The sequence below is a fragment of the Thermobia domestica genome, chromosome 8, assembly GCF_964235325.1.
Source record: "Thermobia domestica chromosome 8, izTheDome1.hap1.1, whole genome shotgun sequence".
Taxonomy (NCBI): domain Eukaryota; kingdom Metazoa; phylum Arthropoda; class Insecta; order Zygentoma; family Lepismatidae; genus Thermobia; species Thermobia domestica.
The window spans coordinates 197345878-197417966 of record NC_137461.1 but is presented as its reverse complement, the minus strand read 5'-3'; the positions used below and the strand labels follow the sequence as shown (position 1 = coordinate 197417966).

General features: G+C 34.4%; 3 protein-coding genes across 3 annotated transcripts; 2 read left to right on the top strand and 1 right to left on the bottom strand.

The window, feature by feature from the left end:
* Nucleotides 1-20553: 20553 nt before the first annotated feature.
* Nucleotides 20554-30291, bottom strand: LOC145691913 (uncharacterized). Its single transcript, XM_081767219.1, has 5 exons — nt 30178-30291; nt 26854-26983; nt 26517-26669; nt 24135-24289; nt 20554-20757 (listed from the first exon to the last, which is right to left on the bottom strand). Exons 1-5 carry the CDS (start codon nt 30276-30278, stop codon nt 20577-20579), a joined length of 720 nt encoding a protein of 239 aa, XP_081623345.1. The 5' UTR covers nt 30279-30291; the 3' UTR covers nt 20554-20576.
* Nucleotides 30292-43063: 12772 nt separating this feature from the next.
* LOC145692418 (histone-lysine N-methyltransferase SETMAR-like) lies at nt 43064-43618 on the top strand. The gene has a single exon (XM_081767725.1). It carries the CDS (start codon nt 43064-43066, stop codon nt 43616-43618), a length of 555 nt encoding a protein of 184 aa, XP_081623851.1.
* Nucleotides 43619-46716: 3098 nt separating this feature from the next.
* LOC145692417 (uncharacterized) lies at nt 46717-56673 on the top strand. Its single transcript, XM_081767724.1, has 5 exons — nt 46717-46865; nt 52873-53002; nt 54970-55122; nt 55962-56116; nt 56476-56673. Exons 1-5 carry the CDS (start codon nt 46717-46719, stop codon nt 56648-56650), a joined length of 762 nt encoding a protein of 253 aa, XP_081623850.1. The 3' UTR covers nt 56651-56673.
* Nucleotides 56674-72089: the final 15416 nt, after the last annotated feature.

Below are 72089 nucleotides of genomic sequence, written 5' to 3'. Positions count from 1 at the left end.
TTGATGAAATCTAACTACACTTTCCAGGTTATACCTGGTATTTACAAACATTTAATATGCTTCTAGCCCTTGGTCACAACTAAGCATCCACTAACATTTGTTACGCAGAACCTTTGAATGTTCGTTACAAACATTTTTCTTACATTTGAAGCACACAGTTTTGCTTTTCCTATCGAGATTAGATGGACAAATGTGACATCTATTCTCGCAATTCTTGGAGATATGTACGTCCTTCTCTTCATTTGGACGTCCAGCAGCTCCCTCCGCACTTATCAGCTGATCACTTAGTTCTGTTCCCAAGTACCGCAAGAAACTTGTTCTTCTCCCAAATCTTGCTCCAAATTCTTCGGGATACACTGTTGGGTATATAATAAAAGCATTCAGTGCATTGATGTCCACCATGTTATAAATATGACCATTGGCGATCGGCGAGTTTTTCTCTTCACTGAATAATTAGGCACCATTTGATCCAGTCTGTCGATTCCGAAATTTGCCTCGTTGTATGCAGTTATAACTTTTGATTTTTCTTTGCAGTGGAATTGTCTACATTACGATGTTCATTAAGTGAACTTAGCATAATTACTACTTTATCTCTTTTAGGGTAATATGAACCTAACGTAAGCTCATCTTGAAATCCAAATAAAGTGGAATTGCTTTCTCTTTGTTTCGAGAACACAAACTCCTGAGACAACTCTAGCTTGTTATTTCGTATTGTTCCGACAAATGTAACCTTTTTCTCATGTAGATCCCTGGCAAGATTATACTAGTGAATAAATTCTCGCTTGTAATATTTCTTACACTTCCTTCTATTTCTTTATCAAGTCTTTCACAACTCTCTCACCTTGATTTATCTCCATTCTATCCAATTTCTTTTCCTCTGTATATTTGAGCCTTCCAAACATACGCTGTTTCAGAATCGCAAATCAACCATAACTTAATTCTTTTTTTTGCCAGGGTTTGATGGCATGTACTGTCTAAAAGAGCAACGTTCTTTGAAAGTGACGAGTTGTTCATTCACATGCATACTCCAACCAGCAGCATATGCCTCACTGAGATAAACTATCCAAGACTCAAATACGTCCCTGATAGACTCTAGCACTTCTTTCGTTACCTATATTTTCTTCATTTTCCTGCGTCGTACAAACGCATCACTCTTGTTACTGCCTTGAATCTGTCACGACACATTATTTGAGAACAATTACACGCCCGTCAATTTTACTAAGAATTTCACTCACATCTTCATTCTTTGACTTCAATACAACCATAAGAATCACCTCTTCAATATATTTTTTAACTCTTCTATCGTCAGCTCTTTCCATTGCTTTCCATACACAAGATTGCCTTCCTTATTTGTCTACGAACAAAGTTTCCTACGAAGTGGGTCTCGAAAAAGAGAAGAAAAGCTGACGCAGGAGTCTCACATGTTCTTTCTGCCCATGTTGTTGGTCTTTGGATCTCTTTGATAATATTGCATGCTTTCAGTCTTCTGCTTCGGCTAGTTACCGGTTTTGAGCATTAAATTTCATTTTTCCTTGAAATATACCATCTGTTTTCTCTGCTGCTTGTGGCTTCCTTCTGTAGCATTTCTTCTTCATATGATTTGGTTTCTCCATTATCCAAGGTATTTGTTTCTTCCTCCTCTTGATATCAATTAGGTTACATGTTGATTCAACTGCGTCTTCTTCACTGTCATCGCTTGACAGTAAAGAGTCAGAATATTCTCAGTTTTCCAATTCTTCAAAAAGTATACCTCGTACTACTTTTGCAGTGAATCCCGTAGTACATCAAACGAGAGACATTTTTATATAGTCACTTTTTCCAACTACTCACAAGGCGCACACTGCAAATTGTTGCATATGTTAATCTTGGATCCACAAAAATTATTGTGGACTTCTAATACATTCCTCTCTATTTCTCAATATAACACTCAGGCCGTCAAAAATCATTCGACTAGTTACTCAAACATTTCTAAAGGTTCTAAGTACTAACCACGAAGGAAATCTTTTACAGAAGTACATTCTTTTGAATTCCGAAAAATAATACCTAATTATTACACCTAATATATTAGAATTCAAGCTGGAATAATAGTAAAAAAAATAGTTTTCAATATTTATGGTTAGGAAACACGTGTCTTCGAAATGGTTGGTATGTATCCCGTATGTACAACACGTGATCTATTATCTACTTTTCTAATTCTACAGATAAGTAATAAAGAAAAAGGAACACTTTATTTGAAGTAATATAAACCGATTGCAGTAGAACGGCACATGATCGAATATTAAATTTTTAGTGATGACTCGTCTTATCATTCCATGTATATGCTGTTTATTCAATAAATAGAAAAATATACTCTACATCTTATATTAGTAAAGTGTTGTGACAGTTCCCGCGAAGGAAGTGATTCTGATATATAATCCGCAGAAGAAAAATAAAATACACATAAATAATATAGTCGGGTCAAATACGCCCGTCCGTCCTTAAAGGGAGTAATTCATAATTGTGACGAAACTAATTGAAATTGAAAACAAGCAAAACAGGATCTTGATTGCCTTTAACAATGAAGAAAAGTCGCGGAAGCTGAGGTCGCTAGCTTGTAGAGTTAAAATATAAGATATTTTTTAAAAAATTGAATTCCGGTTCAACGCACCCCTAGCTCGCTATATGGTTAATTGTTCTACATTATTTATTGCAGAGGAATATATATATATATATATATATATATATATATATATATATATATATATATATATATATATATTACAAAGAGCTGTTTAGATATTGTGTAAGTATGTTCTCTTTAAAAGAATATTTGTGATTAGATTTTCCTACTTTGTAATTGTAAGTGTACTGTGAACGATTTCTCTTCTGAGATTGTTTTCTATTTTATTGTAGTTTGGATGGAACCTATGTGGAGTGGCACAGTGGTAGTACTCACAGCTATATGTCAGAAAAGATATCACAGGCTGGAGTAAGAGGATTATTTCATAACAGTAAGAATCTTCATTCGGCATATTCAAATAAAATAACGAATGTTGTACGTGATATTGGCCTACCTACTGCCCCCACATCCGCTGCAATATCCACAACTATCACAAGCGGAGGGTTCAAGACACTGGGAGCCCTGATGGGTTGCTTTTTAAGCTTAAGTTTTCTTTTAATGTGAGACGAGTTGACCATCAAAGAATATTTTTGTAACTCATCTTGCAAACTAGTACTATTTGTCCCCAAGACCGATGGTTTGAATGGTTAAAACAAATTATATTACCATTCTTTGTTTGATTATAACTGGCGGAAAGATCTGTGTTTATTTTCTGGTTGAATGTGACTAGGCTTTAGCCAAAGAAGACTAAAGGTTCTGTAACTTTTGGTGTTATTTTATTTATTACATAGACTGGGTATGTATGCTAAGCATTTGAGTCATGTATTATTGTTCAATTTTCTTTCATTGATTCGTATGCTTCATTTTGAATTGAAGAGTGTATGGTAGTTATATGCATTGTTATGAAGTGACAGACAAAAGGAAACTACTATGTAGTAACATTTTTAATCATGAACACATATGTTACTCTGTTGACCTAGATAGAATTTTTTGATTGTGTAACTACTATGTAGTGACATGAAACTTAGTTATTTGCATATTCATTGTGTTACTTAACTCTAGATTTCAAATGTCTATATTGGAGAGAAACATAAATTGTTTTATAAGGGGACCTGAAAAGATATTTTACGTGAGAAACTGAATTTAAGATTCGCCACTGGATCTACTGTCCTTACATTAACTATTATCTCTTTTTCTTCAGAAATGTAATGGCCATAGAAACAGTAAACAAACGTGTTGTAAAATATGAACTTTCCAAGTTTCTATTTCTTGGGTTGACATTTTTAGACTGTTCTTGTAGAGTAGATGAATATATTATGTGTTTAATAAATAAATTATTTCTTTTATTTACTTCGGTTTGTTTTTATTATCAACATGTTTTGAAATAGAAAAGAGGGTTAGAAAACCAACAGATAATTTCAAGATATTTTTAACCCAAATCCGCGCATCACTGAATACAGGAAAGTCCAAACTTTATTGTATTCTCCATTATGTTCTACTAAATCAACAAAGGCACAATTTGTAACTCAACAAAAATCAAAATGAGAGGTTATTCCAGGCTATCTGTGAGAAATTTGATTCCTACTTAGTTAATTCACGGGTCTACAACTCAGTTTCGCAAATCTTGGTGAATATAAATATGAGCGGGTTGGACGAACATAATAGTAAGGCCTGCACTTTCAATTTAAGTTATTAGGTGGAATAGTTGTGACCGAACCACACAAGAGTATGTAGGTAGTTTTATTTCGAAAATAAACCTGCAAGACTCAAGGGAAGCTTGATTGCTATGTGTCGTAGCATTGAATTCCATGTAAATGGTCAACTTTCTTTCTCAGTTTACTCGAAAATTAGAAAATGTGGTATACCATTATGTGCCTGAGCCGCCCATATATGTGGAGCATACATTACTACTTTAATATAAACCGAAATGTATAAAACGCAAGTTGTTTCAATTGCAACCGTTGGAGACTATATACAGTGAACATTATCACGTAGTCCAGCTCTTCTAACACATCTTCTTCGAATGATGCCTTTCGTTTAATTAGGCCTCGAAGCGAAACCGAGGAGTGGCGCTATCTTGTATCAAGTCATTCAAGTCTTTTTAAAGTTGGGGAAAGAACCAACTTCATGGTATGTGCCGGTATTTCCGTCAAATCACAGTTTTCTCAACTTGAGTTTGTTTAGTTTTCTTTTAAGAAACAAGGCTATATCGAACGTAGACTTCTTACTATGAGTTCTAAGGGGAACTGAACAAATGTAAAGCCTTGAAACTCTTAAAACTCTCCCACTAGAAATCGAATCCTAACAATGTGCATCACAAACTCACACGCTAGCTGCTAGACCAGCGGCAACAGTTAATTTAATCCGCAGAACAGAAATGTCCATAAGCTTTGCTTGTACAAATGGTTCTTTTCTGGTCACAAAAGGTGGCATTGCCTTGCAGAAACTAAGTCTGGAAAGAGACCTTTGATTTTTACGAACTTCGTTTAGGTCTGGCTGTTTTCCTTGCGTTACTGCCACATTTAGGGTGGAAATTTAACGGTAATATTAAGGTATCCATTAATTTCGCTATAGACAAAATAGCTACAATGTAGAAAATTCCGGTGATTTTAAGTCGGAAATATGATGCAGTAGAATGATTAAATAAGTAATGTTTGTAGGGAAAAAATCAATACTACAAACAGATTACAATGATTACTGCCAATTCGAGTGTGCCTTTGTCCAATTACCTTTCTTGGAGTCAGAACTAAAGAGCAATTTATGAAAATCCTATTGAAACCAATAGGTTAAATGCATAATATTTTAAAACATTCTTGTGTTTTCAGCTATAACATTTGTTTCATCCAACCCGTCTTTTGCATAGAAGGTTGAGGGGAAACTATATTTTATGAAACAAGGTAAAATCACATTTACATCCTCAGAAAGTATTATAACCTAGCAAAGATACAAGTAAATAAATGTTGCTGCTTATAAGATGAGTTACGTTTCTTTCTTTTTAAAGACGGGCCTTTAAAAAAACTTGTTTTTGTCAGGAAAACAGATAAAGACTTTTGTAATTAATTTTCTGTATAATTCTTTAGGAAGTAACTCTGTAATTAGTATTCAAAATCAGGGTCGGATTTACGTATAAGCTAAACAAGTATAATATAAGGCTCGCTCTCTTAGGGGTCCCAAAAATTAAAGAAAAAATTGAATGTACATTTCCAAAATATAAGAAAAACAATAAATAAAACAAAATCTACATATAGCAACAGTGCTTCGTGTTGTTTAGGCTCCTATGATATAAGTAATGGGGCCCCCTTCTGTTAGCCTGCTTATTAAAATATCGCTAGTTTCTTCATTTATGTATATAGATTGCCTACATTCATCTGGTCAGACAAAGGGTCCCACCACCTTCAGTAGCTTAGGGCCCCACCAAACCTAAATCCAGTTCTGTTCATAATAAACATACAGACACGATGAAAAGAATCTCTAAAATTATGAATCTTTACAAAACATAAAATTATTCATTTGTTACTTCCATATCTGGCGCGTGAAGTATCTGGACTTCGGAGTGGATAAACACCATGAGAGTGAGTGTTCTCAGATTTTTTCGTTTCATTACAATTTAGTTCATTCTACCATTTTCTTTCGTCTCATTTTCACCGTCTTCTTTAGTCTCCGTGCATAAATGTGAGACTTTAAACTAAACAAAAATCTACTTTTAAGTTAGACCCAAAAATATACAAAGCTAAATTTCATGACAATTTTACCTTCTGCTACGAAGAGAAATTGGTATATATAAAGTGCAAGAATAATGTTAATGTTTCATAAGGTAAAATTAATATCATTATTATTAAGTATTCTAGTTTCTGACAGACCCTGGGACTAATGATTTCACGATTTCCTGAATACCGAGCTTATTGCAGTAGCTCGTCGAAGTTGTCTCAACACCTTGGGATCACTTAAAGTCGATTTCCGTTCACTGCCGACCATATTTTACACGTTAATACCCTTCTCTACTTTCGACACAATATTATACACCGTTCGTCTTGAATATCCCACATTTTGGAAGCGTTTCACAAGGTCTAACATTTTAACATTCGGATTGTCTTTCCAATATTGCACGATTATTTTACGACGCTGTTCCTCATTTAACGGAAAACTCATTTCGTTGTGCGTCATTCTTCTCCTGCACTTGCTAATGTACAACAGATACACTAATCTTAACGCATAGCTCATAACGTGTGCCACGGTTCACTGTTACCAGGATTTGCAGTGTTGCAAATTTTGGGCAATTTTTTCACCAATCGTTATATCAGAAGGGCAAATGCTAAAGATTGCTGCTTATACCTCAAAGTAATTCTGTATTTGAATAAACTATTGCAAAAGAATCATGACTGATATTACATGGAGAAAAAAGTGAGGCCATGGTAATAGCGGGAAGAAAGCACGCGCATGACGATTGTCGCAGTACGGAAATATTTTAATGTTTTGATATGATTCCTGCTAGATCTCAAAAGCTATGCATGGTTCAGCAATTAGACCCGATTTTGTTTGTGTTCAGTTGTGCAAAAGCTTGCGAGTGTCGTTCGTTCCACTTTTTAGCTTCATGATCATTGCCATATCTATACGGTGGACAATTTACCTTGACCAACTGCTATAACGGAGAAACCGAAAGAGAGAGAAAACGAAACTTTGCTCGAAGAAAGGATAAGCAGGGGGACTTCTACGTATATATTAAACAGAAAGACTTAACCCACAGCGTTGCTAACCGAATATAAAAGTTTAGCTTCATTATCATTGTCATATCTATACGATAGACAATTTACGTTGACCTATGCTATAACCGAGAAACCGAATAAGGGAGAAAACGAAACTTTGCTCGAAGGAAGTATAAGCAGGGGACATCTACGTATATATTAAACAGAAAGACTCAACACACAGCGTTGCCACCTGAATATAAAGGTTTAGCTTCATGATCATTGCCATATCTATACGGTGGACAATTTACCTTGACCAACAGCTATAACGGACAAACCGAAAGAGAGAGAAAACGAAACTTTGCTCGAAGGAAGTATAAGCAAGGGGACATCTACGTATATATTAAACAGAAAGATTCAACACACAGCGTTGCCAACCGAATATAAAGATTTAGCTTCATGATCATTGCCATATCTATACGGTGGACAATTTACCTTGACCAACAGCTATAATGGACAAACCGAAAGAGAGAGAAAACGAAACTTTGCTCGAAGGAAGTATAAGCAGGGGGACATCTACGTATATATTAAACAGAAAGACTCAACACACAGCATTGCCAACTGAATATAAAGGTTTAGCTTCATGATCATTGCCATATCTATACGATAGACAATTTACCTTGACCAGCTGCTATAACGGACAAATCGAAAGAGAGAGAAAACGAAACTTTGCTCGAAGGAAGTATAAGCAGGGGGACATCTACGTATATATTAAACAGAAAGACTCAACACACAGCGTTGCCACCTGAATATAAAGGTTTAGCTTCATGATCATTGCCATATCTATACGGTGGACAATTTACCTTGACCAACAGCTATAACGGACAAACCGAAAGAGAGAGAAAACGAAACTTTGCTCAAAGGAAGTATAAGCAAGGGGACATCTACGTATATATAAAACAGATTGACCCAACACACGGCGTTGCCAACTGAATATAAAGGTTTAGCTTCATGATCATTGCCATATCTATACGATAGACAATTTACCTTGACCCATGCTATAACAGACAAACCGAAAGGGAGAGAAAACCAAACATTGCTCGAAAGAAGTATAAGCAGGGGGACATCTACGTATATATTAAACACATTGACCCAACACACAGCGTCGCCAACTGAATATAAAGGTTTAGCTTCATGGTCATTGCCATATCTATACGATAGACAATTTACCTTGACCCATGCTATAACGGACAAACCGAAAGAGAGAGAAAACGAAACTTTGCTCGAAGGAAGTATAAGCAGGGGGACATCTACGTATATATTAAACAGAAAGACTCAACACACAGCATTGCCAACCGAATATAAAGGTTTAGCTTCATGATCATTGCCATATCTATACGGTGGACAATTTACCTTGACCAACTGCTATAACGGACAAGCCGAAAGAGAGAGAAAACCAAACTTTGCTCGAAGGAAGTATAAACAGGGAGACATCTACGTGTATATTAAAAAGAAAGACTCAACACACAACGTTGCCAACCGAATATAAAGGTTTAGCTTCATGATGATTGCCATATCTATACGGTAGACAATTTACCTTGACCAACTGCTATTACGGACAAACCGAAAGAGAGAGAAAATGAAACTTTGCTCGAAGAAAGTATAAGCCTCTAACACAAATACAGCATTACGGAGATGCACAGGATAATGCACATCAAAAGTATTTTAGTGTTGGAAGCCATAGTCATTAACGTATTCGAGTAAATAGGAACAAATTTACTAGGGCTTGAAAATTGTATTTTTGAAGGCCTTTTTTTTCGAAAGAAAAGTGATAAGTATATCGAGTTACGTGCATGGTTTGAAATGAATGTGTAAATTACTTTGCCGTTATATGACATCAATATATGAAACCGTTCCGGAGATATGATAAACGTTGATGAGGTTTGCAACACTGTTCAAATTGTGTAATTGCGAGATCTTGTAATTATAGCTACTAAAAGCTATAGAAGAGAAGAGAAGCAACAATTATTTTAACAAATTTTTTGCCGCAATTTTATCAACTTTGAAAAATGACTGAATTTTACATATGTTGTTACTATGGATTCATATATTAGAGAAATGAAAAAAATATCAATATACGAGGGTGATACAAAAAACGGGTTGTTGCATACAACAAACGTTAGGTAATGTGGTAGTAAAACTTACTGATTTTGTTAAAGGTGTATATTGATATTTGAAATAGTGTTATTGAAGCAAATACACACAATCTTAACGTCACGCCGTTCCACGTGCCTATCTATGCCCATTGTAATAATTTTAGCAAGTGGGGACGCCACAGATATTGTTGAAAGTGATGAAACAACGTCCGTCAGCGTTCTTCCTCACTTTTACCCCCTGTATACAATACTTTTTCTGAATCTTCTTTGGGTAATGTTCTACTCAATAGTGTTCAAAACATTAATTACGTAAGTAGATTCACCTATTATCATGAATGTAATTCTACGAACTAAGAACGATCCATTTATTCATTATGGAAATCGGAAATCTTCCACACATTCCTGGTGCTAGGGAACAAAACAAACTGTACATTCAAATATTGTTTGGCTGTAACATTTCGGCATCTTTAACTTTTTCTCAATTTCGGCAATTTTTCTCAAGAAACGTTGAACAACGCCACCTAGCAAAGACCAAGAACTGAACCGGTTTCATCTCGGAGTAGCACTTCCAGTCATCCGAATTGTTGAGTTCAGGAAGTCTCGTGCTATTGATCGCCAAAAGGACATTACCGACATCGTTTCATATTAATGTATTAGCTGCCAAAGCTTCTACCAATTTACCATTGCTACATCAATGAAGTTCACAAAAATTAGCCACCACAATTTTCCCCCACGAAGGCGTATTCTGTAGGTTGATACCAAATTGTCAAGTAAGTCGACTCCTCCCATATTGAGTACTACACTGAATTTCATATACCATATTTCGCTGATGTTGCATATATAGTACACACAGGAAAGAAAGTATTCGACAGTTAACAAATATTCTTTTGTCAATAACTCGGAAATTAATTAGAATCTGTTTGTTGCTGCTAGGTTATTTTTTGTTCAGTTATTAGGAAAAGAAATTTAGTCAACTGAAGAATACTTTCTTTCGTGACTGTACACCATAAATATTTTGCGTAGAACATCAGCAAGGTAAACGTGAAGAGCACATTTAGGCTTACTACGAATATAATAACAATTAAAGAAAGAAGTAACAAGAGTCGCTTGTGTTCAAGCGTAGAAAGTGCTGCCAAATACGACATAGAAAAATCACTTCACGCTGACCTCAAAATTACTATTTTAAAAAGAACAATTTCAAAGAAACTGGCATATATTGAAAATTGTTTACTTCAAGAACATAAGGTCCAAACCCTACGAAGCAACAACACAACATTTTTAAAAGATATATTAAAATTGAGTAAAAAAGGACAAACCATATTAAGTGTTGCAACGTCAGCTAAAAATGGGTTTTCCACAAATGCGGCATTTTCAGCAGAACATAATAGATAGGTGTAACGAAACCTTGATAACACAGTACCCTCCGTAACTGGGATTCGATTTCAATTATATTTTGCTGCAGTGGAGGCTGGCGGATTGTGGTTTCGGGTGTTGCAATACCAACGATTGGCTAGAGAAGATACAAACTGGACTTATTGATTAATCAGCTTAACTTTAGATGCAAGTACTGTGTGGCCTATGAAAATAAATAAAATAATGTTTTAAAAAACTTAAAATTAATGTAGAAAGTCTTATCAGATTACTCACCTTATTTAAATAGAAAGTCCATTCTTCTCTCTTTGATTGCAGCAAATCTGTGTATTACACGCTGGTTGAAGTCTGGTATACCCATCATCTGGCCTTTTTCCAATTCTGATGACATCAAATTTCCTAAAAATATCTTAATTCTTTTCAATGTGGAAAAATACCTTTCTCCTTCTGTTGATGTCAGATGTACAGTTCATATCAACTTCAGGATCTTTGTAGATTCTCTGAATGATTTTACTAGATTATTCTGGACAATGAAGTCTAACAAACCCACAGCCATCTACAGGAATCGAAATTCCTCTCCGGTGTAGATTGAAGACAGTTCGTGACAGAGCTTAGTGTTATCGAAAAAAACTGTAAATTGAACACACGGTATTGACTGTTTCTCTCTTAAAATTTACAGCATACTCTGGAAATATATCTGGTGAAAACAACATTGCTGCCATAAGATGTCCTGTGATTTTAAACCGGGTTTTAGCTTAGCAAATTATAACATCACGTACTTCTTTTGCGTCTCTATTCCATTCTATTCTTCACTCTTCGTGTTTTTTTATTCTTTCTCCGCAGATTCTATTCCTTTGCTCCTATCGTCATCAATTTGATTTCTTATTGCATTAATGTTCTTTTCAAAGTTTAAAGTCGCCTGTTGTGCAAAAGAAGGGTCAATTTCTCTCTTTTGAAGCTGACGAAACAACATTTCTACAAGTGGTATTATTTTATTGAAAAAAGATAGCCAAAGATTGAAGTGGTGACTGATAAGGACTTTTTAGGCCATCCGCCTGGTGGATTGTATTTGCGATTATTATCTCATCCATCGTTAGTATCCTATTCATGCACTGGATGATGTCTTTTTTATAATCAAATTCGGTATTCACACTTCTAGACATAAAATTCCAACGAGTATTACTTGCCCGAGGTAACCGTTTCTGAACTATTGAATCCAAACCTGCGGCTCTGTGGGCTACCAGCAAAAAATGTGCAAATACCTTGTAAATTAGGAAAGAAAAATCCTACATTTCTATTTACGGAAGTAGCTTTGCACCAAATTAACTTGATGAGCGTAACAATGTATATGTTATGCACTAGGAAAAGTTTATTTAACTATCGTTTGTATCCCTGTAGAAGAACCAGACATAACAAATGCACCGTCATAGGTTTGTACAATTAATTTGCTTGAATTTTCATGAAGACCTAATCTTTGGTTTTCAATTCTGCAAGCAAATAAGAAGCTAATGTTTCAGCATCGTGCTTTGGTAGTGAAATAAAGTTCCAGAAACGTTCTACTGGTTTGCCCTTTACTACGTACCAAAAACCAATAACAATTTGAAATATATTTAAGATATCACTTGTTACATCGGCTATAATAGCCAGGAAATCGTGGGTTCCTGTCAGCACGGCATGGCGCGTCCTCACGTTGCGGATCGAGGAGAAGGCCTCTAGATATAGAGGTTAGCTGCGAATATACTGAATAAGCAGTCGCGGACAGCCGACTAGGAGTGGCCCTCCAGCTTGGAGGTTTGGGTAAGGCTAACAACCTCATCCTGTAAAACAAAGCACTTGTTCAAAAATATTCACAAAAGCCTCGGACAAAGACTGATAACTTGGCACGACCTCAGCAAAGGAAAATTGACATGAGATTGGGAACATGGAATATTAGAAGTCTTTATAGGGCAGCGCGTTAAAATCCGTAACGAGTGAGTTAGAGAAACACAGGATGGACCTAGTAGGAGTTCATGACGTTAAGTGGGAATGAAATGGATCTGTGAATTCCGGAAAGTTTACGTTCTTTTACGGGGAAGGAAATAAAAATCACCAGTTAGGAACAGGGGTTTTCGTTCATAAACGTATATTACCAGCAATTAAAGGGGTTGAAGTTGTTACTGACAGACTTTCTTTTATTACTCTTAAGGGACGGTAGTGTGATATTGTTTTAAATGCACATGCGCCAACTGAAGATAAGGATGTCGATATAAAAGACAGTTTTTACGAAGAAGTGGAACGGATATTTGACCAACTCCCGCGATACCATATGAAAATTCTATTAGGGGATTTCAATGCGAAGGTAGGACGAGAGGATATTTTCAAACCGATTATAGGGAACGAAAGTCTGCATAAGGAAACGGTGTTACACTCGTGAACTTTGCAACATCCAAAAACCTAATCGTTAAGAGTACAAAATTCCCACATCGCGACGTTCATAAATACACTTGGACATCACCGGACGGAAAAACACATATTCAAATTGATCACGTTTTAGTAGATAGAAGAAGGCAATCTAGCATAATTGACGTCCGGTCGTTTAGAGGGGCTGATTGTGACACTGATCAATACCTGGTAGCAGCAATAATACGAGAGAGATTATCGTTGAATAAAGGTAATATTCATTGTCCGAAAACGGAGAGACTCAACTTAAAGAAATTAGAAGAGAGCCAGGTAAGAGAGGAATACCAGATTGAAGTTTCGAATAGATTCTCGGCTTTAGAAGATTCGGAATGCGCTAGTGTTGAGGATACCTGGATTGATATAAAAGATAGCATTAAAAGTTCAGCAAAAGAAAAATTGGGATACGCGAAAATACGTAGGAAGAAACCAGGTTCGACCAGGAATGTATAAAACTAGCAGAGAAGAGAAAACAGGCAAAATTACGCTGGCTATAAAATCCGAATGAAATAACTACACAAAATTTCGCAGATATCAGGCGGGAAACTTCCTAAACTTTTAGAACACAGAAACGCGATTTTCTGAAAGCTAAAATTAAGGAACTTGAAGATAATAGTAAAAATAAAAACATCCGAGACATGTACAAGGGTACCAGCTAATTTAAGAAAGGCTATCAACCTCGTGCTTATATATTAAAGAAATCTGACGTTACAGTTCTCTCTGACACGGATAGCATCTTAAATAGATGGAAAGAATTCTTTGACAATTTTCTTAAAACGCAACCAAAAACTAGTGTGCGTGGAGAAAAGGAGATACACAACTCAGAACCGTATATTCCAGAACCCAACCGAATAGAAGTAGTAACCGCTACAATGAAATTAAAGAAACACAAATCTCCGGGTGTAGATTAAATTTCGGCTGAGTTAATTTTAGCTGGAGGCGAACGATTGTGAAACAAGATACACAAACTCATTATCCTTATCTAGAAGAAGGAAGAATTGCCACAAGAGTGGAAAGAATCATTCATTCATCCAATTCGCAAGAAAAGCGACAAAACTGACTGTAATAATTATCGAGGCATTTCTCTTCTGTCAACATCCTATAAAATCCTTTCAATATTCTGTTAGCAGGATTGACCCCATACGCAGATGAAGTTATTGCAGATTATCAGTGCGGATTTAGACGAAATCGATCAACTATCGACCAAGTATTTTCCATTCGCCAAATACTCGAAAAAAGTGGGAATACAATACCCCGGTACATCAACTTTTTATTCATTTTAGAAAGGCGTACGACTCGGTTAGGAGAGAAACATTATACAGCATTCTTGCAGAAGTTGGAATACCGAGAAAGCTAATTAGATTAATTAAAATATGTTTAAATGAATCCCAAAGTAAAGTCCGGGTAGTAAAATTTTTGTCCACGAGCTTTCACGTCGAAAATGGCCTGAAACAAGGACATGCGTTGTCACCATTTTTATTTAACTTTGTTTTGAAATACGCTATAAGGAAAATCAAAGATAGCAACCAGGGCCTAGTGTTGAACGGTATTAACCAGGTTATGGCATATGCTGATAATGTAAATTTAATAGGGAATGATAGGAGAACAATAGAAAGAAATGCAGAGATCGTATTAAACGCTTGCAGGAACATGGGTTTAGAAGTAAATACAGAGAAAACTAAATACATGGAAGTGCGTCGGGACCGTAATACAGCAAATTATGGATGCGTTAAAATATTAAATAATACTTTTGATAAAATGGATAGTTTCAAATATCTAGGATCAATATTAACAGACGAAAATCATGTTCACGAAGAAATTAAATGTCGACTAAAAGCAGGGAATTCGTGTTATTATTCGGTTCAAAATCTCTTGTCGTCGCGAATTCTGTCGAGGAATTTGAAGCTTAAAATTTACAAAACGATAATCATGCCTGTTGTTCTGTATGGTTGCGAAACATGGTCACTTACTCTGAGGGAAGAACATAGACTGAAAGCATTTGAGAACAAGATCTTGAGACGAATATTCGGACCCAAGAGGAACGAGAATGGGGAATGGCGGAAACTTCATAACGAGGAACTACATAAGTTATATGGTTTTTCCGACATTGCTAGGGTCGTCAATTCTAGGAGGCTTAGGTGGGCGTGTCATGTAGCTAGAATGGAAGAAAGTAGAAACGTTTTCAAAGTCTTGACTGGAAGTTCAATCGGAAAACAACCATTAGGAAGACCTAGGCGCAGATGGGAGGACAATATTAAGATGGATCTCGCAGAGATTGGAATACAAAGTAGAAACTGGATGCAGTTAGCTAAGGATAGAAGTCAGTGGAGAGTTTTTGTGAACGCGGCATTGAACCTCCGGGTTCCATAGGCCATAGAGTTAAATAGTTAGTTAGTTAATTTTATGTGTTATTTCGTCCTAACAAACCTCAAACATTACTAGTAGGAGCTCCTTCTGGATCGTTTTCGACGTCCGTTTAAACATTGTAGCTTTTTCTAAATAGTCTCTCAAAGAAATGTCTAACTCCGGACTAAAATCCTCTAAATACTCCCAGATTGGAGGACGATTCCGTTTCATTGTTTCTCCTTAAAGTAAGTTCAAAAACGCCACAAAAACGAACATAGTTTATGATAATATTCAGTACGTGTCCGTTATGTTTGACTTTTTTGTTGTGTTATTCCAGTTTTTTCCTATAAGCACTGTCCAATTGCGAAGTAATATTTACTTTTCCAAAAAGTGTGAATTTTAAAACACATCTCAAATATGAAGCCGAAGATTCATGTTTTCTTTACGTTTGATCATAAATGGTTTAAATCTGATTTTGTCCATTACTCATCACCACCAAACAGCAAACGCGGAAAGCAAAATAGTGTGTTTTTTAATTAGCACGCACACAACCAATCATTACTATTGAATATATCTTTTTTGAACACTCTCCTGAACTGCCTCTTAACTGTTTTCATGCTCTGCACTATGTCTAAGTCTGGCAATGGCCTTCCAAGTTCTTTAATCGCAAGGTTCTCCTCAGCCGAGAGCTGGGAAAATGACGTCTTTTGTAAATTATTTACAGAATTCATTGTATAGAGTTGATTCAGAACTGTAAATTCTTCACATAATTAGAACACACACACAAACACAATCACTAAGAAACGAAACACATTAGAGAGGTATATGAATCAGGAATGCCAACATATATACCCACACACACGTGCATGAAACAAAAACAATATTCCAAATCATCAGTCTTCGTTGTAAGCACTGCACTATGAATGAAATATAGATCGTTGCTTCCACATGAGATTAAACAATGCTAATTAATGTTATACGTTCTGAAAAGCAAACTCTGAAAACCTGCCAAATGTAGTGTCAGCATGTAACAGAAGCCACAAGTCAAAAAACGTCAAAATAAACAGCATTCCTAACCAATCCCAAATGCACTGTAGCGTTTCCCATCACACAGTTTTATACGGATAGTCAACAGGAGTATAAAATACATTCATTTTATGAAAGAAATAGGGCCTATGTATATACTAAAATACTATATACAGAGGGGGATTGTTTTACAATTTTTAACATTAACGTCTGGTGGGATAATGTTTTGGAAACAAAAATGTAATTTTTCATTACATTAATCAGGTTGTAAGGCATATGAGAATTTTTTTCTTGATTTGCAGTTCATGTCAGAAACAAGAGCGCTCCTGTTTGCTAGTTAAACAAATTTCGATGTGTTCGGAAATTAAGAAATCACAAAGTAATTCTTGACATATGAATTTTTTAGTTGATTTTGAGTTTAACGTCCCGTTCAGCAGCGAGGCTATATGAGACGTGGGCCTACAGATTAACATGAAATTCGAACAACTTGAGATCCCGCCGGGAATCGAACCCAGGTCTCCGGCACCAAATTCACGTACGCTAACCACTTAGCCACGAAAGAGCTCAAGTATGATTCTTTATATTGATGTATTAAAATTTTACTTATAAATTACTCTACTGCTGAACGGGACGTTAAATTCAAAATCAACTCAACTCATAAATTATTCTACAAGAATCCTTCATTATCTACATAAACTAATAATTAATTTGTAAATGCGTATTTACTTTTATTTGCTTTCTAATCTACTACGTATTTTTTTCTTATTTTGTAATTCTGTGATTGCTTTTCTTTTAAAAGGTATCATTATATTGGTTTGCTTCAGCACAGTCCAGTAATTTAAATATATGTAAGCATGAAAATGAATTCCGTTTGTTACTTGATAGTGTAATAAAATTCAGAAAACTTTCCTAGTCAGAAAGCCTTCTCGTTCACTAATACCCGTGCTACGTTGCAGGAGCACTACAACAACCAGAGCCTTTAATTTGTGAGATAGAGAAATCGAGATTTAACATTCGCTCCAATTGCCGCGCTGAAGAATATTGTCGTCGTATGCTTGCTGCAACGCAATATAAATTAGAGAATGTTGACGGGCTGTTTTCTCGTTTTTGAAAACGGATTAATGGATTTTACAGTTATAGAAGTAAAAAGTATATTATTTAAAATATATATGAGAGTAAGAGAAATATTTTTTTCATTTTTACTATTACTGATAAGAACATTTTTCTTGAAAAACTCCAGTCGTTGCGCTAAGCAGCAATACTAACAGTAGCCGCCACTCCTTTGCTGATACATTAAGTGCCTTAATACCACGTTCCAGTTTGACGATTGGTGTCATGGGTACAAGGGGGAGCCAACCCTCTTACCACATGGAGGTGGCAATGATCATGGAGCTAGAAAGACAGAACAAAGGCCACTCGGAAGTTTTTGCACAGCTGAACACAAACAAAGGGGATCTAATTGCTGAACCATGCGTAGTTTTTGAGATCTAGCATGAATCATATCAAAACATTTAAATTTTTCCGGGTTATGATTATCGTCACGCGCCTGCTTACTTCGCGTTTTTCCCGTGTCCCTATTTTTTTTTCTACATGCAATATCAGTCATGATTTCTTGCAATAGTTTATTCATATAAAGAATTACTTTGTTTCCTAAGCAGCAATTTTTAGCATTTGCTCTCCTGAGATATTACGCCCCAAACATGGCATCAAAATCACAAACTTCAACTTTAGGACCTCTATTAATCTATGGTGCCAGTAGTATCATAGGTGTGGTCATTCCTGCAGACTCTTTACATTCAATAATATTAAGCACAAAGCTTATGAAACCTCCACTTTATGACATTCCAAATTACAGCCCCTTCAAAAGTGTAATGTGCTGTACTTTTTCTAGTGATCCATGTATTGATTTGCAACACTCCCTTTTATTTAGAAGCAAGAGTATGTTTTCCGTGTCCTCAGTCTTTCCTCTAAACATTCGTTTTTGTTTGTTGTTCGTCTGATAAGTATGTCATCAACAACTGTAGTTTTCGTAAACGCTTGCAAATGCAAAAATTGGTACTCCACCGACAACAAAGATGACCAAAATTCAGGACCACTTGTACAGACGACAACGTGAATAGTTATTGACTTACTCATAAACAAGGTTCATCTTACTCCAATTTCTATAATGTTTGGAGAAGGTCGAGCAACTATTTTTGGATGGCTTCAGATGAATTGACCCCATACTAATTAGCCCTAAGTTTAATATATTACTTTCTACTGTCGATCACCATGATATACATCTCAAAACTAAAATTAAAAAGTAATGTTTTATCTTAAACTATAGTATATTACATTTCATCTGTGAGCAATACTCTTATCTTCTATTAATAGCAGCAGTAACTGTTGTTGGCTTTGATATTTGGCTGTGTAACTATTTGTTGAAGTTTATCATGAGTGAATTGCCTAATAAAGATAAAGATCTCTTTTGTTAAATGATTTAGAAAGCCCGAAAACAAAGATAGGTAGCAGAGGTCATAAAGGGTTTAAAACTTTATATTCACTACAATTATTGCAACTTAAACATAAACTTCTATAAATTTGTTTCATTTTTCACCTACGTATTAAAGTAAGTCTGTGCCAATAATAGAAACAAGAGAAGGAATTTCAGGTATTTTTAAAATGGAAAAATAATACTAACACCACTAAAGATTGTGTAAATCTCGTAAATAAAGTTGTTTAAACATCAAATATAAAGCAGAAATCATGCCCAGAGCAATAAATGACAACCAGGAACTACTAATAGCATAAACAAGTTTGGAGACTGTAACGAAGCATTCACTGATTTTAGTCTATCTGTAACAAAGATTTCAAATGAGCAAGGTGAAAGTCTGAAATACTTACAACAGGTAGGCGCTTACTTTAACTTATTTCCAATCAGACCAACCTTCATTACTTCCAGAGTTTTCAATTCTCTAAACATAAATCGTAACATTTGTGTATTTGATTATTCTTACTTATCCATGTATGATACATAATACTTTACCCCATTCAAAGCATTGATCAAACCGTATTAGGATGTTGTCGAGTTACAAATCGCTCGTGGATAACACTTACGTGTTAGAATATTTTGCATCCCTGTACAAACTTATATTTAACAATTTAAAAGGATTGCTGAAGAATAACTGATTAGTTAAATTACTCGTAGGGTTATTTTGAATAAACTCGCTACTTGATAGGAAGTTTCAGAGGCAGCGGTGACTCGGTGGTAGAGCGTTCTACCTCTGAGGCATATGGTTCTTGGTTTGATACCAGCTAGCGCCAAGTGATCTTTGTGGTGGACAAACATACGTTTGTGGTGTGTGTGGGTTTTCTCGGGTTCTGTTTTCTAACACTTTCTTCATTCCACCATTTCATTCATTCTCATCATCACCGTCCATTTTAGCTTAGCTGACATAACCATTTGCTGCAAGACTTAAAAATTTCATTTCATTATCATTTTCATAGAAATTTCAATTAAATACTTTTGTTTTGCAGTGCTATCTCATAACTTGAACGTCGTCGGCGCGGGATTCGAACTTCACTTCCCGGCAGGTGTCCATGTGATTTGGATCCTACATTAAACTGGCAGTACACATCTCACATAGCGTCGCTGCTGAACGAGACACTAAACGCAAACGAAACTAAAACAAAAATATTACAGTATAATAGATTCTGTAGAACGCTGAAACGTAACTTATTACGTTTAGATTTGTTAAGTAAATCTACAAAAAATTCAATTATTTAAGCACAATAATGTTTAATGCATGAAATGTTTCTACTTAAAATAAAACAAAAAATGTACACGAAATAATTTATTCATAGTTTTATGACAACAAAGCAATGACAGGCTATATGTTTTAAAGCAATAAGAAAACAAACTTATAAAGTTATTTTACAATTATTGTATCCGTTAGTTATTCATTACACATGGAGATAAATTTAATATTTAGGTAAAGACGGTAAACCAATGGTGTTTAAAACACTCGTTAATTTATCCACATATGCCAAATGAAGGTTTGTACTACTATCAAATAACCCTTTTGTTCCAGAATTTGCGATGCTATCTGACATGTAATTGTTGCTGTCATCACCGTACCAGGTCACCTTGCTTTCATCCAAACTGCAATAAAATAGAAAAATAGTGTAAAAGTTTCTGGCATCAAGTTTACAATTATAATAGAGCTGATGCCTAGCACTGTACTTGTCTATCCCGTACATAGTTTTCGTGATCCCAAGGCCAGGTAATTGTTTCATATTTCCGTTATAATAAGGCACAAGTAACTCAACTTTTATCAATTTTGCTCCTGTCATGTCTTCTTCGTACCTTAAGAGACATCTCAAAAAATTTGTTTGAAATTTCTGAAGAACAGTCTATTTTTCACCAATAACCTTCTTTTCCGTAAGTGTTGTCTTTTGGGTCTTACATATATTTTACTTGATCGTATAGTTGTTGTATTTTGTATAATTTTCTAAAATTGTTTTTTTAAATAGTTAAATATTGTTCGCTAGATGGTGCTGATAACTTCCAAATAGGAGCATGAGCCCATTTTATCTATATTGCAATATGTTTCTAGGAAACATCGGTATATATATATATATTACCAGTTGACCTATATTATATTTATATAGTAAGAAATGAATGTCTCCGTTAAAGTATATAGTAACTGGAAAATTTATTTTTTTACGTATAAATGTGTATCCTATTTTTAATATCATTTATCAGTAGGTATTATTTATTTCCCAAATTAAGTCCCGGACGCAACAATAGAAAATTTCATTGGTGCGAAGAGAAAGTGGACGATAAAGCCTTCTGACATTGATTTATGAGCTACAATGTCTGAGTGTATCGATAATAGAGAAAAAGAAGTACTGGGATTTTCTTATATTTATTCCTGAATTGATCTGGATAACAGCAAGCCTGTGCTCCATGAAACCAGTGATAAAATAATGATATTACAGATAGCAGAAAAGTGAAACTAATACATACCATGAATTAGATGAAACAAACTTCGGAGGGATTTACAAGTCATAAAGTAACTGAGATTAAGAAAACAGTGCATATCTAAAGTAACTTAGCGTCGGATACTATGACCATGATAAAATGCATTTGGGACAAATATGAACAAAGTCACAAGAAATTAAACATTTATTTTTATACAGGTTTTATTTCGACAAAGTGCAAAGATAAGTGAGGTACATGGTTTGCAGGAGATACATGGTTTCCAACTGACAAAATAATCATAATGCCGTTTACAGCAAGTTGATATCTCGAAGCATAGATAAGGTTTCCATCATTGCTTATAATTATTTTAATTGCACTAGAAAATTCTATCACTGTAATGCTATATGTTGGTGTAAATGAAAGCAACGATCATTTTAAACATTTCCAACAAATTCGTCATGTAAGCAGTGTTGCAAACTATAATTTTTTATATCTCCAAAAACATTCAAAATATCAAATTGCTGTAAACGGCGTTATAATTATTTCGCCTGCTGAGATCATCTAACTGCTTATATATGATATTTATCCTGGAATTTTTCCAAATAAAGCCTGAATAAAAAGTATAAATTTTCAATTTCTTTTAACTTTATTCCTATAGTATTTAAATGAAACTCGTTACATCACGGTCATAGTACCCAACACTAAATTTCTGTAGATATGCACCGACCGCTTATCTCAATTGTTTTATTACAATAGTAAAACCATTCGGAATTTTGATATGTAAATTTGTTCTACTGTAGATCCTTAGATTGCAACATTAAATAAAAACTGTGGTATTGAAATATTACGTTTTACATGTGCATTTGAAATATGTAATAACCTTGCATACTGCAATTTGAAAAATGAGAAATTGAATGGCAACACCGTTGATTTAGTGATATTACCTAATCTGTCAATTTTTTCCTTTTTTTGATGCTTGCTTGGTACAAAATTTCAGATATTTCTGTCAATCAATCTAAATGTTACAAGTGAATTTAGAGGACACATTAGTCTATTATTAGAATGGACTGATATATTTTCTTCGGTGAGGAATAGATAACTCCCTATTTGGTTTTAAAACTATTGTGTTTTAATAACAATTACAATACTAATATATATATATATATATATATATATATATATATATATATATATATATATATATATATATATATATTAAATATATATATATATTAATAATATTAGTAATATGTGCTGTAGTAGCAATGATGAAAGGTACTATTTGCAGGTTAGAGAATAGAACAAAATAAGAAATGTACGAAATATAGTTGCAAAGTAATTATACTGCAGTCACTATGTTAGAAAATAGATCGATCTGTTTATTTACGTGTATGCAATTAAATAATAGGCTTACGAGTAATGGTTCAGTATTCGAGAGAAGATAAGCACCTATATATGAAGAAAATGTGATATACTACGGAATATATAAAATATATATATTAGCACATAAACAAATTATTGCAACTGGTAAGTAGTTGCAATATAAAAATATGAATTCAATATAAGAGTTTCATATTAGTTAACGGACATCTTAGTTTGAAAGGTTAGAAAAAAGGTTTCCACACGTTAACCATTCACAGGAGGATAATATACATATTCAAAAACTTTCCTTAGGATCGGAAGGCTTACGAGATCTCTAACTCAGAACCGTGTAAGAATACATACTCAGAATAATGTACATTGTCCACATATTTGTGAAATATTTTCTGAGATCCATTACATTTCAACCAAATTAAAGCTTAAATATGACTAATATATCTGATTATCTGGTAGTTAAATGATTACTATAACGTTCTCGCTTGCTATGTAAAAAATGAACGAATTAACATCGGAGTGTTATAGGCTAATAAGACTACAGTATTCTAATAAGTCTTATTCATAGTTTACAAAATTTGACTGCTTTGAAAGCTTAGTATAAAACAATAAAGAAAAGAAAAAAACATTGATAATAGTTCCATTTATCGCTAATGATGGAAGTGTTGATGTACTATTAAATATAATTTATTATGCTCACATTCAATTTATGAAACCAACAACACTATTTTGAAAAAAATATTGAATGAATATGTTCGAATTATAATCTTAGCTAAGAATATCAGTACCCTTCAAACTATATTTATTAAGTAACAACACAAAAGTATAAAGATACCTTTTTTCAAGAATAAATATGAAAACTAACAAATTAATTGATGTTAATACTTCGTTTCAGTAAAATTACAATAGGAAATATGAATCTAGAGCTTAATCTGGAATCGTTTTAGTCAAGTAGTGAATTATTAAACTATTAATAAGCTACAAACTTTTATTATCTTTATATTACTAGTTATATAGCTATCAGTCAACATAGCTAGTAAAGTAAACTAAGAAATACATTCAAGTTTAAGTTCTGAAGCACATTTAAGTTATGAAATTAGTGTGAAATTACTCTGTGGAAAATAGTAATATTAATAGCTATTTGAGTAACACATCAAATGTTTGATAGTTATATTACTTACTCGAATCTTGACATTATTGTATAGAAGATAGACCAGTGTGATAGGCGGTAGTCTATACTAAGTCCCATAGTAATGGCTGGTGTGCTAACAACGTCGACTACATATCCATCATATCGAGGTCCATTATCAATGCGAATTGAAAAATTGAAGTTCACCTGCAGTAATTAAATGATTTGCATATTTCACATAGTATCATAAAAATGTGTTATGCAGAATGTTATGTAGAACGTGAAGAATAATATTTTCAGTAATGTATGGTACATTTGAAGAAGGATATGTAAAATTACTTATACATGAAATTACAAATGTAAAATTACTTTCTGTTTTCCTAAAATATTTCTATAGAAACTAACTATACGAAAATATATGTTTCGGACTAAAACAAATAAAACACATAGATCTCTTTACTCAGAACCTCTCTTTAAGTCAAAATACGAGCGATTCTGCAGCAATGTCACCATTCTTACCCCGGGAACACCATAGCGTTTCAAAATTATTTTATGAAAAAAATAATTATTTAAAAGTTAAGAGAGATGTATTGATGGAATATTTATTTATACAATGCTAGCAAAATCTCTTGGAACCGACATATTGAATTCCAGAAAGGGAATAACAAATTTGTATCCTCTGAAATATGAACTCTTATTCTAAAATTCCTATATTCAAATCAAACTTTAAGAAAAAATGAAATATTATTAAATTTGTAACATTTGGTTCATATTTCAGAAGTGAATTCTCACATATGCATTTACGTGATTGATACAATCTTATTTTATGTATCAAAATCACCCAATTTAAGAAGTTTTACTTGTAAATGCATTGGTTTGAAAATTCACATTCCCATGGGTCATATTTAATTCGTCTTCTTTGGGAAGGAACATCAGAAATTCACTTAATGAATTCAAAATATTTCATGAGGTAATTACTTCATTTTGTCAACTTAATAGTAATATGACGTCTACAAAATATAAGTAATGAGTGAAATATTCATATTATGTAAATAAAAAGACTAAAGTAGCGAACTTCGAGCTTGCACATTAACCAATTTAAAAGATCGTGATATCATCATATTGCATCAATTATATTTTCATTGCATTTTGTTTTAAATTTCCAAATCAGTGTAAATTTCTGGATGTTACCAATACACACTTATTTTCCGTTAATGTCAACTGGTACAACAGAAAGATAAAAGTATTGCTTCATTTTTCCATAAGCATGTTCATTTCAGTTACAGAAAATCCTGCAACCTAATGATGGTTTGCACTTTTTGAATAAAAATTTTCTTACGTACTTAATATTATGTGTTTAAGCTAACTGGTTGAAGTTTTGAATCCTTTTCCCAGAAAAAAAACTATTTTTTAAAAATGTTCACTCTTTGTTTTACGCTTTTTGAATGGAATTTCCAAAATAATTTGAAGTTAGTGGGCCATCCTTCCTTGTGGTACCTAAAAGATTCGATTATTTGGCAAGCTTGTTCAAGAAAATTCATCAATACGTGTATCCACTGTACGAATGAGCTTCCTCGTGGTTATGCGAATAGCATACGCGCTTTTGGCAAGGGAAACCTTGGCTCAATTGACGACGTAGCTCATGTGGTTCGGATCCCATGTTAAGTTCCTGGTCTAAGTCTCATAAGGCCTCATTGCTGAAATGGATGCTGAACTTAAATCAAATCTATAATTAATTAATTGCAGAATTAATTAATTTCATTATATTCTAAGGTTAATAATTTAGTATTGATTTAAAGTATAATCAAAACTAGTACGACGAATGAAATGAGTGCAATTCTTGGATAATAATTAAATTGTACATTAAAAGGATTCATAATTTTCAAATTGTACTACATAATTCCACATAACCCTGTTGCCCCAACTTAAATCTAAAGGATTTAGTAAGGAAAATAAGTTTTGACTTTTCAGATCACGATTGTTTGAATTAATTACTACTACCCAAATAACAAATCTTAAAATAGTAGTCCATGTTTATTTCCATTTAATACAAAAAATATTAATGTAGAAACGGCGTAAAGTATTGTTCCCTAGTTTAGTTTAAATAATAAAATTTAAAAGAACTTTCAAACAACCAAACTTTGAAATTTTCCTCTTAACAGAGTTAAGGTGTTTCATAATTAGTAAATGAAGGTATTTATTTAGAAAGCAAATAAATCTAATTATTCAGCAATCAGACGCTCTACATCGTAGAATACGTATTGTATTCAGTTTAAAAGCCATGAACGTTTAGTAATTATTATATAAGAAATAATTAAAACCCAATAATATATTAGATTACATAATTCTTTCAAGGTAGTTAACAGGTTTACTGAGTTAAAATGATAGTAAATTGAAATTGTGTACATTCTGAAAGTAATCATTATGGACCCACCTGAGAACGTTCATAAGCTACGTCAAACACCAGCTCAAGTGTGTCAGTTGCACTGTCGGAGAAATATGTAACATTGCTTGCACGGCTGATGTTAGAAATTCCACGAAAGATACCATTTTCCAGACTGAAGTCAATAATTGTTTCACCATCAAGCTGGAAAGAGAAGAGAAAACTAAATCCAACTTCCTTCAGATTGTTAGTTAAATTGGTGATTATCTTTCTATGAAAACACACTAAATGGCCAATAAAGTACTTTCAAATGCTCAAACATAGCTAATTGAATGAAATACCTTTTAAACTTAAGAAAATCTCACGGACCATATTCTTAATAACTTACCGGGTCTAGAAAATGTCCAAAATCATTGTCGAGTACAACGGCGTCTCCGTCTGCTTTCAGTTCTTTCGAAAGTTCAGCTAAGAATTGGTCTACATAAGAACTGTAGTCATCTTCGGATATTGGAAAGAATCTGAAATATTTTCAATCATGAAACGTCAGTAATGACAGACAAAACAATGAATATTCTCTTGTAGCTCTTTATTTTTCCTTGTCACGATATTAAATATTACACTAATAGTAATACTACACTGATAGTATTGTTTCTAAGAAACATGGGATAATATTTGAAACCACTTTTAGAACACCACATATCCACAATTATTTTTGATAGTCTTTTGTGATTCCTCCGGCAGCACAATAATCCTGTCGGTATGGAACTTTTGTGGTTTCTGGTTTAAAAAATAAAATGTGATATGTGGCTTTCAGGAACGTCTTTGTAACCAAGTACCAACCAATACAATTTGTACTCGAGTATTTAAGAAATGAAAAAAAGAAAGAAAAGAAAACAAGCGAACAAATAAGCAAAAGGAAAAAGTAAAATATCAAACTTTTAACTATCAACTTCCGAGAAGGTCTTCACAAAATATGTTGTAAACAAGGATTTTCCCAGTATCGTTACGGTCAGTAGAAGTTGATGATACAAAATCGTGATATAGACATACATTTCTAACAACAAACCTATTTGTTTTTGACTAAGAGAAACATGTATTCATAGATTAGTTTATCAAGGTCGAACGATCAAAATATGTGTATAATTCACTTATTTATATATTGTAAAAACTGAATAAGTTACAAAAATTCTTTTTTTTATACATATCACATATATTGCGACCAGTATAACGTGTGAAATTCACGGGCAAAATGGGGCTTTTTGACCCTCGTCATGGTATTTTATAATGCCTCAGGTTGATATCAGTAAGCGCAAGTCCAGGGAACGTTATTCAAGATGGCGGACAATTGTAGTGTGAGTTTGTATACGGAACAAAGTATGCTAATGACGTTCTTAATAAAAAAAAACGGGCGGAAATCAAGCTGAAATTTACGGAAGACTTCAGTCACGATACAGTCATAAGACATTTAGTTGCAGTAAGATATTTGAATGGTGTAAGTGCTTCAAAGATGGCCTTATATCTGTCACTGACAATCCCAGTCGTGGAAGATTTCTGCCTTTATCAGTCATTCCTAGGAACATTCAGAATATTGAATAGTCTATCATTAACATTATCACATAACCTGCGTGAGATTGCAAGTGATTTTCCTTAGGAATATCAAACACATTAATTCATGACAATTTGTTGTTCAGGTAAAAGAGTAAACGCTGTGTTCAAAAAAATCGCTTTCGAACGGCACAGAAGAGTTTATATCTGCAGTGAATTCAAGGGTCGCTATGGTGACGACGTGATACCTACCTGTTTGGATCCTCATAAGAATACCTTGAAGATTAACATTTCTTCAGTGATGATGAAGTTTAACTGGCTGTGCTAACATGATTCAGACATTCTGTAAATCTTCCTTGCCCGAAACCTTTTAAGCACTAATTAAACGTTGTGTTTATATGTATAACTGTAGAAGGGGATTATGTGGAAAAATTAATGCAGTTTCCACATCTTGAAGCTAGTTCCAGAAATATTATTATTAATCTTACACAAAGTTCCATATTGACTTAAATATCCTTCGTATGATTAATTAAAGTGAATGATTATTAAATGAATTGGTGGAATGAGAATGAGAGAGGAAACAAAAAATCCCACAAACAAACTGCCAACAATGTTGCACAACACAAGTTCACGTGGACCTGTTTCGAACTACGGATCTCTATTACAACTGAACTCATCCAAAGTTGAGAACAATGGTTGCAGAAAAGAATGTGTCATTTTATTTATGCAAGACCCACTCAGTTCCCTTTTATAATTTGTGATTATCTCCTGTTATTTTTCCTTTTGTCTCTTACTTTAGCTACTACTTCCTAATTTCCTTTACTCCTGTGTTTAAACACTAATTATTAATGCTATTTTAAACATCAACCACCAAAGCAGGGCGTAAAATTTCCGGTTGCCAGGTCGCCATTGGCGACTAGAAGTTTACAGCTGGCGAAAAGTGATTAGGAGCAATGGTTTTTGCCTAAACTCACAGGGCTGCGCAGGATCAGTTCCACACGAAAATAATTGTTCCTGAGTGAGTTGAAAAAACACGGAATGCGAAGTCTTCACAACGAACATGGAAAGTGAAGTCTTGAGAATCCTTGAATTTGGTGTGGAAGAGATAAAACTGCTTTTGAAATACTTGCAACCAGATGTATACAGTGAAAAAGTGGACCTTGTTTTAGCACAGTGAGCAGAATATAAGATTCTGTTTTCTTCATTGACGCTGAATCAGACACTGAAAAAGATTTACAGTGAATACTCCATTAAGAGATTCCCAAATTTGCTTCCAATTGTCACATTTTTTGCAGCTTTACCTGTGAGTACTGTTTCATGTGAGAGTCTTTAGCACTCTCAACAGAGTTAATACTGCCTACAGAAATTCACTGAAGACTGACACACTGGATTATTTGCTGACAATTTCCGTCAATGGTGCTTCACTTAACGACTTTGATCCGATAACTGCAATCGACAACTGGTACTTCAGTGCAGAGAAAGAGCATTACACACAAACGTGAAATCTTAAGGTATTTTTAAACATGTATATGAATTTCCAATTCAAAATTGATTACCCTGAATCTATTTGACTGGTTTTGAAATTTTATGCCCTAATGTAATTTCTTTCTTTGTCAAATCAAGACCGGGAGAGGGGGCACCACTCATAATTTTTACATGAGAGATATTGGCGACCATCATTTTTGGATTGGCGAGTGCGTCTGACTTTCAAATTTTGCGCCCTGCCCAAAGGTTTCTTAGTGCTTTTCTTATCCCAATATTCCACCATTTCCTTAATTACTTGTAGATCATTGTATGTATAAATTACTTGAACAACACATGTGTTGCGTAGGGTTCCTGGTTCGAATCCATGTTGCGTAAATTGGCCTTATACTGGACAAGTACCGTGTTCGTGAGTTTTCTAGAAATTATCCCGTTTAGTCCCACTTTGCTTATTTCACAATTTTCATTCATTCCCACTATGAGCCGTCTCCCACCGTTATTTAACGTACATAACATAATGATGGGACGTAAAACTATAAGATTTAATTTCATTACTAAAAAAATAGCTTTGTCTTAATAACATGTATCATATTGAAATAATGTGTAATACTCTATTAAATGCTGGAGAAGTATACACTAATTGTAGATGTCGGTTGAATTACAAAAGAAAACGTATAATACTTACTTAGAAATTCGTTTCCCTACGTTATTGTTTCTTGAGGTGTGATATATACACTGTCCAAAACCAGCTAGCGCCAGAAGAAATACGATGGTTCTTAACTGCATTTCTATTTTGGAATCACGCTGGTAAAATAAAGAAATATACATTAAAGTTCAATCAGTTTTCACTTCAATGAAGCGCAATGTTTTACCTTCCTCAAGAGACAGCCACAAACTTGTTCACATGTACATGAAGCGAAATGTCAGAGTTTCGGTGAGCACATTTTAAGAAACATCACGAATATAACTGAATTTCACTATTTCTAAGTAATGCAATTTGCTATTTGCCTTCTGAGAGAAATGAAGAGCGATGTGTTGCAAACAATAAGAAATTAATTTACAGAGTATAAACGTATCACATTTTTTTAAATATGGCAGAATCCATCGGGATTAATAAATGTTCTTTTAGGAGAGAGAGAGAGAGAGAGAAAGGAATAGTTAATGAACTATTCATTTTAGAAATGTCAGATGATTGTTAGTTAGAAATGTTAGAAAATTGTAGGTAAAAAAAAGCACTGCTTTCAGTATGTTACATTATGTGTATCTTCCCTAGAAAATTGTATAATTAGTATAGGCAAATTAGTGTTGGAGACGGAAAAAATTATTAGAAAGCAAATTTTTATTTTGACAAGTTCTGTGGACCCCTCTCATACTCCACACAAAAGTCCTAAAATATCCCACGTGGGCAACTGTCTGAAATGACGTCATCAATATGGCTGCCACGCAACTACGACAACTTATGCTAATACGGTAATATATCATCACAGAACTGAGATACAAACTTCGTTCTGGTGCTAAATTAAAGATAAGGGATTGTGTAAGTAATTTCAGGTAATATCGTTCTTACGTGTTACCGCCATTTTTAAATATGGTGGTTATTATCTTAAAAATTAATTTTCACCGTTTCATTTTATTTGTTTTAAAGTAGATTACTATAAAACTATCAGATATACGGAAAAACACATCGACGTAAACGTTATAGAGTGTAGTCTCACCTTTCTAAAGATACCAATATTATTTCTGTATCTTAACAACTAAGCGAACTACTTCATTTTCTGTAGCGCAAGGTGTTGAATTTTTAGGACTTAGATTACGCTAAACATGTGAGAATATTTTTACAATTAAAGGCGGAAAAACTTTTGGAAAACAAACTTTTAACACATTTTCTTTAAACCGCTGCAACTTCTGAGAGAATCGTCAAAAATAGCACAAGAGCAACCACCTGAAATTACTTCATCAATATGGCGACCATGCGAATACATTCATTTATGCTTATACGAAATATCCCATCACAGAACTGAGATATGAACGTCGTTCTGGTGCCAAGTTAAAGTTACACAATTCAAATGATTTTTGTTAATATCGTTTTTATGTGTTACCGCCATTTTTAAATATGTAGGGTATTATCTTCAGCACTTAGATTACACTAAACATATGCAAATACTTTTAAAGACGAAAATCTGACACTCCCCTCCCGGTAGGATCGTCATAGCAATACGCGGCTTCCTCTAATTACGGAAGAGGTACACTGTACATTACCAGAACCAATGATGTAGACCGTGTGTTCAACATAGACATGGTCATTTGGAAGCCGTGGCTTCCCTGATAGAGTAGCCCAAACAATACGCGGTTACCTATCTTTTACTTGTCTAGATACCATGTACACGTTATATTTTTAGGAAAACTACATTCTGAACCCAATGGTACGTCTAGGCCACCATTGGCACGGACCACCACATCCTCCCTCGGTAGGGTCGTTCAAGCAATACGGAACTTCGTCTAATTACAGTAGAGCTACACCGTATATAACCAGACCGAATGGCTGACGTAAACTGTCTACCTTTAAAGACAATGGCCATTTGGGAGTGGCGGTTACCCTGCTAGGGTCGTAGACCCTGTATCAAGTAAGGTCAACAAAGTCTGAGATGAACGGTCACAATTTCTCAGCGCCCCTAAGCTACAAGTGTCCGTTAGGATACTAGGTATCCCATCCCGGATCCCGGATATGAAACGCTCTTTGATTGCAGTACCTACATCATCCTTCCGGTAGGGCATTGGACCCGTCCGGTGGGCAAACCAACTACTCACTCTTTCATACGTGCTGGAGTACCACGTAGCCTTATCTCCTGGACTCAAGAGCACGGTTAGTTGCCAATTTCAGAAGACAGCCGAATTTTCGCCTCTGCTGTAAGGGGTGGCAGCAGAAGCTACCTACCTCACTGAGAACATGAGGAGGTTACACACACTCTCCCGGATCCAAAGGCACGAGTTAGTTGGCCATTTTGGGGGATAGACTAAGCCTCACCTCCTTCGGTAGGTTATTGTCGGGCTTGTTCGAACAGTCTATGAAGAAGTGCTGCTCGGGGTGCTGAACATTCGAGATAGTTACATGATTCCATGCACCACTCAAACCTGTCTCCCCCTCAAAGCATCCAGCCCACCACAAAGTATGCGGTAACAGGTGTGTAATGATGGGGCCACTTCCCCTTTCTCAGCACTGGTTGGGTGGCGCCGTGTAGCGTAGTTGTTTACGCTCTCTCCCTCGGTGCAAGCGGTCCCGGGTTCGATTCCAGGTGGGGGCACTCGGTCGAAAAAGTGTAACACGGTTTTTTCAGGCCAGCCACTCTGAATGAGGTTTGAGTGGGTTTTCCTAATTTATACCAGGCAAATGCCGGGGTGATACCTAACTTTTAGATCCCATGCCACTTCCTTCCTCCCCAATCCTTTCTTCCTTCCCTTTTCTCGTATTGTGTTCTCGCAAAGGGACGTCATCCCTCAAATCATGAAGGGATAAATGGCCTTACATGCCCCAAACCCAGATATCTAAATCCTAAATCCTAGCACGGGTTGGGACCGGCCAGGGTGGGGTTTGGACGGCGGGTGTACAAAGTGAACCGACAACAATGGATTACATATTGACTTTCAACATTTGTGAATATACAATAATATTTTTTTACTCATCGACTTAAAATATCCCTAGAGCACACTCAACCCTATTATAATATAAAAATGCCTATTTAAATTTACGGAGAAGATTTTTATCGCTATTACTGGGCCAAAATTTTGATGATATCATGTTTTGCCACTGCGCATTTCTGGCAAGTTTTTGGCAAGCTTTTATGGAGTTACAGGCGCACAAAAGAATTATTGAAATGTCAATTAGCTTTCCAAACGTTTTTCGTCTTTAAAAGTATTTGCACATGTTTAGTGTAATCTAAGTGCTGAAGATAATACCCTACATATTTAAAAATGGCGATAACACATAAAAACGATATTAACAGAAATCATTTGAATCGTGTAATTTTAACTTGGCACCAGAACGACGTTCATATCTCAGTTCTGTGATGGTCGCTATATTGATGGTGGTTGCTCATGTGCTATTTTTGACGGTTCTCTCAGAAATCGTAGTGGTTTAAAGAAAATGTGTTAAAAGTTTGTTTTCCAAAAGTTTTTCCGCCTTTAATTGTAAAAATATTCTCACATGTTTAGCGTAATCTAAGTCCTAAAAATTCAATACCTTGCGCTACAGAAATTGGAGTAGTTCGCGTAATTGTTAAGATACAGAAATAGTATTGGTATCTTTAGAAAGGTGAGACTCCACTCTATAACATTTACTTCGATGTGTTTTTCCGTATATCTGATGGCTTCACAGTGATCTACTTTAAAACAAATAAAACGAAACGGAGAAAATTAATTTTTAAGATAATAACTGCCATATTTAAAAATGGCGGTAACACGTAAGAACGATATTAGCTGAATCACTTATACAATGCCTTATCTTTAATTTAGCCCTAGAACGAAGTTTGTATCTGTTCTCTGATGAGATATTACAGCATTAGCATAAGTTGTCGTAGTTGCGGAGCCGCCATATTGATGGCGTCATTTCAGGTGGTTGCCCAGGTGGGATTTTTTAGGACTTTTGAATGGAGTATAAGGGGAGTCCATAGAATGTGTTGAAATGAAAATTTGCTTTCTAATATTTTTTCCCGTTTCGAGTCATTTTTGGTTTAATTTTCGTATGCAAAATGTACAATAGTTGAGTCGATAATGATGAACGCATTTAAACTATATGAAGAAGATCCTTGACGAGAAAGTTATTTTTTAAGAAAACATTCAATTGTAGCTTTTGTATAGTATTTCTATTTTGTTTGAAGAAGATTGACTTTAGTCATTGCGTACAAGACATCCGTTTAAAATTTCGTTCAAATTTGCAGAAAAATAAGATTGTTCTTTTTCACAAGTGGATAGAAGCGATGAGTAGGAACTTACGAACAACAAAATATCGGCATCAAGAAAGCTCAAGAATTTGTATTCGAAATTATCGCAATTAAGAAACTTTCCTAAGTATCATAAGTTTGGCAATAATAGTAATAATAATAATAATAATAATAATAATAATAATAATAATAATAATAATAATAATAATAATAATAATAATAATAATAATAATAATAATAATAATACAAACTTACAGGTTAAAGCCTTTGCTTTGAGGAATATAACAACCGTTGTTCTTACCTGATTTCGGTGTACTGATTTCGAATCTACTAACCAATTCCGTAGCACGCAATCATTTTCTATAATATGCCGATGAAATATTTATTGGCATGCTTATTTGTAATGAATATTCAATATCAGTGACAATATTAGATACGTGTATGACTAACAACTAAAAAACATGCGTAAAACTTTCAAGGACGCTTGAAGTTACGTGAAATTAAGAAATACAAACTATTAGTTCAATCATTTAGCTGCAAATGTTTGCTCCACCAAATTATATTTGTACTTTTCATGCGGTTTATCTTGCACTAAGCACCGACAGTATTCTGCCATCATTCAAGATTCCCATTGAGACCAATACATCATTAACAGCTCTTGAACATGGACTTTTCTTGTTCATTTAGTGCACCGAAGGTTTGTGTAATGTACAGGTAGTTAAGATGTGAGTACCGAAAAATGTAAGTTCAAACTCATGTAACATTCCAGGCATTCTTATTCCTTTTAGCATTGTCTCCACAACCTGTTCTATTTTCTCGGTTTGACATTACCCAGAAGTTATTGAAAACAACGATAAAGAATTCCATGTGTGAAAATCCACATCATTAATACAGTTTTTGAAAGTAGAATATTTCATCAGGTTAACCTTTTTGTACTTAGACAATTGTTTTCTAATAAACGTGTTCGTTATGTAGAATTTAACGAAACAGATTTACTACAATATAATTATAGTAGTCTCTCTATTTGAGCTAGTCTCTAGTCTCTATTTGAGCTAGTCTCTCAAATGCTTATATTTGAACAGCATTGTATAGGTAATTATGAGCATTAATTTTCCACTATACTATGTGTATAATAATTCGTTACGGGAATAAGTTTGGTTTACAATATAATATCTGATGAATAATGAAACCTAACTCCAGCCGCTTAAGCTTATTACTTAATTTTGTTCTCCAAATTCTACATTTACTCTCACTACATTAAGAAAGCCCTTTCGTGACCATATGCTTTACGTACACGACTTTGTTGCTGTAGAACTAGGTTCAATTCTCTCTGTCAGATCATATGGTGCAAATCCCAAGTTAAATTTAGGTCCACGTCTCATACAACCCCACAGCTTAGAGTGACGCTAAACTTCATCCTAACAACTACAACAATAAACACTACGTTATAAAGGGCTTCTTGTTACTGAAGTTGATAACTAATTCATATGCTTAGATCAAGGTGAAGTGATAAGTAAAATTGAATTCAATTGGATTCAATTTTACTTAAATCTTGGTCACAATTATATATTACGCATATTCACTTTATAAAATATTTAACCAAGAAAGACATTTTACTGAGAATTTAACATAGGAAAATCACTCGTACAAAGAATACTCTAACGTCAAATTTCACAATTTAAAACAGTGCATTTAAGGTCGACAAATATAAATTTTATGTCTTTATTCTAGGTTATTATAACAATTATTTTATTACTACCGTGAAGAGTAGACGAATGATCGGTTAGTAGGATTATTAAACTTCGCTTAATTGTTTTGATCAAAGATCAGCTTAAGTAGACGCTCGAAATTTGAATACTTGAATATTCCATATTGAATTATTAAAATGTAAGATATATTATACATTTATTTTGTATTTAAGATGCTAATGAAAGTTAGATTAAGCTATGTTTATTTGCAATGAAGAAAGTAATTACACCACTTATAAAACATGAGCTGCAAATAACTAGAATATATTGATTTTGTTTAAAATGTTTGTACTAAGAAGGTATAAAAATGCGGATAAGACAAGGAAGAAGTGAAACAATGTTTAATTTTATTTAAATTTCCATCTATTAAGATGTAGGTTTTTATTATTGGTTGCTAATACAATATAATCATTCTCGTGTTACGAATAGAATACGCATACAAATGTATACTTATTCTCATATTACTTATACATTTTACTTATATATATATGCACGTTCTCATGTTATCCAAGAATTTTAAAATCAATATTAAAGTATAAGTTAAACAGGTATTTAGTTATAATAGCTTCTAAAATCACTTACCGTTTACAAGTGACAAGGTATACAACTAATGAAAAACTTCTTGTCACAAGTAATTTATATACCTAAATTTATCTTCGGCTTTAGAGTACTTCGAAACTTGTGAAATAAGTTCATAAGAAATTTCCTAATTTAAAGAAAAAAACAGCTATTGACTAATACATGTACTTCGTTTATATTAACCTACGGTATTGTTGATAACAGTATTCGTAATCCCGGAAAAATCATTATATCTCTATTTACAATTCATTCATTTCAATGAAAATATCATTGTTGTGTGTCAATAACGGTAAAGTTTCAACACATTAATAACGAGAATCAAGTGTAAGTAATAATATTATGTAACTAGATTTCATATTGATAAAGTTTTGCAAGCTTCAGAACTCACACAATGTCTTTGTTCAGAGTAAAGATAAGGAAATTCAACAAAACATTCTGCATAATAATAATAATAATAATAATAATAATAATAATAATAATAATAATAATAATAATAATAATAATAATAATAATAATAATAATAATAATAAACTTCTGGTTTCATTGTTTTTTAATGAAAAGAAATATTCAGGTTTTACGTCCCATAATTATGTTTTGTAGGCTAAAGAAGACGGATAATTAATGAAAGGAACGATTCTGAAATCATCGCTGGAAATAGAGTATAGTACAGAAAATAGAAAAACCCCGAAGAATCCATCAGTACAATGTTGTGTTGTATACCACAAATTTACATGATCTGAGATAGAACCAGATAATCATATTAGAGATGACCGCTCTATTGATTTTGCCCTCATCATAATTTTCTAGTTTTAGTGCATCTTCATAGATTATGCTTTAGCTTTTAAGGTACTTCAAACATAATTCGTTTTCATATTCCAATAGGTTTTTGCAACATCTATAAAAATATATAAAAAATCTCATATAGTAAAGACACTTTAGTTTCCAGAGTAATGATAATTATAATATCATTATGATAATTAATGATAATTAAAAAAATAGTTTGTATATCTACGCGTAACTGTATGGACGAACAGGTGAACACCTAGATATCTTCGTTTGTTTGTTGATTTATTTATTTGTGTTTGTGGTTCATGGATCGTTTAAATATGTTAAAAGCTCGAATTCGATTAGTTTTTCACTATCATCTATATTTCTGCTCTCCTATTGTCGCTGTCGAAAAGAAAACTTTACAATATAAAGTTCCTGAAATGTGAAGAAGACAATAAGTTTGATACATCAAATTTCAGTTAACTGAGTTTTCCATACTTTTTTTAGAAAACCTATCTCAGTAGTTAAGTATAATAAACAGAATTACCACTAAAGTTACTATTTTCGATATGGTTCAACAGAGTGCTACAAGCATTGCATGCATTAGTTCCAGCGTCCTACGTTTATACATAGATGATAAAGAAGATTGGGGTAGGGGTGAACCAGATGATGCCATCATGGTGGCCATTCTGAAATGTACAATTTGGAATTCAGGTCCAATGTTTCAACTGGAAAGGGGGGCTTGTGATGCTTGATTTTAGGCTAGAATTTCACCAAAAATACGAATCAGAAGGTATCTTTCACCTAACTTTAAGCAGTAATTTAATTTTGTGAAGTAAACATTGCGTATTGCATCCTGTGATGGGATTTGATTTCCCCTTTTTGTGAAGTGACATGCTCTCGCCCGCCGAAAAAAGACTTGAAATTGTTCTCATCAGTGAGGAACGCAGTACCAGAACCATGGCTAATGACTTCCATGTCAGGGATCCGAAGAGGAGCAAAATTGCGCATAAAATAGCATAGCGTATTTTGCGGAAATTTAATGTTTCTGACTCTGTACGCGACAAGCAACGCCCTTGTGAAACGAAACTCCCTTGTTATTTTGCTTATTATAATAAACTGGATCATCTAGAAGTTTCCATAGTTAAACAAATACAAATTTAAACAAAGGTTTGATGTAAAAAGGAACTTGAGTTACATTTTAAGAACTTCTAATATCAGAGAATTCCCTGTAAACAAAGCGCATTAGAAGTTCTAATATCAGTGAATTCCCTTCTAGAACTTCTAATAGCATTCACTGATATTAGAACTTCTAATATCAGTGAATGCCCCTGCATCATGCGCATTCACCCTGTGAAGTGAAATATTTTTCCCTTGTGAATATTTGCATTTAAGTGTCGTATATTTATTAGTTTAAAAGTTACAAGGGCTTGTCAGGATAAATGCTCTACTCTGTATAAACATTATACTTCTAGTTGGAAAGTTCAAAATTTATTCCGAAACATTAGTGGCGAGTATATTCCGAAGTGTTACTTCATTCATCAAAAAAAAAAAAAAAAACTGATTCAAACTGTGTTGGCAGTTCATTCCGACAAAGATGTGAATTCCGCCAGATGTTATTCCTGATACATTATTTCCAAATTTTCTTTCTCCTTGGTAATTTTAAAAATAAAAGAAAGAAGACTTTAATATGTGAAGTACTATTGATATACATTAGCTATCTTTATTTCTCAATATCATGCCAAAGAATGTGCAAGTTATTATTATTATTATTATTATTATTATTATTATTATTATTATTGACCTTTTGTTTAGTGTACTTTTCTCTCAAATATATTGGTGTTTCCTAGACACAGAAAAATTTTGATATATCGTACAAGGTTGTGCGTTTAATTTTATTTTATCCTCTGTTGAATAATTATAGAAATTTTAAAAAAGGAAAGTGACTCTCAATGAGATACTTATTGAACTTAGATAACAACAAGAAATTCAAGATAAAACAATTTAGTGAGGATTGAAACGTATCATTACTTGTTGATAACACTGTTGTCGTTCGTGATTACTACATTATTCATCTGATAATCGATAAATATGAAGATGTAAGCACAGAACACGGGATTAACAAATTCATAGTCAATAGGTTTCTTCACCTTTAATTATAAATGCCTTCGAAGAACATCTAAATTTAGTATAGTCATAAATTCCTGTGTATCGCAAATGAAAGATAATAATTGATATATAAATGACTACTCGTTTAAAATTTCTGATTACTCATTGTTTCTTCCATTAGTATGATAATGTGCAATACATGAAAAGATTGTGATTAAATGCATGTTGGTTATCAAAATATCAGAACTTAAATTAAAGTTGTTTTAATTAAAATTTATAATGTGGAAATTCATCTACACAGTCCAGTCAATGTAGAGACAAAAAGCATTTATTAAGAAGTTAGGGAAACTATGTTATTATGTATATATTGTAGTGCCAGAGAATATACGAGGATGGATCGAAAAACTTATGAAATTGAGAAAACATTCAAACGGGGCAAAACAATCATTCTTCCACATAATCATTAAACAGGTTTAAGCACTTAGCAGAACACAGAACCAACTTTTCTAACCTGGCTTAGTTTTTAGCAGCTATTTTCACATCACAGTTCGAAAAGAATCTTTTTTTTAGAGAGGCGCTACATGCCGAAAAACATAGTCACTGGGAACTACATCTGAGCTAAATGGAGGTGCACAAGAGCTTGAGTTTGGCACACAGTATGGGGACTGGCATTGTCGTGCAGGAGATGATAACTTCACTCAGAGCGCCAAGGGTATCATAGCTCAATCCCAGCTCTGACACAACTGAGCAAGCAGTTACCCTTGGACTGCAGGATTGATTCATTTCTTTCACCTGTGTCGTGTTAATGTACGTCTTTGCAGAACTTGGACGGCCGCTCGCTGACTGTGAATGTCCGATGGCGACACATTCTTTGCTAACAAGAAATGAATCACAACTTGGAACTCCCAGCGAAACAAGTTTTTTAAACTTCCTGGCATTTCACGGACTCTCACGCATCTGCCAACTCACTATCCGTTCAACCGTTGATTGACAACTAGCTCCATGCGTCTTTACTCTCGGGAGAAAATATTCTCCCCACAATTCTTGCTTTCCAATGCTGCTCCTTGTAACTTTTTTTGTGATGCAGCCTCGTATAAATGCGTAGACATCTTGTATTGATTGTTTTCTTGCGGTCAAATCAAATTGTGTTCTGCATAATTATTATAATAGGACAATCATCCACTAAACTCCATATAGATCTAAAAGTGAGAGTTCATATAGGCCTAAATCATAAGATATTTCGAGTCAGACATGACGCTCGAAATATTCTTAATGACCATAGATATAGAGTTTACAGTGGCGCCATTACTTATTTTCAATCAATCAGTACTTTGTTCAGATTGCAGTGAAAATAATTGCAAAGATTTTATGGCTCAAGCAAATCGTAATGACGCTCTAAGGAGAAGAGTATAAATTTTTGAAAAGTAATATTTTAAATGTTAAATGCTGTATTGTGACAGTGAAGCGATATTATCAGAATCAACAATCAATTAATGATAAAAGCAAGCGAATGTTTACAAAAATCGAAGCTCTCTTTGTTTCAGTGATTTAATAACCATTTACACTGAAACGAAGTGAATAAAACAGTAAGATTAAAACGATGCAGATTTCATAAAATATACAAGCTAAGCTGATGTTCCTGGTTTGTTTTTCTTAGGTACCTATGCTCGTTGGACAGGGAACCGATATTTAATTTTAGACCCTCTATACTGAGACCAGCGGAAACGCATGAATGCAAACTGGAACATATTCCTAGAATACGTTCATTTTTCCAACAACTGTCTGAAAGACGAGTGCACTCACAGAGGCAGTTACTTGGTCCTGACCCTTCAAAATTTCGTACCTCATTTTAAATAATATGCTTGTGTCTTGTGTGTATCAGACACACTCGCAGGGATCTAACTGGTACGAACAATATCCAATCTTATTAACAACATTGACATTAGTATACTTACCTATACTTAATGAACTTGCTTTAGGAGAGAAATTAATGATATAACCTATTACACTATCTGTGCTCTTTCTTCCTAAACAATTTAGTTCAATATTTTATTTTCTAAGAATATGTGTGGAGTACAATTGTGAAGCATGGAAATTAGGAGATCAAAGACGGATAATAGAAGACTTTCAAATGTGTCGTTATGGAAGAATGTTGCGAATATGGGTGGATGAGGTTCTTAAATGAAAGAGAATAAAAACGATTGAAGCAATAAAGTATACACTAAAAAATACTTCGAAAACAAATAACAAGTTGATTGGACGTATAATGAGTCAAGAGGAAATATAGAGAAATATAGAGAAGTCAAGAAGAAAACTACCCAGAGGAAAGTCGTGATTGAAATATACGAACCAAATAATAACAATTATGGGTAAGAAAATGGAAAGTTCAGGAGAGATGAAAGCGCAAAGCTGCTGCAAGCCAATCTAAACATTGTTTACCTAATGAGCAGGTAGAAGTTCTTGAAAATTACTTATCGTTTCGCCGGGTATGGAATGTTACCAGATCAGTGCTACACAGCCGGTGTATCGTGTAGTATTGGACCTCCATTAGCTTTGAACTTCCTCGAACAAAAATTTTTGGCGACCCGCCTAGATGAAGACAGGAGTTCTTTAATGTGCTCTTTTCAACTACTGAATCAAATTATACATTCTTGAGAAGTGTAAATGTAGAAGTAAAGGATATCCTTCAGTCGAGACACACCATAGAAAGCTAAATGCTCTGTGAATGTAAAACTTCATACTTTCCAGACTTCAACACATTTGACAGGACATGATATACAAATTTGACTTATTTGAGACATTTTGAAACGTCAGTTATATCTGAAGTAAAAGTGTAAAATTGCATTTTTAAATTATATTTTTAGAGTCATCTAGTGAGTCAACAATGAACTACTTTGATGCTTAATGCTCGTTACTTAAATTTTTTTTTTTTTTTTTTTTTTTTTTTTGCAATCAGAATTGCAAGAACACAAGGTTCTGTGCCTTGTATTTTGTATTTTACGCTCAGTATTTTTAAAATATATTTCTTTTTCTCAAGGTGTTGCTGTCCTCAGTTTGGCGTCCATGTGCCATCTTGTGATAGGGCAGTCCTAAGACGTTTCTAAAGCAACGGGCAGTTGAGGGGATAGAGCGTCAGAGAGCGACATTGGACGACTGCAACAAGTCTGGCAGTGTTGAGCTGGAGACCGCAGCGAAGCAGTGCTGCATCCTGAAACTCCTGAAAGAAGGCGTGAAGCCTGCTGAAATCTTCCAAAGATTAAGTGCGCAATATAGTGAAGAAACTGTTTCTCAGTTACGAGCGGTGTTAAAGTTCAAGGTAGGAAGAGAATCCGTTGTCAACGTGGCCAGTACTCGACGTTGAGTTACTGCGGTCAAAAAGACCAACATCTGTCGGATGGAGCAGCTCATTGTGAGTAATTGATGCATCAGTATGAGAGATTTGAGTACTGAAACAAACATCAATGTGGGAAGCGTAGAAATGATCATCCACGAACACCAATACTTCCGGAAAATCATAGCCCGATGGGTCCCAAAAATGCCAAAGTTCGATCAGAAGCACTGTAGGGAAAGCGTCTGGTCTCAGCATATTCTGCAAGTTCAGAGAGAAGCCGAGAGATTCCTTACAAAGATAATCACCTGTGATGAAAGCTGGGTGTATCATTACTCTGCAGAGTCAAAGCGCTCCGGCATGCATTGGAGGGATCGAGACTCGGCGCCGGAGGAAAACTTCAAGGCAAAAGCGTCTGCTGCCAAAGTGATGCTGACGGCGTTTTGGAACAAATACGGGTTGTTATGCACTGATTTCCTAGCACGTAGGGCCACAATCAATGGGGCGTATTATAGCAACCCCCTCCAGATCAAATTCAAAGAGGCTTTGCGAAGAAAACGGTCACGGATGGTAAAGGATGGCATCATCATCCTGAATGACAATGTGCGCCCTCATACGGCTACGACAGCAGTCACAGATATCACCAAACTTGGTTGAGAGATCCTAAACCATCCCCCGTTTAGCTTCGATCTGTTACCTTGCAACTTTCATCTTTTTGGCCCACTGAATGAGCACTTGGGAGGACAAATGTTCCACATCGGGGACCAACTTAAAATGTGTGTACAGAAATAGGTGTAAGATTGTCCCAAAGAAAATTATATGCCTCAGGAATATGGGCACTCCCACACCGATGAAGCAAGTAAATGTAGAGAGTACCTTGGAAAACAACGATAATAGGTTCTCGTGTTGTTTTCTCTATGTAATAGAAGGTAAGAAATTGCGGTTATAAATTTAACGTCTCTCGTAGATTATAGTAAAACCTTTAACTTACGCAGACGTCACGGAATGATTATTTACGTAAGTGAAAGACTGTCTGTACCCAGCACAAATCTCCTGCCATTTTTACCCAAGGTTTCCTCAGATATCCATTGTAAAGACACTGGATGAACTTCTCAACCTCATTGGAATGAGAGTAGAATGAGATGAGATTCCGTACTCCCACTATGGATCGAACCAATTGCTCTGATTAGTTAACTAATCGCTCTAGAAGATGTTCCTAATTAGGTGTTTGGTTAAGAAATTTCAAAGTGTATCTGAAGAAAGATGAAAAATTATACTACCACAATTATCAATATCTCTGATTCCCTATGAAAACGACCATAATGATTGTTCATTAATTAAGTATAATTGTGAACTTTCGACAATGGAGAATTTAAAAGAAAAAGATTATTTAGTGAAATGTTTTCTCAATTTTAGCAATGTTCCCTCTACACGATAAAACTTCATAACCAATGCATAAATTAAGTGAATAGTTTCTTCTACACATCCATACACACGGAATGATGTTCAGATTCAGTGACACTATGTATAGTTATAGAATTAGTGTAATATTAGTTTCATTTTTTTATTGGCATTATGCTAGCGTAAAATCATGTTCATCGGACAAAATTTAGTTAGTGACTATCAAAGTTGTAAGTGTTGAAGCTGCAAAACTCAAGTACGAACAAACATAGTTAACAATGGCAGTTGAATTTGAATTATTTTTAAAATAACATAGACCTAAGTTCCTGCTTACATATAAAATCATAACTTCCAGATTAGACTCATATACAACCAAGCCACTTATATCACATAACCACAACCAGTTTAGTTGTCATCTCCTACTAAAAATATCCAGCCCACACATAAGGCATATCTAAATAACTCATTCTATTTCCTTTCATTCGAGTTTCACTTTCTTAATTATTTCTTCTCTCTTTGATTCATTGCCTCCGTGATACTGTTCCTGTTCTTCGCAATTATCAGTGTTTCTGCTTCTAGCGTTTCAATTGAAGAAACCCAGTGCTTTGAGGAAGTTTATAAGAAACATACTTACTACGAAGTATCATATGAAGTGCATACTACAAAGTTTACAATAACTTTGAGTTTTAATATTTATAATACCAATGTTGAACTGCTTGACAATTCTTTCTTGAAATTAAACAAGAACCATTTACAACTGTTGTTGTTAAAGTTTTCAAGTAAATTTAATTTCAACTGAGCTTTCTCTCATATTGCATGTGCAAAATTAACTAAACTATAGATTTTGTGCTGCAGTAAGCTTTACATAATGATGAAATGAATTGACATACATATATGTACAGCTTGCATCAGAAGTTTACTTTATTGAGTTAACGCATACTTCGTTTGCTTCATTTACTATGTATAAATATGTAGTGACTGTCTTGGAAAGAAATGCTGAAAATGTGTCACTCAACTTGCGTATCATCCAATGGAAATACCGACAAATTATGGTACGTATAAATGAATCCGTATTATTCACGAAATCCGAAGTTGAATATAATTTTTCTCCTTCATTGTCTTGGATATGTAACTAAACTATTTGAGCCAATAGAGACTCTTGTTTCCTTATCGAGTCTGCGCTGGAATACTCTTTCAAACTTCATTGTGATCTTCTTAAATTGTTTATTAGCATTCTTTTCATTAGGTTGAATTTCTTTTCTCTTTAATTGCACCGACAGTTTACACAATGAATTTTAACATTGGGAATTAGTATTATTTTCTTTCTAATTACGATCTCTTTTGCTCATTGTACAGTAAAAAATATCCATCTTCTCCTTGGATCATATTTAGTTAAATGAAGATCATCAGAACCATATCGTTGTTTGGGTTTGCAGTACAGCTTGATGCAATACAACACGAAATACAATTTCAGGAATAAGCTCGTTTGAATAATTTATTTCGTCATTATTATCCAAAACGTGAGCTGTCGTATTGCCACTTATTATTGCAATTTTCTGTAATCGATTTTTGATGTCACTATTACAAGTAGTTTTGAATGAACTTCTTGTTCATAGTAGCAGAATACATTCCTGCTTTCTCGCGATCCTGAAGAATACATGATATAACGAATGATGTGTTCTGAGCAGTTATCATTCTATTCGGAATGTTGTGACATTTTCAGTGTGTTTGTACAGGGTGTAACTTAATTAATGTAACAAATGTCGGGAGGTGATTTCTGACCCCAGGTAAGATGAAAAGCACAGACCACCCTGGATGTAGAAATGTCGACTCGAAAGTTTGTCGGAAAAATGCAAAAATAGCCATAACTCAAGAACAAATTGTCGGAACAAAGTCGGATAAAAAGGAATGTCAATTATTTTTAGTCGTAAATTCCAATAATGTAAAATTATACGCAACGAAGGGGCCGCGCAAGGGGGACTCCCAAAAGAATTAGACTATTGCTTTTAGTATTTTTATTAAACGTTGAATAAGAAAAAAACAATCAAGTACATGATTTCAACAACAATAATTAATAGTATATCGTTCAAGTTTGAAGAACACTTAGAATTTGAAAGAAAGTGAAGTGCACATGTGTGATTGATCTATTTTGTCTCAGTTCAGAATAACTTCCGGAGAAATAATTAAAATGAAACGAAGTCTTCTACATATCACAATTACACCTTCTAAGTTAATGGTGACGGATGACAAAATAAACTGTTTCGTGTCCAAGTTAAGAGTTTGTGATAATGAAGAAAAGAACTTTAAGTTAGGTTTATAACGGCTTTGCATAAAACAGTCAGGCGTGAGGCACTATGAGGAAACAATATATAGTATCCAAAGTGCAAAGATCGCATGTGATGAACGAGTGTGCAATGGATACTCCACATGACAACAAGGACTCCTACAAATTACATGAATACAATTTGGGCGAAAATATGTTGCACGAAAGGATTTCCTCCAGGTAACACGGAATCCCTTGGAAGATGATAATTTCGTGCACAGAAGCAATGAAAAAATGGAAGAAACACAAGGTCTTGCGCGTGTTGCATCATGTTGCAGTTCTATATGGTTTCAAACTACGGATTTGTTCTGTTTCGTACAAAGTAGAATAACTGTAGAACACTCAAAGAGGTAGCTTGTTCAGTATTTGTGTACTGCAATATGTGTACACGAAATATCCGTTATAATTTAGTTTAAAGGCTCTGAAATTGTCTGTCGTGGATCGCATTGCAAATACGACATCGTCGAAGCAAATTTGGACAGTGCGGTCAAACAAACTAGGCATTTCGGAGATGACTGCCGGTACAATATGAACTCATGCAACAAGTTAGGTTGTCGTGATCGATGTTGTACACGGAAGGCATTTCATCTCCCAACAGCATAAGAAATCGAGAGGCATGCGGTTGAAAGAACGAATTCTTCAACACAGGCCCTTCTTTCCTATTTCAACGATCTGGGAATTTCTCATTTAAGTAGGTTCTCACATTCCTGACAAAATGTGTACGTACATTGTCATGCTGGAACCAAACCTGCTCTCTTAATTTAAGGGAAACATGTTCTAACAGTTTTGGATAGACACACGTAAAAATAAAATATACGCGCCCCTACATAGGCGATCCGGTAATACGTAAGGTCTTATAAGAAAATCACTATAACGCACCGCACGTTTACACTAAGTCTGTGGTGTTGATCGTTCACTACAGTTCCATGTGAATTTCGTAAAACCCACAACAACACTCTTGCTAGTTTTAGGACGCCCTTTAATCGTCCCAAGTACCCTGTGTTCAAATTCAAATGCTCACATAGTGCGATTTCCTCCATTTTTACGTCAGAGCGATTGAAGAGAGCCTGTCTTTTGAAGGCGAATATGGAGCTTTGAAGAAATGAAGGGAAATTCACTCTTATTTGAGAGGAACGGTTACGATATAGACGCCTCTCAGATATTACCTATTGCCTCTTCATGAATAAGGTACTTATATGCAGTTCATTTCTGGTGGGCAGGGTAATCTGCCACTGCGTAGACAATCACAGATAAATACAGTCAATATTACTTGATGACAGGCGGTTACACTTTTAGACGACCGTTTATCTGGACACAACCCTCCACCGTTGAACACAACACTTTCTGTCCTATTATACACTACTTAAATACGTAACACCAAAGCATCAGTCTATGTGTCTATGTGCATCATTCATAATTTGCGTAAGTGTCCACTATAACACACTAATTGGCGCCATTTCAAAAAATTGCAAGATAGCCTTCTGCGAGGCACTCTTGATTGGTACAAAAGGAACGATTATTCAGTACTGTGCGAACTAAAAGTATTTCTTTCTTAATAAAAGTACTATGATCTACGTACGTACTTCTACGTGTACGCAAAAGTACCACCTACTGTTTCCTCAGTGTACGTATTCCTTTCAGCTCCAGGGTACATATTAGAAAATAGAAAGAAGATTCCCTAATATTTCTTTGATGTGAAAGAGGCAGTTTGTCAACTCCAAGGGAGAGCAGCAGCCACTCAAAAATATTTTTGAAAGAACCTCTGGATTCACCTAACGGATAAATTAATTATAATATTCCAATGTTTTTTGTATCGTTATGCAATGCGCAACGCGTCCTTCTCAATGAACCCACCACAGTATTATTTGGTTCCTTTGCTACAATCTGTCAGGGAGGCTAATGAAAGAACTTATGATAACAGAAATGTATCAATTATATCTTTGAAGTTTACAAGGCAAACCACCATGTGGTAAGGAGAGGTTAAAAATATGTGCTTTAATACCAACCAAAATTGTGACACGCATCCCAAGTCGCAGATGTCAAAGACAGGGGGTGCAAGCAACAAGGATACACCAAAAACCACAGAACATATACCACTGGACCAAAAAGAGATTAATAAACATGTATCTCTGGGCAAACCAAAATTTTCAAAGGTTGTCCCGTACACAAGGTGTAAAGTATCAAAGGTGAAGCTAACATTCAATCATAATCAAGAAGAGAATTTTATGTATGTTCTCCTAGCTCATCCAAAAATTTTTGACACTGGTAGTCTGTCCTGAGGTCGAGTCAAATGTCAAACATTGTCCAATTTGTAATTACTTAAATTCATTATCACTTAAGAGTGCTCTATGCTACTACTATGTATGTATAAGTTTCTCCGTCCGTTGTATAATAATATTTTTGTTATTCTTTCGTCATTGTTAAGTTATTAATTTAAAAGTATTTCATATATATATCGCTACCAAAATTAGATAAACTTCAACTGCCTCTGAATCATTAAAGTAGTGAAAGATTTTGCATAATATTTCCAACAATTATTTACATTTCATGTATTGTGTGTTTTACGTTTATTTCATTGACGTATCAACGATCAAAGAAATAACTTTCCATTGAACAGAATAGATGTTAGATAAGATTATTATTATCTTGTAATTATTACCATTGATTGTTGTAAGAAGAATAAGATAAGAAATATGAATGGAAATTATCTTGCAAGTTTACCTTGTCTTCCGCCCATATCTTAACATATTTCTTCTGAATCATGGAGTCATTTGGTTCCTATGTAATACAAACTGACAGATAATTTTGTGTATATAAATGCCATGGTTAGGTATTGTGTATCAATACCAGCTTCTCACATTTGGATTGTAAGTAAAATAAGACATAGTAATAGTCTCTAAATAGTTATTGTATTATTTTAATAGTTAATTTGCATCTAGTCTTCGTAAAAAGAATAAAAGGTATATTATATATACATTATTCTAATATTAACAGTCCATAGAAGAATCACACAACTGAGAAATAATCAATATTTTTGGACACATGTAATGTTAAAATCGTCATGTCCAAAAGTAAAACTTCTAATATGTAACACTTAATTTCATATTTTTCTCATAATTAAAATGAAACATTAAAGACTTATTCAAATGCTATTTTTAGTAACGTCATGGTAAAGAGGAAACATTAAATATTAATGTAATGAGAGAAAATTATAAACTATACATATCTAACTACTTTTACTAACCTTACCTTTGTGTAGACTGTAAAGGAAACTTATAGATTAAAGAGGAAATGACTGGTACATCTTATTTGAAAGTATTATCAATAAGGGAAGATTCCTTATCAGATATTTATATTGACATCATGAGAACTTTGTATTAGCCCTCAGTCCAAAAGAGTTTTTTTTAAAATTTATTATGTATCATTAAAGACAACCCTCGTGTATGGGCCTGTTATTTATAAATTGTCCATTCGCAGTGTTTTGTAAGAGTTGAATTTATAAGCAGAAATTTTACAGGATATTTAATTGTATCCTATATACTTTCTATTTGTTCATTTAGTAAAAACTTCCATTTTGCAAACCAATAGTTCCTTGATGTTTAACATACTAGAACAAGAACAACTACGGGAAAGGAAATGGTAGGTAGTTTGCTAGGTCCTATATTTAAGGGACTATCCCGGATATAGCGTGGAAAAACTTAGGAAACTTTGAAAACTTCAGTCAGAATGGCTGGCCTCTGTGTTTAAACCCGGAAACTTTTGCTTGCTAAATTAGAATTCAATAATGTGTCTATATTAACTAGTAAATAATTTACCATAGATCTTACAAATAATTATATTATATGTTACGATATTTAAGTGCTGTATTTATAATTTTAGTTAATTTAAGATATCTAAAGCATACTCATAAGTCATAACATATCTAGTGTCAAATTTGGTACTAAAATGTGCTACTAATAAAATAGTTTTGAATGAAACGATATGGCGGGAACAAAAATTTTTCTGAAGACAAAATAAAATTCTAATAATCAATTCTTGATTATTAAAATGTTTCCACTATAATCGTACTGCTGAATATCTTTTAGCTAATAACGGAACATAGCTTACCACAACAACCGTTCTGGTTTGATAGTACTTCGTCGGATAATATGAACCTGTTTCTATGATGCTGAGTTGCTTTCAATAAAAACCGCATCTTTATAATGTATACCATATTTGTTCTACTGAAATCAGTATTGAAACCGGAAGCAATACTAAATTTTGACCACTTCTACTTTTTGTAGAGTACATGTAGATTCATATGTTTCTTTAAGATGTTGAATCGTTAGCTGAAAACAATTTTTGCTATTTCTTTCCATTTTCATTTGATGGTAATAAACGTTCAAGCCTAATATGGCTAATTTAATTCATTTCCGATTTAAGTAGTGGATTAAATGACGAGATTAAATCTATTCTTTGGACACTCAATCTATTGCAAGTATTCACTTTTCAATATCTCTTACCATTTTTGCTCTGATATCTGTCGTCAGACGGACGGACAAACAAAGCCGTTCTATAAGACTTGAAACACTTATACATAGCATAGTTTGTTAATCTACCATTAAATGATGTTCTCATATCATTCTTAAAACTTCAATGTCATACTCTGAGATATTAATATTTAAATTTGTTTCCAGCAGACATTCCATACAATAAAAATGCATTTTACAACTGTAGTAGTATTACTTCTGGCACTAGTAGGATGTAGTCTATGTTCTTATCATTCTTCAAGAAACTTAAATGCTGGGAAAAAGATTCCGAGGTAAATATATCTTTCTCTAGTTTTGTAATAACTTAAGGTATTGTATTTCCTATTGCCTACTACTTAAAATGTTACTATTATAAAGTATTGAATGTACTGATTTAGAAATGAGATTGAACTTTTAAAATAATAATTTAATTAAAGAACAATACAGTGCATTTGACAGGTATACTGAAGATAAATTCTTACTCTACTAGGAATGCCAAGAATTACAGGTTTGAAAGGGATATATTAAAAATCGTGTAACACCAATAACGAAAGAAAATATACAGAAACTGTTCAACTTTCAGATTTAATGTTAAGAATGTTCGCTGTGGCTTATTTTCGTCACACAACACATCTATGTAGCAGTTTTTTCGTTTCACGCGTGCTCTTACATACCCTTACTAATAGTCGTAAATTCAGCTGTAATGTGATCCTAGAGCTATCTCAAAGCTGTTCTTAGTGGTGGCATAAGCTGTGACTTTTACATATTCCCAAACCAAAAAATCACAAACTGTGAGATCATGTTATCTAGGAGGCGATAGGAAAATGTTAAGACTTCTTCATAACAATCCAAATATCTCGAGGTTCTTCGTTAAGGTAGTGACATATTTCAATGTGGGAGAGCAGTGATCCATCCTGAAAGTGTGGATAATATCTCGAAATGCTTCGGCGCAGCTGGCGGCTGTGTATGCAATGCATTGTACAGTAACCACGTTAAAAGTTTTCCATATTCCAATATATATAATCTTTTCTGATGCATTTAGGAAACTAGACTGATACAGCTGTCCGTTACCATGAATAAAGATTATGAATATAGAAAATTAAACTTTTTAATGTGTTCTTGCGTTTCTTGATTAGCACAAGTGTATTGTATTAAGTCGATGAATCATTTATAATAATTCATTATCAGAAATTCTTGGTAATTGTTTAAGAGTATTTCAAGAATAGTCTATAAGAAACTTGATTAGTAGCGTATAAGTTAATGTACGCAATATAATTTCATTAAAGAACCAGCTTGAACAATTATAGAGAATAGATTTTTCATTAATACGTTTTCATGTTCTACAATAACATAGTTTCCTAAATAGTATTCGTTAAACAGTTAATTCATGATGTATCACGTACGTGTTAAAAGATTTATAGCATTTATATATTGTACATATATCACAAGAGGTGAAAAATATCATTGATAAACATTACTTACTGAACATTTTTAAGTTTCCACCTTTATGTGTAATAATATGAAAATACATGTGCATTCTTTCCTCACTGAATTAAGAAATGAAATTAGTAAATCCATTCTTAGGTAATTGTATTAAATAAAGTAAAGTATATTGCAAACTCAAAAATTCTACATAAGGCAATTTAATGAAATATGAATACATAATTTATTTCTTAAAGGTTGTCCCAATTAATGACGAATGACTACAATGTATACATAGACCAATTCCTAGCTGAACTATCTAAACAACTCAAGGAAGATGGAGATTCTGTTGCTCTTGAAAACGACTTTGGACATTTTCTGGACCCCGTAAGACATTAGATATTTAGTACAAATATTTGATAAATTTTTACTACTTCGAATTTAATAGCATATATTTTATTAACTAGATATCCAATTGATATGCCTATTCAACTTTAGAATCTACCCAGGAGACAAGTAAAATACAAGGGTAAAATAACGTTTATGTAGATATTGTTACAAGTGAGATCGTTTGCTGATTACATAAAATAACTTGTGTTCAAAATTAGCAAACAGGAACTAATGGTAGATGAAAACGTTTCAATATCGCGTGTCACAGGCTGCAGAAGGACGATAAGATATCGTAAAAATACATCTAAAATATTAATTCTATGAGACAAATGTTTCGAAAAGTGAGAATGAAGTCAAAGAAAGTTATTCTAAAGAAAGAAAACTACTAAAATTATAAAAGCAAAATTTCTAGCAAAATAGTCAAAATACATAAATTGTACAAATAAAACGACGGAGTCAGAAAAAATAAGGTAATATAAGTAAGTTTGTGGTAGATGGAGGGGAAGTAAAATAACAGAAAGTAAATATAATAGTCAAAAGTGAAAATAGTTAACAAGAGAAATAAATTTTAAGGTAACAGAAGGCAAACATGGAAAATTGTATGGGAGTAAAAATGACTCCCACGTATTGAAGAACAAAAGAGATTAGGCAAAGATGGCGAAGGAATTTGCTATATTGGAGGATGAGCTCGATAAAAATTACACTAAAATTAAAATCGAAAGCTTCTGAAGTAAATTTTGTACTAATTGACATATAAAAAATACATAACAAAATATTAAAAATACAAAAAATCATAAAATATATATCTAAACATATAATGAAACTGATAAGGAATAGCATGAACGTAGAAGTGACTACTTCAAAAGATATACCATTGATTTTACCCATATATTAAATAACCAATAAAGGAACATATTGAAAGGAAAGTAACGCAATATTTCTCAGAGGAAGATTCACTTGCACAACTGAACTTGAAAATGCAGTTATTCAGAACATTTGAGGAGCAATTGCCAAAAGAAAATCAAAACTGGGATAAATGATGTTTTCTGTTAACCAACAAGTAAGTGTTAGAGTATGATGAGAGATAAGATGTAAATATATGCTATGGGATTTGTATCGTCTACTGTTCGTCAGAATCTGAGAGAAAAATCATCAAAGTACTGACGAAAATGAGTAGTAATAACTGAATGGTAGTCGGATGGAAGATTATGAAAGATTAAACTACTGAACACACAGGAGATAAAGTAGAATAGCCAAGTACTTTCTAGTACCAAGATAATATTAGTGGTGGAGGTCGAAAACGTGAAGAAGAGATAAAAACAAAAATTAAAACGCAGAGAGTCCGATAGATCAAGGAAAACATATCAATTGGGTCGTTGAATGAAATTGTGAAAGATACTTATGAAATAGTACATACAGTCTACAGAGCAGAAATTCCGCCATTATGAAAAAGGAACAAAAACGAGCATTTTTTTTTTTTTTAAAAAAAAAAAAGAAGAATAGGAAAATTGGAAATTTCAGTTGTGAGGAAATAAAAATTATGGCGATGATTGAGTACTGGAACAGGAAAAGAAGCATTTCGGGTATAATTAAAATCAGGAAAATGAACTGGCGAGAACGCTTTCTACATTTAAAAATAAACCATATTCAGAAAAAAATAGTTTAAAAGTAAAACGAAAAAAATTGTCCCTCAATAAGAGGTCTAAATTTTATTAACTAAATAAAGCACATGGCTACTTCAAGATGAAGGCTATACCTCAGAACTGCTGCACATGGAAGATTTAAAATTTGTCGCAAGTAACCTGATTCTGATGGCATCATACTTAAGATGATTAGAACTAAAGTATGCATGACGATGTCATTGTGAAGCTAGTCTGATAATAGTATTTTGTTAGTGTATCGCTGAAGCTACATTGCAATAAGCATGTGATAATATATAAATTTACGTCTTTTTTTATTTTCAGCTTCAAACTGGAAGAATAATCGACTTTCAGCTGGAAAATGGAATATTTCATGGTGTATCTAACATAAGTCGAGGAGACAATGTTATAAATTCAATAAACAACAGAACAAATGAACTTCATTTATCTTTCAAAGTAATTTACTCAAAATCTCAGGTGAGTAATTTAATTCGAAAATTGTTTACAGAAATTAAATATGCCATAATTATGAACAACCAATAACAGCTTAAGTTGAAAATACTATTTTGCAATAATCACGAAATACATGACATTTTTAAGGATTAGGATCTCTACTCTAATTGTAAAATATTATGGTTATCGAAAGAACATAGTGAAATTGTTGTGTATTCGTTTCTATTGGAAAGAAGTAGGTTTCATCCTACATATACTCATTAAAATTGTGTGTCTTCTCGTTTCGTCTGCTGGAGAATTCTATTTATAATGTATTCAATATTCTTTCAACGGAAATTGAAATGGAAAACTGTGCAACAAGGCGCAAGAGCTAGACCTAAGCACGTGTTTAGTACTAAGATGTTTCTATTGAACATTGATTTCCAGGGTGGAAACAAAGAACAATGAATTTACGAAGACTAATCATTGAGACTTGAAGTACATAAATACAATAAAAGACTTTTGCCCCAAAACTAGAAAATACTTCATTCTGGTTCGAACGTATCACGAGTGCATAACACTTATGAATTCATACAATTCTAAAGCGCTTTATGGATCTGTGTTTTACATAATTTTAAGGCACGAAACGTCGCTGTTATGTAGTTAAATCTGAAATAAATATTTAAACATTGAAGTTAAATTATGACAAGAAAGCTACATGTTACATGGTGTATACACTTTATATTATGCAACATAACCAAATTATAGAATGAAAATGTGAGTAAGCCTAATTTCCAATACTTAACATTCACTCTTCCATTACGTGCGCTGATGTGTGCATTTTATAAACCATAAAATTCAATTCAATTACATATTCATTTCAGGTGAATTTCAATTTTTCAATTCGCATTGATAATGGACCTCGATATGATGGAGATGTCGTTGATATAGTTAGTACAGAGGATATTACAATGGGAATTTATATAGACTATACCTTATTAGATTGGTCTGTTTTCTACACAGTTATACCAAGCTTCAAGTAAGTAGATTATTTCACTTGTAACACATTTAACTAAATAGCCAAATCAACTGTTTCTCTAGGATTCTATTAACTGGCTATAGATTGTGGCTAGCAACAAGTACCGTTGGTTTTCATTTTTTTTCTTAATACGACAAAAAATAAATTTTTATTTAGTTCACGTATAATTTCCGAAACCTATAATTTTCAGATTTTTGAATCCCATTTTCTACTTATAGTAGCTAAATTGTAAATAATATTTAAGATAATGTGTTAGAATAATCAGATACTGATATGAATTTTATATCTTTACCTTGATTCAATACATTCCTGGATATATCGAATTCTGTACTGTATTCACATGTTATTTTCTTTTGTAGTTTGAACAGAACCCACGTGGCGTGGTATGATGACAACAGCCAGACCTACATGTCAGATAATATATCGCAGACTGGGATAAAGGGATTATCTGATAGCAGTTCTTCCATTCATTCAGCATACGTTGATAAACTGACGAATGTTTTAAACACCATTGGTCTACCGTCATTGCCTTGATGGATGTAATATTCCGGAGGTGTAAAAGATTGACAGAGTTCCTAATTTGCAACATATTTAAGTCTAGAAATACTATTATTTCTTTGTTGTTAGTTTTAAGACTATTAAAATGTTATAATATTTATTTAGAAAAATAAAGTTATCTTATTTTCGATATTTTTTGTTTTCATAAGAACCAAGTCACACTTCATACAGTGAGTGTCCCTAAAGTGTATCGCCCGCACCTTGAAAGGCCCCCAGGCTGTCCAGTTATATACATAAGCACATTGGCATATTTAGGGGGCCTATCGGGCTTAAGCAGTAATTATTAATTTAATTATTAATTTAAAGTAAATGAAATATCTTGAAGAATTCTCTAATTTCCAGCAATTAGCAAAGCTCCCCCCGAAACAAAATCGTAAATACGCCACTACATAAGCATTTCTCTTAGATTTTGTTTCTTGCGTAGCAATCCAATTAAATTTTGCGTTGCAAATTATAATTTTTTATCGCATTTTCGGAAGCTAAGTAAGTTAATATCTGTGTATTTTACTGTCTTAAGTGGACACGCAATAACAAACATCAACAGTTTTTGTCTGTAAGTGACGTATATATTGTCATTCTACATATTTCCTAAGATGACGCTGGTTTATAATGTGCTCTAGGATTTTTCCTGTATTCCTAATATCGTCAAGAAACAAACAGTTAGCATTACGTAATTCAGGAAGTAAACCTTCATTTTAATGACAAAAACTCAACAACTTAATTCCTAACATGTGCTAGCTTTCTAATTCATGTTCTAGCCAAATGCTACTCGGATCAAGTTCATTCTTCCATTTTCAAAAGTTGTAAACCGAATACTACTTTTCTTTTCCCATTTCAATGAAAAGGAAGGCGGAGTAGCAGAAGAATATTTCTATTTCAAAACTGACAAACAATTTTGTAGATGTATTATTTATTAATTACTTACCAAAGCTTCTAACAACAGAGGACAGAAAAGGAGGATACTTCTAAAGTTACCTGTTTTCGTTCGTTATCAAATTCCCTAAAAACTAGGTGAAGCCTTGCATGTTGAAAGACCGTTGCTTCATTTTCATTACCGTTATAAAATGTCGAAGCGTACATTGTTTCTTTGTCGTCAACTCTGCAGCCAATCTCAAGTAATAAAGTGCATTACAACAGTATTTTCGAAGGGAGCATTACAACAACTATATATATACTGCTGAAAGGGGCGCTAAACTCAAAATAAAATATATTATTATTATACGTGTCTTTGGTATGGAAGACCCGGGTTCGATTCCCGGCGGGTGCTCATGTGGTTCGGGGCCTACGATAAGCTGTAGGTTTACTTCTCATATAGTCTCGCTGCTGAAAGGCGCCCTAAACTCAAAATCAAACATATTATTATTCTTATTATTAAGTAGAGAATAGAAAAAAGATTTGAGAGTACTAAATTTGGTGACACATTTTATTTTCACCCAGTTTGCTTTGCACCCAGGGCCGTAATTTGTGGGGGGCACCGGACAACTGCCACCCAGGGAAGGTCCCCGCCGTTTGATGGGGGACCATTTTAAGACTTTTTTTTTGCTCCATATACTTACGAACATGAAATTATAAATGAAGCATCCAACAGGTTCACTACATTATATAAACAAAACAGCACACAAAAGGCAAATAAAACAAAAGTGAGTCGTGGGCCCATTTCAATAAAGCATGTTTACTGTTAGGGGCCTATAAATAATATGTATTAGTATGGATTTGAGATCTGTCAATATTGTCCCCTTAATTAATTTGTCATGTATGAAACGGGCTCAGGGGCACAACTAATGGTCCCGCAGACCTGGCAAGTCGTGGATGTCTTGCTGTATTACTTGCACACGGGTTTACTGCAAACGTCGCAAACTTGCTTTTGTTTACTTCTTTCAGTCCGCGGATAAAGATGACATATCTTTCTTTTCTTGTTGATGATGGTATTTCAAGATAGATTTGCTTTATTGTTGTGAGAATTCTTTTTTGCAGACCCTTAGATCTTCTTTGGATATGATCTAGCACATGACTTTCTGCAACATCAACCAGGAAAAGTCTTCTTATATAATGCGCGCCAATATGCCACTCGGGGTGAGTATTTGTCCACCCATCACAAACAGCCACTCCACAGATATCTAAACAATTCATAAAAAATGCAAAAGGCCATCGATTAGTTATGTCCACTTTCATATATATGCATATACAAATTGGTTCAAGGATTCTACACCTCCCTTGGTTTTGTTATACGGTAGAAGTACCTCTGCTTTATTATCCTTTTCCTCCACAATAGTGTTATCATTATGCATTATAGATAGAAGAAATGAAATGAAATGAAATGAAAGTTTTAAGTCCGGTGGTATGCCAAGAGATGAGTGAAGTGGTGGAGAGAAGAAAGTGAGAGGAAACGGGAGAACCTCGAAGAAATCCACGCACACGGTGCTTGTCCATCACAAAGTTCACTTGTCGCAAGCTGGGATCGAACCAGGGACACCATGCTCCAAAGGTGAACGTTCTACAACTGTGCTACCGTGGTGCAGATAGAAGAACCACAGCTTATTTGCCTTCGGGTTGCCTGATTGTAATCCCTTTCAACAATAGTAGTTGTATACTCATTGTTAACCAGTCCTGTGCGGTGGAAAATCGGCGCCCGGGCAAGAGTACAGCGCTCCCGTACATATAAATGATCTCGGCATACCAGCCGCAAAGCGTCACCACGGTAAGAAAATTTTCAAAAATAAACCATGCTTTTCCTTGATTTTGAGCACTTTCTATTACATTTTTCCTTCCATTTTATATATGTGCACATGCATTTTCCTACCATGAATAACATTACATACGAGAATTTTGCGCACCCTTTACTTCGACGCACGGGTCCACCGCCCCGCTCTCCCCCTAACAGCACGGCACTGTTGTTAGCACAACAAATAGGAAACAAATATTGGTTCATTATTTCTGCTTGCCTATTCAAAACATTTCTACGAAATCAGTAAATAAGATAACAAAATAATAATAATAATAATAATAATAATAATAATAATAATAATAATAATAATAATAATAATAATAATATCGACATATGGTGTTAGGTTACAATAGCCAAGTGTTCAATATATAATTATGTGACCATTTGATCTTATATATTACAGAAATTGCATTAAAGCTATACGGAGCCTCTTAGACCCCTGTTGCCCGGTTACGTCAGGGAAAGGTTTTCAATTTAAAAAAATCATTAGCTTCACCAACTCGATATGTTCATGATCTTAACTTTGACTAAAGACAGGAGAATTGAGAATTTTTTGTCATCGAAATATGTATGGTTACTGAGAAATTTAAAAAAAAAAATCAAGCTTCTGGGACTGGGAGGCCCCGGTTGCCCGGATGTTACCAAATTGCTACGAAAGACTAAATACGACCACTTTTACCATCTCTCCTGAGCTGTAGAAGATATGCATTATTAAGAAAAAAAATTAAAAAATCTCTTTACAGGGGATTCGAACTGACGTCCCTTACATTTGTAAGGCAGCACCTTAACCACTACACCAAGAGCATTCCTTGGTAAACGTTTACTTGTCAGTGTATTTGCTGGTATTTGTTTTTTATGTTCCCACTTCGACAATGGTTACTCTTTTTTCTCCGTTTAGCAGCTGTTTCTGGCTTTCTTCATCGGTGTCGTCCTTTATTTACACTATGCACTATTCGTATTCACAGCGTGTGCATCTCTGCAATGTCTTATTCAGATTAGACTTTTCTTCTTGCCCCTCAGTAAACATTTGATTGATTTAATTCTCATATTCTCCATGGCTGGAGCGCAGGAATGCCAGACTCAAAAAACAGATGTACATTTATTTTCCTGACAGAGTGTACTTTTTATAATATTGGACACACTTGTTTTATAATAGTTGAGGTCATAATGAAAGGAAAATCGTTATACTTGAATAAACAGAGTAAGGAGCGTAGATATTGTAAAATCTTTTTCAATAGCTTTCTTTTATATTCTGTTACTCGAGATTTCCTTATAGTTTGTAATTAGAATACTTACCATCATATCCTCATTTTATTGACATAGCAAGCCAATATATGTTACCAGTAAAATAGTTTAGATTGATCGAGCCCCTGATGTGATAACCACAGTATTTCATGTCACGCCGAGCCCCCTCCCCATTTCGAAATCCTGGCGAAACGAACCAATATACATTGCCACTAAAATAGCTTAGAATGATAGAGAACCTGGTCTGATAACCACAGTATCTCATGTCACGGACCCACCCATTACGAAATCCTGGCTACGTGCCTGCAACCGTACATATACTTTACATAGTACAGCAATACGCTATATAAATTTTCGCAATCAAGCAAACCGGAAGATGAATTTCCTGTGATATTAAAGTCGACTTTTTACAAAATAATCATTATTAATTGTCCATATTTCTATCAGTACTTTTGCCACGGACTGAGAGCTACAAAACTAATAGAATTAGAAATTACAGATTTCATTCCTTTTTTCTCTCACACTAAAGTCCTTCTGCATTTTGCTAAGATTCTCATTTCTTTTAAATATATGTCCCCTATCCCTGGCTAATTCTGGTTGGTATCCTGCCTTTTAGGGATGAGCATAGGGAAGTTGGAGTGAGTTTTGCGAGGAAACTTGACTTGCCTCGAAAAATTTTCTCCAACTGAAGTCGAGCCTTTTCAAAGTAAAGCAAATAGTTTTAAGTATTCAAAAAAAAAAACATGACAACGTGAGGCACAGTAATAACAATAAGAAGAAGAAGAAGAAGAGAAATAGGAAGAAGAAGAAGAAAGTTTAAAAATCGCTTCTTTCAGTTTTTTATCTTCGTTATTGTCTCTTACATATATCCTCTTATGTTTTTTCTTTTTTATTATAACACGGAGTATAAACAAAATATGGGCTGTTTTTTTTTCTGTTGATACTAAGAAGTTCAGTATTTGTTTACTGGTTGAATGCTCACCGAAGTCTAGGACACAAAGATGTCATTCACGAGGTTCCCGATTTGAGCTCCGAAGAAGCATGTATTCAGGCTTGTGCCAAAAGTGGTTAAAATTATCGTGCTCCGGGAATACAGGTTCAAACCTGTTCGGCCCGGGTTGGACTTCGGCTTGGGCTACCTCTCTGCCTTGATACTAACGTAAGTAAATGCTGATGTTCACGCACAGACGATAAGTTTTGACGAGGATGTCTTGTCATAAAAATTTATTCTCCTCTCGTTAAAGAGATAAGACGAGATGCTAGAATTGTCCCCTCACGTGAACAATTTTAAAACTGTTCCACATTACTGCTTACGTTTCTCATAGTTTTCGTTTTCCAGCCACACTCTAAGCTACAAGACTAATAGATCTAGAAATTATATTTCATTCCTTTTTCTGTCACACTAAAAAACTTCTGCATTTTGCTGAGATTGACATTTTTTTTAAATAATAGCTCCTCTCTCCCGGACTAAAATTCTATCTACCATAGTTTTGAAGTAAGCGGTACCCGAAAGTGTAAATCTTGTCGACTCTCAAATCTCTACAGTTTAATAGAAAAGATTTCACATTTCATGTTGTTGCTTCTTTGTTATAAAAACACTTTTGGTTGCCTCTATTCATGGTGAATTACTAAACTTACACATTTATAATTATTGAAAAATGAATAATTAGTTTTAAACATAAAAACTCATAACAGTTAAGTTTAATGCGTTATACATGCACAAAAATAGAAAGGTAATGAAAATCTTGTCGATTTGTTGACACATGCAAACTGAATGTGAGTAATAAATGTTTATTCAATATATGTTGAACACGAGTAGACTCGACTTATAACTGAAGTCGAGTCCACTCAAAACGATGCAAATTCTGTGTGTTTTAAGTACTCTGGAAAAATGTGAGGCACAAGAGTACGGAGGATCATACAGGACTTTGATGTTCACTGCACTTTAATTATGATTAATATACACTAATAATAATAATAATAATAATAATAATAATATTAATAATAATAATAATAATAATAATAATAATAATAATAATAATAATTATTATTATTATTATTATTATTATTATTATTATTATTATTATTATTATTATTATTATTATTATTATTATTATTATTATTATTATTATAGTAATAATATGAAGGACAAGAACAAGAAGAAAATTGAAACGATTTTTTCCTTTCTTTAAGTTTTTTAACTTCGTTTCTTTCAATATCGGGACGTGGTGGCTCAGTGCTAGAGTGTTCATCTCTGAAGCATGTGCTCCCTGGTTTGATCCCAGCTCGCGCCAAGTGAAGTTTGTGTTGGACAAACACCGTGTGCTTGGGCTTTCTCAGTGTTCTCCCGTTTCCTCCCATGTTCACTTCGTACTGTTGGCAGTTCAAGTCTTACCCAATCGAAAGTACCTTTTCGTAATACAAACCATTCTCTGTACTGATGTAGATTAAGAAATATTGTAGAAAGTAGCTAGGTATGTGTAATTCAATCGAGGTGGACAGAACGAGTAATTGTTACGTTTTTTTCAATTGCAGACTTTATTATATCTACACACACACACACACACACACACACACACACACACACACTACATTCTTTTTGGTTCGCATTTTATGTTGGCTTCGTGGCGCAGTACGTAATGTTTCGGTTTACGAGTAACAGGGTCACTGGTTTGAATCATTTGTACCCCATTTCTATTTTCTAAAATATTATAATTTAGTATATTTTTATAAATATAGCCAGTAGATGTTCGTCTGTAATTATGTCTTATTTTAAAAGCACAGTCATTTAAGAATAGAGGTACAGGAGATAGGAGATAATACTTGTTTCCTCGTTTTATAGTGCTTTTTAAAACACATTAATATAAACTAATCAGGCATATAGGGAATTTAACATATTTTGGGAGTAATAATTTTTTGGTTGATTGGCGTTTCCCCGCGTCTCTTTCTCTAGTGGGCCACTGATGGTATAATTTCCAAAATACAGGTGGCACTACCGCGGATTGTCGCTGCGGAGCCGCCAATATTCGGTGAGCTGTCGCTAGTTCCCCATCGGTGGTCCAACGATGCTTACAGCATAGGTTTGCTTAAGAAATTTAATTACGTGTCTTGATATCACATATTTCATATTAATGTTGAGTTAATTTTGGGTTTAACTTTCCTTTCAGCAGCGGGGCTATATGAGACGTGGACCTACTGTTTAACGTGGAATCCATACCGTATGTGCTAACGCCGGGAATTGAACACAGGTCTCCCACGCGAAAGGCGCGTACGATAACCGCTTAGCCACGAAGGAGCTCTCTCATATTAATGTGTCAGAATGATTAACGATATATTTTCACTGAACATTGAGTGTGGCACAGTGTGTAATATTGGATGCAAAATGTAATGGTTAACTTGTATATTTCCTTTACTTCTAATTCCAAATGAAAATTTTGTGATCGAGACTTCTTGTAAAAATATTAATTTTTACGCGAACGAGAATACGTGCTTCTTTGTAACAGTGAAAATTGGTACACTATAAATTTGCAGTATTCTAATTATAAGCTTCGACTTTATTTTATTTCCATTAATTACATTGAAAATATGTTCGAACGTTAAAAGCCACCCCACAACGTAAGCGTCAGTGGAATTTGGATGGGCAAGTAGCGACATCTCGCCAAAAATTGGCGGCCCCGCAGCGACGATCCAGTGGCTCCACATACGTTTTGAAAATTATACCACCAGCTTCAGAGAAGCAACGAAATGCCAATGAATCAGAAAATTATTCCCGCAAATTATGTTAAATCGCCTATATGCGTGATTTGTTTACACTAAAGGTGAGTCTAAAAACACTAAAAACAAGTACCCTGGGGTGAGCGTGAACCACCAACGTTATGATTACTAAGCGCGTGTTTCTAAGACTTCGCCACGGTGGCGACGAAGAAAAATTCGCCTGTAGAAAAATGAATGGCTGAGGTCTTTGTAATTTGGACAATCAGAGCTTCTTTAATCGTGTATATTCAACGATAACTACTTCGGTTCAGATAAAACGAACTCGCAATGTAATTTTAGTACAAAATGACGCGTGTCTGTTTACTTTATTTCATAGTTCTCCCACGTTAACTTTCTAATGATCGGAGACATTTTCCACTTAAATTGATACAATTATACGCACTCGTCTCAAGATTTTTTACTTCCTGATATAGAGGCAGGATTACTCTTGACCCCTGGTGCTCACTTTAGGAACAATTCGTCAGAAAAAGTAATATATAATAATAATCGCCTGCACATGACTGGTGATGCCTTTGTAAACATTTTGGTACCAATATTAATTTGTGACCACTGGCCAACTGCCCATTATCCAAACCAGTGGCCAGATGGATAGTGGCCACCGGTTACTATTTGGTACCAGAATATTTACTTCCTTTTAAATATTGATCAACACCAATATGAACTCTCTATGATCTACGGTTCCCGAGATATGGCTCCTTAAATATCTGGGAATCGGCCATTTTTTGGCTAACATCTCGAGAACGGTAAGAATGACGCAAAAAATTTAATCACTTTCTCTGATAGTTTTTAATCCTCTATCAAATGCAGGATCCATAATTGAAAAGGTCGCATTTAACAGACAGACGGACAGACACACAGACACACTGACGTACAGAATTCAGTAACGAAATTTTTAAGTTCATTGAACATGGTTTCTTCTATTTAGTGATTCAAACCTCTGCATTCAGATTAAGTTACAAATCTTCTGGAATATATTTGTTAGCCCTGAAACGGGCTGTTTTGATTATCCGAATAGTAGGATGTCCAATGTCCCTTGGCATTAATAATCGTCTGGATCCTTCTCGGCATCCCTTCAATGAGAGTCCGAAGGTAACTCCCTCCCAGGCATCAGAAATTAAATTCCACAATTCTATTTTCGTGGTGGGTGGCTGTTTAGTCTAGTGTTCCTTCATAATTCTTTTAAGTTCCGCACACACATTCTCGATCGGGTCATGTCGGCACCCAGATGGGAACCAATCAAGAACATCCAAATCGTACTGCTGCTCCAACCAATTCATACTACCCCAGACATATGGACGGTGAATGGCAGCATGACATTCCGAAGAATGTGCACATACTGTCCACCCGTTAGGCGTCTCTCTGATGGAGTACTTCTAACCCCATTGATATGTACAAACCTCAGGATAACACAGAAACACACCCATAATGCCGCAATGTGGTAGACATAACGTGGGGTCATGCCTGGTTCCTTTTGGTCTACACACAACAACTGGATATGCACTTTCAGGGACAAACACGCATTCATCTATGAAGATCACATCGTTTCAATTCCGATGCCTCTCCGTCTCTACAAATTCAAGATGCAGTCGAATATGTTCCTGTGAGAGGACTTCCTTTCTTGTAGCATTACAAGCATGAAGATCCGCTGTCCTAAGCCGTCTTCTAGCAGTAGATCGTGAACCGTTGAAATTCGCTAGCGCTAGCTGTCTGAGTAGCCGGGAGGTTGTATTTGGTCTCTTTTGTGCAACAGCGATGAGTCGATTAACTTGCCCTTGTGATGCTATACTCTATTTCCCACTACCTGAACGTCTAGCAGATTCTCCAGTTTCCCGATATCGCTTAACCCATCTTTGAGTAGTCCTTGTGAATACTCCAACACTTGTCACTGCTTGTGCGACGTTCAAGCCGATATTTGGGATGATTAAAATGCGATCTTTGGATTCCCATCCATTCTCTACAACCAGAGACGGCGGAACTGCCTGAGCTGCTTGGGCTATAGCCAGATCAATATTTAGAGAAGTATTAATTAAAACATTCAGGACGTATTAAAATGATAATATAAATCAGGTAACGAATAACTACTCTCAGTTTTTTTCCGTGGAATTAATTATTGAATTAATTATGTAATAATAAAAATAACATTTTACTTTCAAAGAATGTCTGTGTTGCTTTAGTTTTTCGTCCATGATCCTCAGGCTTTTTCCTTTTCCGTTTTCAATTACCACGCAAACACTGAAGAGGCAACATTCTGTCAAATAAGTTAGAGTATAATAACAGGTATATAGGCATTGACAGTATTGTTTCGTTTTCGCTTTGTTGCTTCTCTGCTTCTCACCCAACCCTGTTAAACTCAGTGTCCATCGAGTGAGTGACAACGAACAGATACTTAAATGATCGAGAAAAAAGAAACTTGATTTTTCGATTGATCCACAAGCTTCTACTCTTCTCTCCTGTGCTTTGTTTAGATTGATTAGAGAATCTTCTGCTTTGAAAAAAGTGAGGAACAGTAAAAATGATATATCTCCTTTTCTGGTGAAATATCTCCTCATTATTTCTAACATCATTCATGGTGCATATCCCACGAACGAACGAGTAAGAGAAAAAGAGAATGAACCCGGGTAATAACAAGTACGTGTGCAATAGCATATATTTTTACATTTTCCTTGGCAGAACATTCTTCCGAACAATTACAGAAAAGTAATATCTGTGCTGAAGCTGAAGTGATGAATAGACGAGCAGAAGTAACAAGAATTTCTTCCAGTCCAAATTTAACGACTTTTTTGAAGTTTAAGATAAAGTTTTGTAGAACGACGAAGATTTAACTTTGAGTCCTACATTACGGCAGAGAAGAATCCGTAAAACACTTGATACGTCAAAATGCGATACTGATCATGTTCAGCATCGACAGAATATCACCGTGAAAAATACTTTGGAGCTATGACTTTGTCTTAAACACAATGATCAGAAGATTTAAGGACTATATTTTCTCTCTACTGTAGGATATTTAACTGTTGCTGATTAATAATACTAATTGAAAATCTGTTCACATATCCCCAATATTAATTTAAATGTATTCAAAGGACAGAAATATTTTGTAAGAATCGTTTTGAAGAATCATTCTGAAGAATCATTTCTACAGAAGAGAATTACGTCAAGAATCATTTTGATATTTTAAAAGCACAGTTAAATATGCTTTCCTTGCTTCTCCGAAGCAAAACTGATTCTTTAAACGTCATTGAAGGTGTTCAAGATCTGGTTGTCTTATTGAAATCTGAACCAAAAGAGATAACTCATTACTTGTTTTCGGAAGTTAATAAGCTAGCAATGATTTATCTTACTGTTCCTATGACTTCAGTGACCCCACAAAGATTATTTTCGACTATGAGGAATGGAACCTCATCTTCGGAGTACCATGACCCAACATAGATTAACTACTTGATGATTGTTCATTCCTACATAGATCTTCTCGAGGAAGTTATGAAATAACCCTGTACCAGTGCCAAGGAGCTCTTATTACTGGAAGTGATTTTGAGTGTAACATCCTTTCAGCAGCGAGGCTATATGAGACGGGACATACTGATTAATCCTGAAATCCGAACCACATGAGCTCTCGACGGGAATCCAACCCGGGTCTCTCACGCCAAAGACGCGTACGCTAACCACTTAGCCACGAAGATGTTCGGAGAGTATATAAGTAAAGAAGAAAGCACATTATTGGAATTTCAGTGCAGACAACTAAGTACGACGACTGTTAAATGAATATTTTTCATCTTGGATATATTTTGATAAAGGACAATCATATTTGATAATGACATTAAAAAAAAATGCATTCTCTTTTCTGTAACTCACTACAGTGTACAACTTAAATTTCACACAGTGTGCATTGAAGAGGGGAAGGGACTACAACGTATGATGGACTTTGCTTCCTACCCGATGAACAAAACCTTTCTTGTAAAATTGAGCCCGGGCAAAGGTTGCCATCTTCCGCTGCCACTGTCTACAACCAAGTGGTTTGATAAACCTGTTGCAAAGAACCTGTGTGACTGACTGATAGCTACACAATATATTGACGGAATGAAAGTTTTAATTTTAGTACTGAAGCTGCCCTCGAGCAAAAAAGGAAGCTGCCCGCTGGCGTGGCTTCTGTGCCTTGTAACATTGTATTAAAAAGCAGACACAAGGTACGTTGCTTAGTATTTTGTAAAACTACTGATAAGGCTTTCTTCTGTTTCATGCAAATCATATTTGCCAAATTGTTGTTTGAAGCCTCTTTATGCCTTATAAAAACAATATATCCAGATTCATGGAGGCCTACAGGAATTGTAATAGAAAGTTGAAAAAATATGTTTATCATTCAGATCATTTATTATTATTATTATTATTGTTATTATTACTATTATTATTATTATTACATAATATATTTCGTTAGTTCTTACAGCAATTAATACTTTGCAGCAGGGTAAAAGTACGTGAGCATGCGAGGGAACGACGTCCCCCCACCTCCAAAAAATGTGTACGGCATTCCCCCGGTTCCTAAGAAATTACAGTGGGCAAGGACAGGCATGGGAGACGGCGTGACTTCATGCTGCTACCTACTGTCCACCTACCTTTTCAGATTCTCTTTTAGCCCTGCTTAGCAGGAAATCGATACCACAGTTAGTAGAACAGCTTCTCTTTATTGATAAAAATCGTAATTTGGCAGTTATTACAAGCAATATTTCTGTCTATAGAGGTAGAAAAGAGGGGACCATGGAAGTTACTATTGTCACGTATAAAAATAAAACATGTGTTTTACACTGACAACGTATAATTCAAGGAAATTTTAAAAAAACGAAAGGCCTACATCTTTTCAAAAGAAAAATTAATATAATCACTAAGAAATAAACTCACTGAGAAACTCAGGGATAGTAAGTGCACACTCTTAAATCCGATTGAGAGTGTTCGAGTCCAAATTCAAGTAAAGTTAAAGCATGGAGGAACCAGGTTCGATTCCCGGTGGGAGTTTATGTGTTTCGGATTCGACGTTAATTAATAGGTTCACGTCTCATATAGCTTCGCTGCTGAAAGGGACATTAAGCTCAAAATAAAGTAAAGAAAAGTTAAAACAATGAAAAAATTTTTGAACTGTTTTAGCATATGCAATTCTATGCTAAATAAAACTACATACACCACTTGATAATGGAATCACAGTCAGAAATACAGTATCCAACAAAGCAAACTTTCGAGGAGGGTTTGTTTGAAGATACTTGCACATGTTGAAAATAGTTTTAAAAGATGCGTAATGCAGAAATACTGTTTTACCGCGTATGAACTTGCGGCTTCTAGAACAGCAACTTCTTACCACACATTAACATCCTCGACCATCATATTATTAAAACCCAGCCGCAGAACCAGGATATGATCATGTAATGGACTAAACCATAGTTTTCAACTTTATCCAGTGTTAATAAATTAGGATTGAAATCCATGTATAGAGAGTATACCTGAGCGTCAAGGGGGGGGGGCTATAGCAGCTATAACATTCCCCTTAGATCCGCGCCTGTTGAAAACAATTCATACTTCATAACTTCATGATCAAGTACTGAACCTATTGAAACCTTACTACGTAATAATTATAGTGTCTGCACTTTTTCTACTAAAGCTCATAGTATATTCTAACGTAATATAAATTGTCACTAATGTAGTGTGTGCTAATGTAACTCACGATAAAAATGTTCTATTTTAAAACAAAATGAAATGGTTGAGGTGGACTTTGCCGAGTAGAAGACATGCAACTTATTAAATCGCCTCGCAAAACACTTGGCCACACACGTAGGTTCAGCTTTTTCATGCTATCTAAAGTATCGGCTAATGTTAAATTCGCATTGCCGATTCGGGTTTTCTAACAAGAATTATTATGTTGCAACTTAATTTGGATGTAAAATCCTGACTTAATTGGCATTTAAGAACTTTGCAGTGTGCATTAAAATGATGACAGAAATATAGTGAAATCTAAGTTTCAAATTTCATTTCTACCTTGAATCCAAATATCTGTGGTGTCATTTCTTTCAATATTGGTAGGAGCCGAAAGTTGCAATTGATCCTAATTTTTCGCTTATACCACCTGTAATTTCCACTATTTGATCATAAAATTTTAAAGAAATATTAGTCACTAACTAAGTATCGCTTCGGAAGTGTAACACACCGATTTTGATAAAATTTAGCAGGTAGATACTACACATGAAATAAAGGAATATGTGTTTCTTAATTCTTGAAAAAACGGTTCGGTGGGCTACGGACCCCTCCAAAATTTTCATCACAAAATATTGAAAATTCTACTAACCGTATGTCAGATGTGTATAAAGGACATCAAAAATTGCAAAGGAACATTGTGTATGAACAATACGCAAAAACTAAATGAATACCTTTTTTATTTTCTGCGAAAAACGGTTTTAGGGGGCAAAAGCCCCCACCCAAAATTTTGAAAGTTGAGGCCGGAAAGGTCCGAGGTAGTGAACTGATGTGAATGAAATTGTGCACAGATATTATAGACATAAAATGAGGGAATATGGGTATCTTGTTTTCCTGAAGAAAAGAAAAGAAAACCGTTGAGGTGGAACAAAGACCCCAGCACTTAAATATCAAAAGTGCCAGTAACAGTATGTCAAATGTGCTTGAACTACATGAAAAATTAGACGACACGTTGTGTAGGGACAATACGCAAAAAATAAACGAATACGTTTTTCTTATTTTCTGTGGAAAACCGGTTTTAAAGGGGAAAAGCCCCCACCCAAAATTTTAAAATTTGACTCCCAAAAGACAAGAAGAAGAAGTACACTGAATTGAATGACATTTGCACAGATATTGTAGACGTAAAATGAGATAATTGGGTATCGAATTTTCTGGAAAAAACTCTGTTGAGTGGGGCACGGACCTTCTAAACTGTTGATTACGAAATATCACAAGTGCAAATAAGCATGCGTCAGAAGTTCCAAGAGAACATGGAGAATCGCAACGAAACTTCGTATAGGGACAATTTGCAAAACAGTAAATGAAACTTGTTTTAATTTTTGCGGAAAAACAGTGTTGAGGCCTAGGCCCCATCCGAAAAAAAGTAAATATTAACATAATAGCGCAGGAGGGAGTGGACCGAAGCAAATGAAATTGTGTGTAGATATTATATAGACCCTGTGTAAAATAAGGCCTTTTGTGTTTCTCAAGTGTCTCTATTTGTTTTGCTTCAAAATTGGGAGATCAACCGCAAACTGGAAATAAATCTACACTTTTTTTTCTTTATGCGCAAAAACAGTGAAGAAGTTAAAGGTTCCTCCTGAAATACTATAAAAGAGGCTATACTGTTTGTTCTTGTAGCTGATCTGCCAAATTTGAAGAAATCGGATAGAGATACGACACTTGTGAAACACGTAAGACCATATTTTACATATCCAATATCTACATAAAATTCCATTCGCTTCGGTACACTACTCCCGCCACTCAACACTTTGGTCCACTCTACATTTTAGTAAAAGACTAAAACAGTATTCGTTCATTTTATGTCTACAATATCTGTGTACAATTTCATTCACTTCGGTTCACTTATTTTTGCCTTTCAGGCGTCAAATTTCAAAATTTTGGGGTTGGATCTTTTGCCCCCTAAAACCGTTTTTCCGCAGAAAATTAAAAAAAAACATA

Excerpts from the sequence above, each read along its gene's own strand:
- LOC145691913 (XM_081767219.1), bottom strand. The coding sequence starts at position 30,278 with ATGCAGTTAAGAACCATCGTATTTCTTCTGGCGCTAGCTGGTTTTGGA. Across the intron at positions 26,670-26,853 it reads TTGGACATTTTCTAGACCCG|CTTGATGGTGAAACAATTAT; the intron begins GTAAGTTATTAA and ends TTCTCTTTCCAG. Across the intron at positions 24,290-26,516 it reads TAGCTTATGAACGTTCTCAG|GTGAACTTCAATTTTTCAAT; the intron begins GTGGGTCCATAA and ends TAATTACTGCAG.
- LOC145692418 (XM_081767725.1), top strand. The coding sequence starts at position 43,064 with ATGAGAGATTTGAGTACTGAAACAAACATCAATGTGGGAAGCGTAGAA.
- LOC145692417 (XM_081767724.1), top strand. The coding sequence starts at position 46,717 with ATGAGGAAACAATATATAGTATCCAAAGTGCAAAGATCGCATGTGATG. Across the intron at positions 53,003-54,969 it reads TTGGACATTTTCTGGACCCC|CTTCAAACTGGAAGAATAAT; the intron begins GTAAGACATTAG and ends TTTTATTTTCAG. Across the intron at positions 55,123-55,961 it reads TAATTTACTCAAAATCTCAG|GTGAATTTCAATTTTTCAAT; the intron begins GTGAGTAATTTA and ends TATTCATTTCAG.